Source organism: Diceros bicornis, chromosome 1, assembly GCF_020826845.1.
Source record: "Diceros bicornis minor isolate mBicDic1 chromosome 1, mDicBic1.mat.cur, whole genome shotgun sequence".
Taxonomy (NCBI): domain Eukaryota; kingdom Metazoa; phylum Chordata; class Mammalia; order Perissodactyla; family Rhinocerotidae; genus Diceros; species Diceros bicornis.
The window spans coordinates 71,876,728-71,948,816 of NC_080740.1; positions in this window are offsets into that span (position 1 = coordinate 71,876,728).

Below are 72,089 nucleotides of genomic sequence, written 5' to 3' on the forward strand. Positions count from 1 at the left end.
GATACATTCTGAATGTAGCATATCATTTACAATCACTCTTTCTCTCCCCTTCCCCGACATCCATGTTTTTTTCTTCTCCCTTTTCTCTGGAATTTCTCGCTTTTTGACAGCAAAGCAAATGAGCTCTGCCCAGTGAAGAATGAAAGCACACCTCCTGTACCTTGCTTTGCTCACTGCCTCTGTTTAATCGTGCATGACTTCCTGAGTAATCGAAAAAGACATTGGGTGTGAAGTGAGGGATGTGCAGATTCTCCAGCTCTCTCAATGGTCTCCATCTGGCTTTGGAGAAGTTTGGATTCAGAGATACTGTTGTAAGCAAGGACAGTAATGATATTGAGGGGCAAGGTGAGAATGAGCCACCATGAAAATGGGCAAGCAGAGCTTCCCTTGGATTTCTAGGTCTGGCATCATTGGCAGTGGGGAATGTAGATGCTGACTGAGCTGCTGATGCTGTGTGTTCCTTCTCTGTCACCAACGCCTGTGACCTTGGCAAATTCACTTCCCTGTGCTCAGTGCTTCCCCATCTATAAAGGGAAGATAATGGAGCATCATGGGAGTACAGAGGCTTAATTATTGTTTGCAGAGGACTTGGATATTCCTGGATGAATGGCATAATCAAGGTGCTGTGCAAAATATTATCATTTTGTATGTCAGTTAGCAAGATGGCTTACACTTGTCACTGCATATTGGGCGAGTCTTAAGGAATTGCTGTAGATACAGGGAGAAAGAAATAAGAGACTGGAGAATGGCTATTCCATGAAGATAATAGCTTATCAGTCCAATTGACCATACTTCAAATTTCTTATTATTCCTAGTGTTAGTTACTGTGGCAGATTAAAAATGGCCACAAATTCTTTGATTCTCTTCCTATCAAGAAGTGAAATCTATTTCCCCTTTTCTTGAATCTGGGCTGTCCTGTAATTACTTCAACTAGTGGAGCATGGTGGAAGTGACATCAAGACAAGCCTAGTCTTTAAGAGGACTGGCAGTGTTTGCCTTGGTCTCTGGGAGGCCTGGGCCACCGTGTGAGAATTTCAACTCACCTGCTGGAGTGTCCAAGTGTACATTGTGACTGTGACTATATGAAGAGTAGTGAAAAGGTGCTGCGTAGGTGAGTGAAGGCTTCATGGGCCTTCTTGGGCCATTAGACCAGGCCAACTGCCAGCTGAATACCCCTGGGTAACCCAGTTGATACCACGTGGAACATAAGAAGCACCCAGCTGAGCCCTGCTCAAATTTCTGATCCACAAAATCATGAGATACAATAAAGTGGGGTAGTTTGTTGCAGAGGAATAGATAACTAGAAGACTTACCATTTATTGCTTACCCACTGTGTACTAGCCACTATGCCTTATTTAATTTTTAAGTTCAAAAGTTAGATATAATCATTCTCCATTTACAGAAGAGGAAATTCATTCCTAGAGGGAACAAGCAACATAGGAAGATCTTGGGTTTGAATCCCCTTGTGAATGAGGCTGGAACTCATGGTCTTTCCATGACAACATCCACCTTCATTGGCCCATCTTTCCTGAGGGCCCACCCTGGTGCATGAGATATTATTGACTTTAATAGTTTGTTCTCTTGGACTGAGTGCTGCGCAAATTCCATTCTTAAGCAAGTACAGACAGCGTGTTATTATTCCATAGTCAATAATACGAATTGGCTCTCAGACTTTCATTTCTGAATTACTCTTTGCTGAGAGCAAGATGTGATCGTTTCTAATAACGATCACCAACATTAATTGAGCAATTCTCTGTGCCAGGCTCTCTGCTTTATCTCTTTTAATCCTCACCATGACTTATGAGAGACATGCTGTTGTCTCTCCTCATTTTACATGTGAGGTCCAAGATCACCTCACTGGCTATACCGAATCTAGATTAGACCCACACGGGTCCCGTTCGGACCAATTCTCAGGATAGGTGGATCCATGAGTTCCCTGCATAATGAGCTGTCTGTGGACCCTGCTGATCTAAGCCAGCTCTTGGTGAAGGGCTGATTTCATAGTTCCTGGGCAGGTTGCTGCTCATGCTGCACAGGTCAGTCATTTGCTTGCCCTGTGGCCAAACCTCTAACACATTGAGAAGCACGGTACTCAAGGGTCGGAGACTCAACTCCTGGCCCCCTCTAGCCAATTCCCAAATCATGAAGGAGTGTGGTTGGTGCATGCCGACCTTTGCTCACTGGGGACAAATGAATGTGAGCCCACATACTTACTCTTGGTAGGTGAACTATGTTATCTTCAAAGGGTCTCAGAGCTAAAGGGACATTCAGTCATGATTTGTCCAGCCCCTTAATTTCAGATAAGTGAACTACTATTAACATTCTCTTCTGGGTTATAGACCTCATCCAACACCACCCTCTACATTGCTTACTCATCTTCAATCCACTGGCCTTCCTTCTTTTTCTTAAATACCCTAAGTTTGGGTGTCCCTACAGCCTTGGCACTTGATGTTTCTTGTACCTAAAATACTCTTCATTCACATCTTCCCATTTTGACTTCCTGTATTTGACAGTCATTTATAGAACACTTGCTATGCGCTAGGCACTGTCCTAAATACTTTACATATGTTAACTCTTTTAATCTTCACAATCGTCTGAGGAAACTGAGACACAGAGAGGTTAAGTCATTTGCCCAAGGTCACACAGCTGGTAAATGATAAAGTGAAGATGTGGACCCAGATAGTCTGCCTCCAGAGCCCATTCTCTCAATTCTGACACCATGCTGCCTCTCCTTCCTGACGTTCAGGCCTGAACTCAAGGTCACATTACCCTGTTTTATATTCTCCACCGCACTCACCACTATCGGAATTTGCTGTATTTGCTTATTTTTTTGTTGCTGGTTGGTTATCTGTGCCCCCTCCCCAGGGCATGTGCATCCCATAAGCGTGAGTACGTTTATTTGTCCTGTTTACCAGCACATTTCTAGTGCCTTTGGTGAGTAAACGGATAGAGGCCCACAAAATTCAGGAATTTTGTGGGGGGGAAGGTGATGGGGCAGGGTGGTGGCCCCCAATCCAATATGGTCCCTAGTTTGTTTCCTTTTCCTCTTTATCATTTTCCACTTGAGCTTTTTCTTGGAGAAGTGGCACTTTTGAGTGGGAAGAGCACAAATCTAGCCAAAGCAGATCTGGCTTTGAGTCTGTTTGGTCTCTGCCAGCTGCTGGTTGTGAGACCTTGGGTGGGCCATTGAGCCATTCAAAGTCTGTTCTCTGTCCTGAAAAATGGGGGGTGGGATTCCCACTTTTTTCACTGGGCTGGTTTGAGGCTTACATAGCAACAATAGTAGTAGCGGCCATAGCAAATGGGAATTGATCCCACCTGTGTGCCAGGCGCTGGGACAGCCTATTATATGGACTGTCATTTAGTGCTCCTCAAAACCCTATGAGGAAGAGACAGTTATCAGTCCCATTTCACAGGTGAGGAAACTGAGGCACAGAAAAGTCTGATAACTTGTCCAAGTACGAATCATATCTTGAACCCATGCAGTCCGATTCCAAAATCCGAGCTCGTAACCGCTATGAATGCGTGTGTACAGTGCTACCAAAAACGTCAGTGATTATCATTGTTTTAAAGTTGCCGCATAACGTGGAATTGTTGGTTGCTTGTTGGGGCTAAATCTATGGCCAAAAGCTGCACTGCGTTTGGCTGCTCTGGGTTGAAGTTAGCATCTTGTAACAGATGTGCTTCACTCTGGCAGGGGGCTGACAGGATGAAAGAATATTGCTCCCAAGTTGGCAGGGTGGGTAGAAACAAGGCAGAAAGAAATAAAAAACGAAAGTTAAACCATGTGAAGGTTTCATAGAGCAAATGCCTCCTTTTCCCACTGAACATTAGCTGGCATTTAAGGAAAATTATATAACTATGCAACTTCCATATAATAAATTGGCTTACAGCTGGTGCTGTATGTTTCATATCTTTTTAAAAACTAGAATAATATGTTGGTAGAATAAACACTGTTGTATTTTAGCACGTAAAAATTGAGATAGATATTAAAACGCCTGTTTCCTGTTGTGTGTACCAACAGGAGATATTAGAATCATTTTTACTGATTATAGTAATACATGTTGCTGTTGAAATGAACAGCCTCACTTATAAAAAAAAATCATGAATATTATTACTTTCTTTGCGTGACAGTAGTTCCTCATACATTTTTAATGTTTTAATCTGGAAAACTCATTGACATTTTATGTTAGAAATACATGGCGCCCTGTGTTGCAATGTGGCCACTTAGGGACTAAAGCATGTGACGATGGTGGGCAAAGAGGATGGGAGGGAGGGAGGGAGAAAGCACTGATTCAGCTTGAGCCAGGATGAATCAAACATTTCAGAACTTAACTCTTTGCTTATAAATATGGTACCTTAGGAGGCAATGAGAACTAACATTTGCATAATGTGCTATAGTTTATGCGGGCTTGTACATCCTTTCTTTCATGTGATCTTGGAGTTTATTAACCCCATGATAAATGTAGAAATTAACATCCAGGAAAGATATGCGACATGCCTAAGTTCATATCACCAGGTCCTGCAAAGTCTGGGATTTGAACTGCTGTTTTCTGAGTATGAAATCTTTGTTTGTTGTATTACATTCCATTCTCTCTGATATAGTTACTCTTTTATCTTATTCCATGACAGCAAATAGAAACAAAAGATTTGGCCTATGAATCTAATGATATTGCTAGTGGTTTTAATATCAGCTTAGCTGACAAAAATAATGTAGTTTATCTTCCCAGAATAGCATATAACACATTTGGTATTCGTTCATTCGTTCATTCATTCATTTATACATTCCACCAACGTTTATTTAATATCTACCACGTGCTAAATGTCTTGTTAAACATTAGAGTTACTATATTATATATACAAGATAATTAATAAAGCTTTGATAATTTTGAAAATGAAGATAAAGTGGCGCTATCCAATGTAAATCAGTGCATACGTTTTTGGAGGGCACTTTGAAAGTATCTTAGAGATTTGAATGCACAAATTCTTAAACCCAGAAATTTCACTTGCTATCACAGACAAACATTGGCATGTGTGCACAATGAGTCACATGTATGCACAGAATCATGTGCGAGGGTGTACATTGCAATGTTATTTATTGTAGCAAAAAGCGGAGCAACCTAAATATTCTCACCAGGAGAATCTTAAATAATCTATGTTAAAATAAATGCTAGTGTAGGAATATGATGCAGGAAATAAAAAATGAGGCAAATCCTTATTTAGTGATGTATTAAGATTTCCAAAGCTTATTGTTTTGTAAAGGAAAGAAAACTACTTACAGTAGATATAACTAATGTTTAAAAAAAACAACCAGGGAAACAATAATCTCTATCTATCTAGCTATCGATATATATGTACATACAGATAGTCAGACACACACACACACACAGTGTAAAAAAGTGTCTAGAATATTACATTCCGTACAAATGGTTTCCCCTGATCGGGGGGTGAGGATTGGAGGGTTAAGATAAAGGTAACAGATGAAAGTTCTGCTTTATCTGTACTTTTTGGATTTTTTACTCATAGAACTAAAATTAGAGTAAAAACTATTCCATATGTTAAAGTGAAGAGCATTTACTTCTCAGAGGTAACAGAGGAATCTAAGCACTGTGTCTTAATCTGTTTGGGCTGCTATAACAAAGTACCACAGACCGGGTGGCTTATAAACAACAGAAATTTATTTCTCACAGTTCCGGAGGCTGGAAGTCTGGGATGGGGGGCTGGCATGGTCAGGTTCTGGTGAGAGCCCTCTTCTGAGTCGCAGACTGCTGACTTCTTGTTGTGTCGTCACCTGGCAGAAAGAAGGCAAGAGAGCTTTCTGGGGTTCCTTTTATAAAGGCATTAATCCCATTCATAAGGTCTCCACTCTCGTGACCTATTTACCTCTTCAAAGCCCCACCTCCTAACACCATCATATTGGGATTTCAACATATGAATTTTGGGGGATACAAACATTCAGTCCATCGCACTCTAAAATATATAGCACTGTTGCCTATTCATAAGAACAAAGCTTTGCTCTAGACCCCAGTCTCCTCTGTCTTCTCACGCTGAAATGGCTAGAAGAAAATGGGGATCACCAATAATATATCAGTTTCCTGATGAAAGAAAATTATTTTCTCATTTTTAATGGTAAGCCTTTTCATGGGACTTTTGCATATAATTTTGGAGAGCTGGTTGGAGGCTATATGACATTATCTGGGCTGTGGTAATGACACTGTTCTTGGAGCTGTATTGTGATTTCAAGCGAGTTATGTGTCCTCAGCCAACTTCAGTAGCTTTTTAGAAACATGAATGACTTTCAATGAAATATGATAGATTGAACACAGAGGCTTGTCTCTGCTCTTTCCAAAAAATCACAATGAAATGACAAAATAAGGTAAATAAATAAAAACATAACTGAATATAGCAGCAATGGAGGTGCGTCACTCAGGACTCCCTTCGAGAGGACTCGGTGTGAGCAGTATCGTTGGCGGATAGGCAGCAGCTGTTGTACCTTCATATCCACTGTGGCATTCACGAGGAGACCATGCTCCCACTGGAGTGCTCCCAGGCAATGAATGAGCATGGCAGGGGAACTAGAGCCAGGCCATTTATGCCCAATGCAGGACTTCCCTAATGGGCTTTCTTTGCTTGGGGAATCCCCACTGGCCTGGCCAGGGCTTTGTCAGAACTGCGCTGTAGTCTGATGCTCTGCTTACCCAATCCTCCTTCCCCCCCTCTCCTTTCACAGGTGTCAGAACCCCATCACAGTCCAAAGACTCTCCTCACCTAGTCTTCCTCTCTCTTTCCCCTATCCTTTACAGATGTCTCCTCCAATCTTTTGCAAGTCTAATAATTCCATCTTGTCATCTGCTTCTCAGAGGTCCTGAACTGACACAATACATACACAATAAATCCCTAAAACAACAAGAATGAGAAGGGATATTTTGGCAAACTTTGATCATACTTTGGAAGATGAAAAGTAGATAAATGAATGATAACTGACTTAGCCAAGTGGAGAAAGCTATACACTCTCTGCCATGGAGGTTGGGGTGGGAAGCATGTGATTCAACCTGAAGAACTCTGGAAAGTGTAAAATTGGGAGTACCATGTATCTCTCCAGCTTGTGATTCAGAATGGGGCTAAAATCTGGGGATTGATGGAAAATCTGAATAAGGAACAATTATAATAGATCCCAAGATCCTTCACTCCTCCTAGCTAGGAAGGAAAGAGGTTTAACCTCTGGAGAAGTTAGAGCAGAAACGCTCTTTACCCCTGAGACACCAGGCACAGCTAAGACAAAACAGGATATGTCCAGGTGAGGTCTCAAGAATCTCTACCACTTTCTTACCATTAGCTTTCCAGAATGCTGGCACCAGCCTTATGTAATGCAGGCAAGAGACTGGGGGCTTTCTCTTGGGAAAACTTGTCTACAAAACAATAAAGTGGTACTGACATCACAAGGTCCCCCAAGGAAATTCAAGGCCCTTGCTTATTTATCCTATAATGCCCTGCTCAGCCACAGTTTTCCATCAGATTTTTAATGCCTATCTCTTACGTACGGCTGAACAACCAAGGTTAACCAGACATGAAAACATGAAACAAAGAAACAGAAAAGCAATGTAAGAGAAAACAGAGACATTGCAGAGAACAAAATAAAACAAATAAACCCAATCATAACTAAAATTCTTAAATAAGAGAAGAAATTGCATCCATGAAACAAAATTAGAAAAATAAAAGAACACTCAAAGAAGAAAGAGCTCTTGGAAATTAAAAATATAATAGCAGAAATTATTATTTCAATAGAAGAGTTTAAAGATAAAGCTATGGGGTTTTCCCATAAAATAGAACACAAAGACAGAGATAGAAAATATGAGAAGAGATTCACAAATTGGAGAATTTGTGTAAGAGGACTAACATCTGACATCAATGAACTCAGAATGGGAGAACAGATAAATTGAGGGGAGAGAATTAGAAAAGATGTATAAGATTTCCCAGAAAAGAAATGTGCATGACATTCCAGATTGGAGTTTCCCCTGAGTGCCATGCAAGACACACACAAAAGCTCTAGAGCACTTGAGATAAAGAATTTCCCAGCTTCCAGAGAGAAATTAGGAATGATTTGGGATAAAGCTGATCACCAACATAATTGAAAGTTAGATGACAGTGGGATAATACTTTTAAAATTCTCATCAAAAGTGGTGACAACCTAGAAAATTATATACCCAATGAGACTACAAGTGACAGTGTAAACTAACAATACTTTTAGTGAAGCAAGATCTCAAAAACTTTCTTTCTCAAGCATCCTTTGTCAGGAAGCTATGGGAGAGTGTGCTTCCCCAAATGAGAGAGTAAATCAAGAGAAAGATAGATGATGCAGGGAATCTTGCTCAGCAGTGAGAATTCCCAGCTGACGGGGAAGGAAAGTCTCAGGGCAACAGCTGTGCTTGGAGAATAACCAGCTGAGTTTAGAACTGGGGGATGGAGGGTTTCAGGAGGGATGTCTCTGAGAGGAAAACAAAAAATGAATTGGATAGATTTACTGATGTATTTGACCGTATTGAGGATCAAAAATTGGGGGGCAGAATTGGAAATACCTATGTGGAAAACTAAGCCAACAAATCAAAGAGGCAATTATTAATGCCAGGAAACATAAATTTTGAATCAGAAAGGAACTGTAATTACAAAACACTGTGTGTTACAGCTGTTAACAAATAGCCAGAGTCCTAATGGTGTGAACACTACTACCGATTAGCCTAGAAAGTATTTTATGATACTACTGGGAGGATGAGGTGGGGGGCACTGTTGTGGGAAGGAGGGTTTCAGAGAGCGAAATCATCATCTTCTCTAGTAGGAAATCAACAAATAATAGTAGAAATAGGAAGCAAATCAAGAATGGCACTATAAGCATGTTATTTAGAAATATGGGAGGTAAATAACAGAAGAAACAGCTAAGAGATTTGAGAGTGGCTACCCGTAGGGAGCTGGAATTGGAGCTGGAAATGGGCAAGGATGCAGCAGGGGACAGCTCATTCCACGCATAAGCCTTTTGGTGTTCTTTACCTTCTCAACCATGTAGACTACTACTTTGATAAAAATTAAAAAATAAATTTTATAAAAGGCATGGCTTAGAAAAGTGAGGGGAGAAATATCCCTCCCTGCCATGAAGGATTTTCGAGGTAAAATTTTTCAACTTCCTTACCCTCTTCATTCCTCTTCTGATGTGCTCTGGGAAAGACAGTAAAACAGACGCTTTCAAGATCAAAAGTTCTGAATTTAGCTTCTTTGCTTTGTTTCTAAAACCCATGAAACTTTTTGTGCGCTGTTTGATTTTTTTTTTAACAAAAATCTTTCAGTTTTTGGTAAAAATCAATGATTACAATCATAAAAATAGAAGTGCTGATCTTAGTCAATGTCCTGTGTATGCAAATAGCCCTCTGGTAATACAATACAAAAAGATTCGGTAATTCAATAGAACATGAATGCAGAAGAGAAAGGCTATTAAGGTCTTTCTACAAAGCAGACACCAAGCCAAGCACTTTCCAAGCATCTTCTCATTTAACCCTTACAACAACTCCAGAATCTGGTACAGTCGTCATCGTTCTGAGGGCCTCGCAAGGCTAGCAGTGTCTAATTCCACATCCTTTGCTCTGAGATGCTGTGTATCTCCCCAGTTTCTGTGGTAGTAGTAGCCAAAGCAGACGTGCTCCCTTAACCTAATTAGATTTCACTATCTCATTTGATCCTCACAGCAGCTTTGGAATGAATGCAGGGCAAGCATTACTTTCTCCATTTTACCGACAAGAAAAATGGAAGCTTAAATAAATTGAATGCTTTGTTAACATCCTCGGGGTAGTCGGTGACATTGCTGGAAAGAGCCCCAGTCTTTGAACTCTGAGCCCAAAGGAAGTTTATCATTTAAAGAGAAATATTTTTACCTTTGTTGTGGTAAATTTACATACTTCTGCTCAAAGTATGATGAGCCCAGAGAAGCTGTATACCCAGCTCACACTCTTCTATCCTTTCTAGAGCTCAGACCAGGGAGAATGTGTATCTGCATAAGTTCTCTGGACCTAGTTTTAAAAGAATCTATGTGTATATATCGAATATATATGGTATATATATGTGGTATATGTAGATATATATTTTTTTCTCTTACACAATGGTTTCTATTTTCATGTAATTGAAAGTCAGAATTATTCCAATCAGCTTGGGCTCATTTCTGGTAATTTATACCCTTAAACACCCAAATGTCATATTTCTAGCAGGATCCTGAGAACGACAATCATATGTAGAATCAGAATGCTCTCCAGGTCCATTGTGTATAACTGGAGAGGAGAGAGCTTTGCAGGGGAGCTCTTAAATTCCAGAGGAAGACTATAATTAGCTATAATAGGACCCAGAGTAACTTCACTGCCATTATTCCCAGCAGGAAAACAATTATATTGCAGCCGTGTAACTAGACAGACATGCTGTAAATACAAAACATTCTCTGGAAATATATGCTCTATACTTCTAAATACATGGAAAATGAAGTCAGACACTTCTTTGCTAATTGTAATTCAATGCAGTATTACTCCCTTTCTTTTCCTCAACATTTTTTTCCTTTCCTGCCCACCTATAGATTTTTCATTTTAACATGTATAGTTAAGAAAGGCATGTCTTAGGAAATACAATAAAGGAAACAATGATAAATTTAAAATCTGGTAAGTTCCAGAGAGGCAAAGAGAGCCCTGGCCTGGAATCTGGGAGACCAGATTCCTTTTTATTTTTGAACTGAGATATAATTGGCATACAACATTGTATTAGTTTTAGGTGTACAACATAATGATTTGATACTTGATAGATGTATATATTGTGAAATGATTACTACAATAAGTTTAGTTAACATCCATCACCTCACATAGTTATAAAATTTTTTTCTTATGGTGAGAACTTTTAAGATCTACTCTTTCAGCAACTTTCAAATATACAATACAGTACTGTTAACTATAGTCACCATGCTGTACATTACATCCCCAGAAGTTATTTACCTTATGACTGGAAGTTTGTACCTATTGACCTCTGTCACCCATTTTGCCTATCCACCACACCCCACCTCTGGCAACCACCAATCGTTCTCTGTTTCTGAGTTGGGTTTTGTTTTTTTTTTAGATTCCACATGTAAGTAAGATCATATGGTATTTGTCTTTCTCTGTCTGACTTATTTCACTGAGCATAATGCCCTCAAGGTCTATCTATGTTGTTGTAAATGGCAAGATTTCCTTCTTTTTATGGCTGAATAATATCCCATTGTATGTATATATATCACATCATCTGGATCATCTGGTAGTTCTATTTTGAATTCCTAGGAACCTCCATACTGTTTTCCACAGTGGCTGTACCAATTCACATTTCCACCAACAGTGCACAAGTATTCTCTTTTCTCCGCGTTCAACGCTTGTTATTTTCTTGTCTTTTTGATAATAGCCATTCTAACAGGTGTGAGGTGATATCTCATTGTGGTTTTGATTTGTATTCCCGTTATGATTAGTGATGTTGAACACCTTTTCATCTGTTTGCCATCTGTAAGTCTTCTTTGGAGAGACTGGATTCTTTATCTAGTCCTGCCCCTAACTGGGCCCATCATTTTATCCCAAAGACATACAATGTCAGCTTACACACCAAGTCTGACAAATAAATTACAGATGTTCTTGTTATAACCTGTGCAGTATTTGTGAAAAAAAAATTGAGCGAACGTTTGAAAATTAAGAGATTTCATTTAAAAATCTGGATTTCTGGCTTCTCATGAAAAAAATCAGAAGACGTGGCCCCACTGAGTCTATAATTCCTTATTGCAACAGTCAGCAATAGCTGAGTAGCCATTGCTTCCTTTGGTAGAGGCAGATAATTTCCAGTTTGCCACAGAATTCACCTGTCCATTTTGCTCATGTAGGGTATCTGCTTTGTGATCAGTTTCCTCACCTGTCAAAGGGAGAGATTGGATTGAATGTTGCAAGTTGGACTGCTTAAGTATTTATTCATCTTTTAAGATCCAGGATTCTGTAGCAGTACTAACTACAAGACTGATTTAGAATTGACTAAATGATATAAGGACAAAAAAAAAGCCTAAATTATTCATTTTTCCTTTTTTCAGTTTGTGTTCTTATGCTGCTGATAGTCTGTGTTTACCCCTGGGAGAAAAATAATGATAAATCACAGATGCCTGCAAAAACTGCAGTCTTTCTCTGTGTGAGAATTTACACCAACTTAAGTGGATAGTTATTTACACATAAAGCTGTTAAGCTCTTGGAAATCTCTGGGTTTAGTGGGGTTAAATCAGAACTTTGACATCATTTTAACACAGTTTTATTTTCCTGTGACCTCCGTGGCTCCTAGCTCCTATATAATCCCAAAATCATAGCTATTCCAAAGGGATCATTTCCTTCTGTATTCTGCTCTACAAAGACTGTGCAGTAGAGAGCTTCACAGGCACCAAGGAGGGAGGGAACAAATTCCTGAGTTCAGATGTGCGAGGCTCTATCCCACCTACAAAAGCCCTGGTGCTCTTGGCCTCACCTTGGCCCCAGACATGGATCCATGCAGAGAAAATGGCCAATGAAAGATGGAATTAGGTTTCCTTGTAATAAAAGTTACAGTTTCGGGGCTTTGACATATCACTTCCCACCTTGTCAGGACTTGCCTTCAGGATGGGTAAAGGCACGGATGCTGTCACGAACCATCAACACTATGCGGACATCTTTGGTTGACTGAAGAGTTGGCCTTCCATTATAAGATCTGGATGAAGTACATTACTCTCGAACTAATTAAAATAATTTATCTGTACATTATTTAGGATTTTCTCTGTAGACACTGTTATCTTCTAGTAACAATTGTCTCGTTTTTTCCTTTTCAATTTTCACACTTTTGTATACCTTCTATGATTTTTTTATCACTTTAGTATACGGTGCAGGATCTCTAGTACATTTGGAATGAAAGTGATGCTGGCCAAGATATGATCTTAAATGGAATACTTTAACATTTTACCATTATCTTCAATCTTTGTTGTGAGGTTTTTTTGCGTGTTTTTTTGTTTTTTGATATGTGTTATCAGGCTAAGAAGTTCCTTCTATTTCTGTTTTAAATTCCTTCTATTTCTGTATGTGACAGTGTTTAACATAAGTGGATGTTGAATTTTATCTAATTTTTTTTCCTGTATCTATTAAGATGAATCACATGATTTTTCTCTTTTAATTGGTTAATGTAATCAACTACATTAGTCAAAGTTCTAATGTTAATTTAACCTTGAATTCCTGGGGATATCTGAACTTAGTCATGGCTTCTTAATTAAACTGGATGCCTAATTCATTTACTTTTAGCCATTATTTCTAAAATATTTAAGTCTAGTTATATATTTTCCCATAAATGTTGCTCTCACTATATCCCGTAAGTTTAGATATGTAATATTTTAATTAACATTCAGTTTTAAATGTTTTCCAACTTCTGTTATGATTTCTTAAGTGCCATTAATTCTTTTAATGTGCTTTTGAATTTTTAAATGTATGGAAATTTTATATTTTTCTGCTTTTTTGGAATATTTGAAATTCTAACAGTTGCATTGTGGTCAGAGAATTTTTTGGTAGCAAACTAATCCTTTTAATTTGAGACTTCCTTGTTAATTTTGTTGTTTAAATCTTCTACCTCCTAGTTTTTTTAGTATGCTTAATCTATCCGTTACTGAGAACGTCCCTCACTATCATCGTAGACTTATCAAATTCATTTGTAAATCTGCCCATTTAAATAAATATAACTTACATTAGAAAGAGATCTGCCAGGTAGTTGCAAAGAGATCATACAGCAGGGATGACTCTTCAGATATGTTCCAAACTGGGATACAGATACCTGACCCTATGATCCTGCATCTACCAGGCTGTCCCCAAGGAGGGGGGTGATATGCGTGAGGTGAGGGCAATTCCTGGGAAGGAACAGAGCTCTGAGCCATCACAAGGCAACACCTGGGTGCTGATGGAATGGTTGACTCTGTATTGAAGAGTGAATCTGGGTGGTACATCAGAGCATCCACTACCGTTAATTGCATGCATTATTCAGACCTGCTTGCTTCAAATAATAAGTTCATCAAATCTCGTATCAGTTCCTCCAGGACTCTTTGCTTTTTTTCCTGGAGAAACTTAGAAGAACAAGATTAGTGGAGCAGAATACAGCCTCTCATGCTGTAGCTAGTCTCAAAGCCATAACTGATTCCCTCCCTCCCTTCATTCTCAGGTAGTACCTCTTTTGCTCAGGGGTTTACCCTGTGAGTGACTAAGATCCGCTTTGAGTAGTCTGAGCCTCTGCTCATCATTTTCAGGCTGTGGCAGCTGTACTTATCCACTCGCCTTCAAAATTGGCAAGGGAGTACCAGGAGATGCCAGATATGCCTGGTGCTAAATATATCTCCTGCTGATGACCACTTCAAAATGGTGACACTTCCTTTCCTGCTAATTCATTGACATAAGAAGCCTAAAGAGACAGGCAGTCATAACTTACAGGCTAATAGAACATTTGCTGTGTCTTCTGGTAGAAGCATTTCACTCTTAGAACCAGGACTCCTGGATCTGCAGAGTGTAGTTTTAATAACAGTAAGCACAAATTCCCCAAGTTGGTCTCTGGGAATGATAGTAAGCAGGGCCACTCTTATTCCATTTCTTAGTTCCTGGACCCACGTATTCTACCTATTGTGGCCGTAGCGCCATATAATGATTTTTGATTTAGGGTGTATTTCCCATATTCACAGTGTATCATCTCTAAGCTGGTCCCTCAGGCATGCCTTCAAAGGGCAATTCATCATTCTTTCAGGCCATCAGCTTCTAAGAGTAAGGTATATGACAGTACTGTGGTCATTTTCCCTCTACCTTTCTCTCTTGGTCCAAGTCAGTGTTACATAGGATCCTCTGCTGATGGACCAAACACTCTGTGAGTCCGCATATAGTGGTGCTAGTTGAGGCCCAATGGGAAGGAAAGGTAAATTCATAAGAATATTTTTCAATTTGCATCAAAATGAATTGCTGCCCCTTTCAGGATAGAAAAATCTAATATAATCAACTTGCCACCAAATAGTTGGCTGATCTCCTTGAATGGTGGCTGAATTGAGGACTCAGTGTGGTCTCCTTTGCTGGGAGGTTGTACATTTGGTTTTGGAAGCAGCTATCTGCCTTCCTGAGTGGCTGCCCTTACTGCTGGGCTCATGCCTAACCTCCATCCCAGCCACCATGGCTATTCCATTTGTGGTCACGTTGTGCCAGCACTGGGTGGCCACTGGCAGAAGTTGGATAATGTCAACTTGCCGAGTCATCCAGTCCATTGTGTTGATAGTGCCTCTTCTGTTGTTGATGTTCTCTGGTGGTTATTAGCATGTGAATCAAAGATCTTTACTATTTGTTCCTATTCCCGTAGTTCATCCACATACCTTTTCCTCAGACCTCCTTGTTCCTGACCTTCCAATCTTTCGTTATCCAGGCCACTTTCTTCTCTCACAAAGTGATGCCTATAAGCATCACTCTGCCCACTGAGGGGATTTCCTCTCATCCCTGCCTTTCTGGGACCTTCCTGAGTGAGGCAGTAGTGCAGCTGCAGTCCATTTTTAGCCTGTATCCACATATTGAGCTGTCTGGCCTATGAACCAAGCTTGACCTTTTTCTCCTCTGCTAGCTGGTCACAAAGAACCTCCCTGCAATGTGGCCAAACATGTGAGTAGAGGGAGAAGCACCAGTGCAACACTTGTGGATGCCATGGGAATCTGGGTACCAGCTTATGCTTCTTACTTACGCCCTCTGCCCTGTTCATGGTTGATCCCATATGTTCTGCTTCTGTCTTATGGTGGATTGTTTCAGGACCTTCCTCCACTTATGGTTTGGAGGGTCTGAAGGAACCCAGCTCATGATGGACTGTTCTGTCCCCACGGCCACTTGATGTCCCACGATTGCGTGCTCTGTCTCTACCAGAGTTCAGTCGCGTGCCAGGAGAAGATTTTCTAATGGTCTACAGTTCTCTGCTGCAAATGGTATGGCCTTGCTCCACAACCCTAGTGCTGATGATGTGATTTTGCTTTGGAGTTTATCATAACTCCATACAGTGTCTTTACCCACCCAAATGTCTTTAAGCCCCTAACACTGCTAGGATATATGGCCCATAGCTCAGGGCTGTTTGCGCCACATCCTGGACCTCCTAGAGAGCCCTTGAGTGCTCTGAGCCCCACTCAGTGGAGGCAGCCTTCCATGTTACTCAATAAATGGTTCAAAGCAACATTCTTAAATGTGACAGTTATCATTTTATTGCCTCTCAGTTCCAAATCTACCCATCATCACTCTGCTTATGATACCAGAGCTGTATCTTGTAAATGTTTTTCTTTTGCCAGTTCGCATATAGTGAAGCTTTGCCAGTAGAAGGCACTGGAAGGGGTTTTTCTTCCTAGTTTTGGTGTGCTATCCTTGCTTATTGCTCTTGTGGCTCTTAGCTGGCATGTGGGACGTCCACGGCACTCCTTAATTTCAGTTGGGATGATGGTATTATGAAGTAGCAGAGGCCAAGTGGCAGTACTTCTGAAAACAAGGTAGCCACACCTTGCTACCCTAAAGAGCAGCAGGGGTGTACCGGTAATTAGAATGCCTTGGCCTACAAAGCCCTTTGGCAGTAGTTAGCTGATTGTGCTGTCCCAGTAACAAAATTTATGGGCAACCTACTAGCATATTGCTTGATCTATATAACCAAGAACGCTCTAGGTCTGATAACAGAAAATCTGACTTGCATCAACACAGTGGTGAGTCACAGCCTCGTTTCCAGACCTACGCCAATTTATAGACCCATAGTCCCTTGATTGAAGGGAAGTCTGAGTCCCCCTGAGGAAAGACTCTGTAACATCACCACAAATATGTACTATAAATCTTTCTCCAAGCCTTCTACAAGGGATCTGTGGCCGTACTGGAGTGACTACACATTGGAGGAAAAGGAAATGCACAGACCTTTCAGAGATTACTTGATGGTGGCTTTGAACTGATGCTAATTCCTGGGGACACAGTTAAAGTAAGAGGCTTACAGCAATCAAGTAACAAATGGAGTCTTAGTTCAAGTCTTAATCGTCCTAGGACCAGTTCACCCCTAGACTCGCTCCATGGTTGTTTGCTCCAGTTCCTCAATATATAATTTGAAGAGATATACCGGGCAATAGGTGGAGTATCTACATGTCTCTCTGATACATTGAGGGAGAGCCTTATGGTAGGAAGGGCCAAGTAGAAGCCCCTGAAATTTCTCCTTACTACCAAGATAGTTAACCAGAAGCAACACTGTATCCCTGGGGGGAATTTCAGACGTTAGCAACACCATACAAGTTTTAAAAGGTGTAGGGATGTGAAACATATCACATCTCCATTTAACCCATCTGGTTGAAGTATGCAAAAGTTGAGTGGATCTTGGAGAAGGACTGTGGACTATCGTAAATTTCATCAGGCGTTGATTCCAGTTGGAACTGACATCTCAGCTACAGTGTTTTTAATAGAGCAAATCAACATGGCCCTTGGCATTTGATATGCAGCTAGTGACCTGGGTCGTGATGTTTTCTCCATGCCAATTTTCACGGACCACCCGAAGCAGTATGTTTCTACCTGGCAGAGCCAACAGTATACCTTTACATCTTGCTTTAGGGCTACGTCAATTCTCCTGCTCTCTGCCATAATATAGTCTGCAATGATCTTAATCATCTTGACCTACAAAATATCACACTGATCTACTACATGGATGGTGTTATGCTATTTTATCTGATGAGCAGGAAGTAGCAAGTACTTTGATGCTTTGAAAAGCATATATGAACTAGAGCACTTAAAATTTCAGGGGCTCATCACTTCAGTAAAATTTCTGGGGTTGAGTCGTCTGGAGTATATCAAGATATCCCCTCCGAGGTGAAATACAAGTTGCTGAACCTTGTGCCACACACCATGAAAAAAGAGCAACAATGATCCATAAAGCTTTTTGGATTTGGGAGTCAACATATACCACATTTGAGTGTGCTGCTTCAACCTATCTACAAAGTTAGGTTGCCAATTTCAACTGGGGAACAGAGCAAAACAGAAAAAAGGCTCTGCAGCAATTTCAGGCTGCATTACAAGCTGCTCTACCAGTTGGCCTTATAATCCTGCAGATTCAGTGACATTTGAAGTCTCTGTGGCTACTAGGAATGCTGTTTAGAGCCTCTGACAAGCACCAATAGATCACAGCATAGACTTCTAGGATGTTGGCGCAAACCTATACCCTCCTTTGCTGATAACTATTATCATTTTGAGAAACAGTTTCTGGTTTGCTGCTGATCCTTGGTGGAGACTAAATGCCTAATTATGGCACATCAGATGACCATGTAGCCAGAGCTCTTATCATAAACTGGGTGTATCTGACACACCCAGCCATACGTTGGGTGTGCATAGCATAAATTTATTATCAAGTGGAATGGTATATAGGAGACTGAGCTCAGGCAGGTGCAGAAAGTACAAGAAAGTTGTGACCAGATAGCTCTTGCTCCTGTAATAATGACTCCTGTTGTGTTGCTTCCTCTCCCACAGTCCATGCTTATGGTCTTTGGGGAGTTCTTTATGACCAGTTGACCGAGGAATAAAAAAAGTGAGTCTCACTTATAGACGAGTATTATAGTATGTTGGTACTACCCAAAAGTGGATAGTTGTGGCACTACAGCCCCACAAAAGGATGACCCTGAAGGACGGTGGTTGAGAAAAATCCTCCTGTCGCATGAAACTTCAAGTGATACGTTTAGTTATCTACTTTATGTGGAGTGAGAGGTGGATGAGAAGTATGGATCAACACTGATTTATAGGCAGCTGTGCACAGTTTGGTGGATGGTCAGGCCTTGAAAGAAACAGCATTAGAAGATTGGTGGCATGGTAGTCTGGGGAAGAAGTATGTAGATAGATTTTTCAGAATGGACATGGACTTTGAAGATATTTGTGTCTCATGTGTGCCCCCCAAAGTGCACTCATTGCAGGGAAGGCTCTTAATAACCAGGTGGACAAAATAACATGCTCTGTGGATGTCAGATTCTTTCTCCAGGCACGAAGTGATTGCTCATTGGGCCCATGAACAAATTGGTAGGGATGGGAGCTACACATAGGCTCAGCAGCAGGGACTTCCTCTTACCAGGGCTGACCTGGATCACACTATGCTGAATGCCTGACAATAGTAAACTTCAACATGGAGCCTCTGATATGGAACCATTATCTGGAGGGATCAGCCTGACAGTAGGTGGCAGGTTGATTATTGAACCTTTTCCATCATGGAAAGGGCAAGGATTTGTCCTCAATGGAATAGACACATATTCTGAATATGGATTTGCCTTCCCCACCCATAACGTTTCTACCATAACCACCATCCATGGACATACAGAGTGCCTTATCCATCATTATGGCATTCCACACAGCATTTCTTCTGATCAAGGAACTCATTTTTATAAACGAGCTTATGCCCATGGAATTAACTAGTCTCACCACATGGTTCATAACCTTGAAGTGCCTGACCTAAGCGAAAGGTAGGCTCACTAAAGACTTAGTTACAGCACTAGTTAGGAGGCAATACCTTGAAAGATGGGGTTCTGGTTTATAGGATGTAGTATATGCTTTGAATCAGATTCCATTATATGGTGCTCTCTTTCCTACAGCCAGAATACATGGGTTTGTGAACCAAGGGGTGGAAGCGGGAGTGGTTTTTGTCATTATGATACCCAATAACCCACCTGCAGCATTAAAAAAAATTTATGGTAAAATAGACGTAACATGAAATTTACCATCTTTACCATTTTTAAGTGTACTCCTCAGTGGTATTAAATACATTCATAATGTTGTGCAACCATCACCACCATCCGTCTCCGGAACTATTTCATCTTGTAAAACTGAAACTCTATACCCATTAAACAAGAGCTCCCCGTTCCCCCTTCCCCCAACCCTGGACACTACTTTCTACTTTCTGTCTCTATGATTTTGACTGTTCTGAGTACCTCATATAAGTGGAATCATACAATATTTTGCTTTTTGTAACTGGCCTATTTCACTTAGCACAATGTCCCCAAGGATTTTTCCATGCTGTAGCATATTACTGAATCTCCTTTCTTTTTGAAGCTGAATATTACATAGTATGTATACACCACATTTGCTTATCCATTCATCTGTTGATGGACACTCGGGTTGCTTCCACATTTTAGCTTTTGTAAATAATGCTGCCGTGAACATGGGCATACAGATATCTCTTCAAGACCTTGCTTTCAATTCTTTTGGGTAGATACACAGAAGTGGAATTGTTGGATTATATGGTATTTCTATTTTTAATTTTGTGAGGAACTGCCATACTGCTTTTCACAGTGGCTGTATCATTTTACATTTCCACCAACAGTGCACGAGGGTTCTAATTTCTTCACATCCTCACCAACAATTGCTGTTTTCTGGTTTTTTTTTTAATAGTAGCCATCCTAATGGGTGTAAGGTGATATCTCATTGTAGTTTTGATTAGCATTTCTCTAATGATTAGTGATTTTGAGCATCTTTTCACGTGCTTATTGGCCACTTGTAGGTCTTCTTTGGAGAAATGTCTTTTCAGTCCTTTGCCCATTTTTGAATTGGGTTATTTCATTGTTTTGTTGTTGAGTTTTAGGAATTCTCTATATATTCTGGATATATATCCCTCATCAGATATATGATTTGCAAATATTTTCTCCCATCATGTGGATTGCCTTTTTACTCGGTTGATAGTGTCTTTTGATGCACAAACATTTAAAATTTTCATGAAGTCCAATTTGTCTATTTTTTTCTTTTGTTACCTGTGCCTTTGGTGTCATATCTAAGAGATCATTGCCAAATCTAATGTCGTGAAGCTTTTGTCCTATGTTTTCTTCTAAGAGTTTTATTGTTTTGGATGTTACATTAAGATCTTTGATCCATTTTTAGTTAATTTTTGTATATGGATTTAGTAAGGATTCAATTTCATTCTTTTGCATGTGGATATGCTGGTTTCCCCAGCACTATTTGTTGAAAAGACAATTCTTTCCACATTGAATTGTCTCAGCACCCTTGTCAAAATTAATATGACCATATATGCAGTGGTTTATTTCTGGATTTTGTACTCTATTCCATTGATCTACTTGTCTGTCTTTGTGCCAGTGCCACACTATCTTGATTACTGTAGTAAATTTTGAGGTCAGGAAATGTGAGTTCTCCAGTTTTGTTCTTCTTTTTAAAGATTGTTTGGCTATTCACAGTCTCTTGAGATTCCATATGAATTTTAGGATAGGTTTTTCTAGTTCTGCAAAAAATGTCATTGGGATTTTGATAGGGATTGCATTGAATCTGTAGATCAGTATTGACATTTTAACAATATTAAGTCTTCCAATCCAGGAACATGGGATGTGTTTCTATTTATTTATATCTTCTTTAATTTCTTTCAGCAGTATTTTGTAGTTTTCATTATACAAGTCTTTCACTTCCTTGGCTAAGTTAATTCCTAAGTATTTTATTCTTTTTGTTGCTATTGTCAATGGAAATGTTCTTGTAATTTCCTTTGCAGATTGTTCTCTGTTAGTGTATAGAAATGCAGATTGGATAAAACACCAAGACTCATATATATGCTGCATACAAGAGACACACTTCAGACCTAAAGACACTCACAAACTGAAAGTGAAGGGATGGAAAAAGATACTCCACGCAAATGGCAATGAAAAGAAAGCTGGGGTAGCAGTACTCATATCAGACAAAATAGACTTTAAAACAAAAACTGTAAAAAGAGACAAAGAGGGTATTACACAATGATCAAGGGAACAATCCAACAAGAAGATATAACACTTGTAAATATCTACCCACCCAATGTAGGTGCACCTGAATATATAAAGCAATTATTAACAGACATAAAAACAGAAATAGACAGTAACACAATAATAGTAGGGGACTTTAACTGTCCACTTACAGCAACGGATAGATCATCCAAACAGAAGATCAATAAGGAAACATTGGCCTTAAATGACACACTAGAACAGATGGACCTAGTAGATGTATACAGAGCATTCCATCCAAAAACTGAAGAATACACGTTCTTTTCAAAGGCACATGGAACATTCTCCAGGATTGATCACATATTAGGCCACAAAACAAGTCTCCATAAATTTAAGAAGATTGAAATAATACCAAGCATCTTTTCTGACCACAACGGTATGACACTGGAAATCAACTATAGGAAGAAAATCAGAAAAGCCACAAATACATGGAGATTAAACAAAATGCTACTGAAAAACGACTGGGTCAGTGAAGAAGTCAAAGAAGAAATCAAAAAATACTCGGAGACAAATGAAAATGAAAATACGACATGCTAGAATTTATGGGATACAGCAAAAGCAGTTCTAAGAGGGAAGTTTATAGCAATACAGGCCTATCTCAACAAACAAGAAAAATCTCAAATAAACAATCTAACAATGCACCTAAAGGAACTGGAAAAAGAAGAACAAACAAAGCCCAAAATCAGTAGAAGAAGGGAAATAATAAAAATCAGAGCAGAAATAAATGAAATAGAGACTAAAAAAACAATAGAAAAAATTAGTAAAACCAAGAGCTGGTTCCTTGAAAAGATCAACAAAATTGACAAACCTTTAGCTAGACTCACCAAGAAAAAAAGAGAGAAGTCACAAATAAGTAAAATCAGACATGAAAGAGGAGAAATTACAACAGACACCTCAGAAATACAAAAGATTATAAGAGAATACTATGAAAAGCCAACCAATTCGACAATCTGGAAGAAATGGATAAATTCTTAGAATCATACAACCTTCCAAAACTGGATCAAGAAGAAGTAGAGTATTTGAATAGACCAATCACCAGTAAGGAGATCGAAACAGTAATCAAAAACCTCCCCAAAAATAAAAGTCCAGGACCAGACGGCTTCCCTGGTGAATTCTACCAAACATTCAAAGAAGACTTAATACCTATCCTTCTCAAACTCTTCCAAAAAATTGAGGAGAGGGTGAAGCTCCCTAACTCATTCTACGAAGCCGACATTACCCTGATACCAAAACCAGACAAGGACAACACAAAAAAAGAAAATTACAGGCCAATATCACTGATGAACATCGATGCAAAAATACTCAACAAAATACTAGCAAATCGCATACAACAATACGTTAGAAAGATTATACAGCATGATCAAGTGGGATTTATTCCAGGTACGCAGGGATGGTTTAACATTCGCAAATCAATCAACGTAATACACAACATTAATAAAATGAAGACTAAAAATCACATGATTATCTCAATAGATGCAGAGAAAGCATTTGACAAGATGCAGGATCCATTTATACTAAAAACTCTGAATAAAATTGGTATAGAAGGAAAGTACCTCAACATAATAAAGGCCATATATGACAAACCCACAGCTAATATCATCCTCAGTGGTGAAAAACTAAAAGCTATCCCTCTAAGAACAGGAATCAGACAAGGATGCCCACTGTCACCACTCCTATTTAACATAGTACTGGAAGTCCTAGCCAGAGCAATCAGGCAAGAGAAAGAAATAAAAGGGATCCTAATGGGAAAGGAAGAAGTGAAACGGTCACTATTTGCAGATGACATGATTTTATATATAGAAAACCCTAAAGAATCCACCAGAAAACTTTCAGAAGTAATAAACGAATACGGTAAAGTTGCAGGATACACAATCAACATACAAAAATCAGTTGCATTTCTATACACTAACAACGAAGTAGTAGAAAGAGAAATTAAGAATACAATCCCATTTACAATTGCAACAAAAAGAATAAAATACCTAGGAATAAACTTAACCAAAGAAGTGAAAGATCTGTACACCGAAAACTATAAAACATTGCTGAAAGAAATTGAAGAATACACAAAGAAATGGAAAGATATTCTGTGCTCTTGGATTGGAAGAATTAACATAGTTAAGATGTCCATACTTCCTAAAGCAATCTATAGATTCAGTGCAATCCCTATCAAAGTTCCAACAACATTTTTCACAGAAATAGAACAAAGAATCCTAAAATTTATATGGAACAACAAAAGACCCCGAATAACTAAAGGAATCCTGAGAAAAAAGAACAAAGCTGGAGGTATCACACTCCCTTATTTCAAAATATACTACAAAGCTATAGTAACCAAAACAGCGTGGTACTGGCACAAAAACAGACACACAGATCAATGGAATAGAATCGAAAGCCCAGAAATAAACTCACACATCTATGGACAGCTAATCTTTGACAAAGGAGCCAAGAACATACAATGGAGAAAAGAAAGTCTCTTCAACAAATGGTGTTGGGAAAACTGGATAGCCATATGCAAAAAAATGAAAGTAGACCCTTACCTTACACCATACACAAAAATTAACTCCAAATGAATTAAAGACTTGAATGTAAGACCTGAAACTATGAAACTTCTAGAAGAAAACCTAGGCAGTATGCTCTTCGACATCAGTCATAGCAACATATTTTCAAGCACCATGTCTGACCGGGCAAGAGAAACAATTGAAAAAATAAACAAATGGGACTACATCAAACTAAAAACCTTCTGCACAGCAAAGGAAACCATCAACACAATGAAAAGACAACCTAACAATTGGGAGAAGATATTTGCAAACCACACGTCTGATAAGGGGTTAATCTCCAAAATATACAAAGAACTCATGCATCTCAACAACAAAAAAACTAACAACCCAATTAAAAAATGGGAAAAAGACCTGAACAGCCATTTCTCCAAAGAAGATATACAGATGGCCAACAGACACATGAAAAGATGTTCAAAATCATTAACTATCAGGGAAATGCAAATCAAAACTACAATGAGATATCACCTCACGCCCGTCAGAATGGCTATAATTAACAAGACAGGAAACAACATGTGTTGGAGAGGATGTGGAGAGAAGGGAACACTCATACACTTGGTGGGAGTGCAAACTGGTGCAGCCACTATGGAAAACAGTATGGAGGTTCCTCAAAAAATCAAGGATAGAACTACCATATGATCCAGCTATTCCACTGCTGGGTATTTATCCAAAGAACTTGAAAACACCAATTTGTAAAGGTACATGCACCCCTGTGTTCATTGCAGTGTTGTTCACAATAGCCAAGACTTGGAAGCAACCTAAGTGCCCATCAAGGGACGAATGGATAAAGAAGATGTGGTATATATACATAATGGTATACTACTCAGCCATAAGAAACGATGAAATCCAGCCATTTGTGACAACATGGATGGACATTGAGGGTATTATGCAAAGTGAAATAAGTAGAGGGAGAAGGTCAAATACCGTATGATTTCCTTCATTAAGTGGTAGATAATAACAACAAAAAACAAACACATAGAGACAGAGATTGGATTGGTGGTTACCAGAGGGGAAGAGGGGAGGGAAGAGGGCGAAAGGGATAATTCGGCACATGTGTGTGGTGATGGGTTGTAATTAGTATTTGGTGAACATGATGTAATCTATGCAGAAATAGAAGTATAATGATTTACACCTGAAATTTATACGATATTATAAACCAATGTTACTGCAATAAACAAAAAATAAAAAAATAAAAAAAGAAATGCAGCCACTTTTTGTGTGTTAACTTTGTATCTTGCTACTTTGCTGAATTCATTCATTAGTTATAACAGGTTTTTTTGTGTGTGTGGAATCTACATATAAGATCATAACATCTGCAAACAGAGATAATTATACTTCTTCCTTTCCTATTTGAATGACTTTTATTTCTTTTTCTTGCTTAATTGCTTTGGCTAGAACTTCTAATACTATGCCAAATAGAAGAGGTGAAAGTGGGCATCCTTGCCCTGTTCCTGATCTCTGAGGAAAAGCTTTCAGTCTTTCATTATTGAATATAGTGTTAACTGTGGGTTTTTCATCTATGGATTTTATTCCACTTGTAGCATTTTTGCTTACTATCTTGGCATCTTTGTGCTCAGCTGGTTTAGAGATCCTAGTTTCCAAGGGCATAATGCTACCACTAGGGAACATAACAATAGTTCCATTGAATTGGAAGATGAGAATGCCACTTGGTTTTGGGACTCCTTATGCCATTGTACCAATGGCATAGAAAGGGGTTACTCTCTGGCTGGAGTAATTGACTTGATCACCAAGGTGTAATTGCGCTGCTATGCAATGTGAACAAAGAAGCCTATATCTGTGGATTTTCTTGGAATGACTCTTAATACTTCTCTGCCCAATTGTAAAGGCTAATGAAAAACTAGAGCAACCAAAGAAAGGCAGGATTATTGAGGATTCAAACCCTTCAGAAATAAAGGTTTGCTCACTCCACCAGGTAAAATCTCTGACCAGCTGAGGTTCTGGCTGAGGGCCAGGGAAATATCAAATGGATAGAAGAAGGAGGAAGTCATAGACATCCACTCTAGTCTTGTGACTTCTTATAGAAACAAGACTATTTTCTCTTTGCTTGTTATATGTATGTGTTTATTTGTATATGCTAACCATTTTTCTTCTCCCTTCTTTTCCCCATTACTATTGTTCACACAAGTTTTTGTGGTAGACTTTACAGTTTAGCCTTTAGGTAAGAGAATATTCATCAGGACTCTGAATTTGAGGAGTAATTAACATAGTATTACATGATACAACGACAGAGATTTTTGTGTCTCCTTATCTTGGGGAAAGAGTGAAAACTTCTTGACTGGTACAAAGGATAGCTATACCTTGTAAGATGAAAACATTTGGTTCATTGTACCAAAGTTCAAATGTGTGTGATGGGATACATAGAGAAGCTGAATGTTCAAAGAGGTGGACTGTATCTGATATTAAGTTATTGCCTCTCAGCTCCAAATCTACTCATCATTGGCTTGCTTGTGATACTAGATTTGAAGGTTACAGACATTTCTCCTTTGCCAGCCAGTATGATATTAAGCTTTGCCAGTAGAGGGCACTGGAGGGTCACTGCAGGAGAAAGGGGCTTCTTTTCCTGGTTCTGGTGTACTTTCCTTGCTATTATCTTTGGAGATGCTCAGTTGGTGTTTCAGACACCTGCTGGTGCTCACCTCAAGAGAGTTTCCACAGAATCTCACTGGATGCTTCCCATGAATTCCACAGGCTCTAGCTGGCTTCCCAGCGAGTTCAACAGCACCCCCTGCTGGCAGCTTCCCAGCAAGTTTCCTTGAGAGCCCAGGAAGCATTTTCTTGTTGGACAGTCTCAGCCTGCAGCATCTCTGAGATGAACTTCTCTGCCATCCAGTGGGCACAGCCACACTCTCTCTAATGAGGTCAGAATTGCAACCTTGGGTGGACCCTCTTCCAAGTCCTTGGGTACTTGGTTCATCTATAGCTGAGTAGTGGCTGCTTCTGTATCTGTGATTCCTGTCTTCTTCCAGGTTCTCTTTAACCCTTGGTAGCCAATACCTGTTACTAGTTAATAATTCTTTATATTCAACTTTCTTGACTGGACCCTAACTGATATACCATGTTTAGAATTTACTGCCTCCAGAACCTGTTTCCTCCCCAGTAGTAGAAAGCACAAGAGGAAAGAATTTGTCTGTTACTTGGAGGGGATGTCCTGGAATGTCCCATCCACTGGGCCCCTAAAACTTTCACTGATGTGGTAGGACACTGTATCTTTGTAGGGTCTAATTTCCACCCCCTGCCTGATATGTGTCTTACCAAATCCTCGAATACACTTACTTACCACCTCTTGCTTATCTGGTCCAATTAACATGATGTCATATCGTGGATCAGAATAATATTCTGCAGAATGTCCAAATGGTTTAGGTCCAACAGCGGGCAGAAGAGTTAATATAGCTCTGGGACAAGACTGTAAATTTATACTGTTGCCATTCTCCTCGAATGTGAACTTCTGCTGACCCTCTGTCCTGACGGGGATGGGAAAGAATGCATTCACCAGACCACTTGCTCCATAACATGTAATCGATGCTGTCTTAATTTGCTTTATCAAGGTTACCACTTTTGGCACAGAAGCTGCAACTGGGGCTATGCTTGTTTGAAGTTGTGATAGTCCACTGTCATTTTCTGGGATCAATATGGATTTTGTAGGGGCCAAACTTGAACTTGTGAATGAAATGGGGTAATAATGGGATGTACTGTCTCTGTATCCCTTAGATCTTAAATCTGACACTAATCTTTGCTATGCCCACCCCTAACATGGGATGTGATATTGTTTTAGATTTACTCTATTAGCCAGTTTCAGAAGGTTTCACTTGGCTTTTCCCACTGTGACAGGCCAAGGACCCAATGTGGGGATTTTCCTAACTACCAAGGCTGCCTATGCCAATTATATAGTCAGGAACCAGGAAAATATCCACTGATTGGGTCCATGGTCCAAGTGGATTCATTGGGAGCCAGAACTGGGCCAATTCTCCATTTATCACCTGGCCCTCCCTGTATGCCCCTACTGTAAAAAGGGAGGATAATGACACCTCAGGTACCTGGATATCAGTGCAACTCAGATCCTGTGTCCGACAGTTTTTGAAACGTCTGAGTATTCCTCTTGTCTTGGTTTACTGGATTAAATGGCAATAGGTCCCTTTGGGGAAGGATGGTATACACTTGCTGTAGTGCTGCCCTGTCCTTCCTCCTGGGGACCTGGCTCTGTCCAGCATGGATTCCTCTCTGAAAACTGGTTTGGGTCTGGAAACCAGGCAAGGGAAAGTTTAGTTTTTATTGGGACAATGGGGCTCCTTGATATTCTTTTGATCACATAGTGTAAGCCAGCAGTTGGCAAACTTATTCTGTAAAGGGCCAGATGGTAAATATTTTAGTCTTTGTGAGCAATAAGGTCTCTGTCACAACTAGCAAGTTCTTCCAGTACAGCACCAAAACAGCCACAGACAATATGTAAATGAATAAGCATGGCTATGTTCAATGAAACTTTATTTATGGATACTAAATTTGAATCATATAATTTTCACGTCATGAAATATTCTTCTTGGATTTTTTTTCCAGCCATTAAAAACTGTAAAAACTGGGGCCAGCCTGGTGGCGTAGTGGTTAAGTTTGCGAGCTCTGCTTCAGCAGCCCAAGGTTCACAGGTTCGAATCCCAGGTGCGGACATATGCACCACTCATCGAGCCATGCTGTGGCGGCATCCCGTATACAACATAGAGGAAGATGGGCATGGATGTTAGCTCAGGGCTAATCTTTCTCAGCAAAAAGAGGAAGATTGGCAAGGGATGTTAGCTCAGGGCCAATCTTCCTCACCAAAAAAAAAAAAAGTGTAAAAACCATTCTTAGCTCGTGAGCTGTACAAAAACAGATGTTGGGCTGGATTTGGCTTGGAGGCCATGGTTTGCTGACCCGTGGTTTAAGCAATGCCATTATTGGCTGCCCTTTTCTCTTGTTTCTAGGGATGCTGTGTTCTCTTTTTATTTTATTTTATAATTTTTTTATTGAAGTATAGTTGACATACAATATTATGTTAGTTTCAGGAAGACAACATAGTGATTTGACATTTATATACATTATGAAATGATCACTACAATAAGTCTAGTACCCATCCATCACCATAAAAGTTATTGTAATATTATTGACTATATGCCCTATGTTGCACATTATATCCCTGTGACATTTACTGTGTAACTGGAAGTTTGTACCTCTGAAAACCCTTCACCTATTTTACCCATTCGCCCACCACCCTCCTCTCTAGCAAGCACCAGTTAGTTCTCTACCTATGAGTCTTTTTCTGTTTTGTTTTGTTTGTTGGTTTGTTTTGTTTTTTAGATTCCACATATAAGTGAAATCATACAGTATACGTCTTTCTCTATCTGACTCATTTCACTTAGCATAATACCCTCTAGGTTCAATCATGTTGTCGCAAATAGCAAGATTTCATTCTTTTTTATGATTGAGTAATATTCCATTATATATACACACCACATCTTCCTTATCCATTCATCTATCAATCAGTGGACGCTGAAGTTGCTTCCATATCTTGGCTATTGTAAATCATGCTGCAGTGAACATGGAGGTGCATATATCTTTTTGAATTAGTGTTTTTGTTTTCTTTGGGTAAATAACCAGAAGTGGAATTGCTTGAGTGTAGTATAGTTCTATTTTTAATTTTTTGAGGAACCTCCATTCTGTTTTTCATAATGGCTACATCAATTTACATTCCTACCAACAGTGCACGAGGGTTCACTTTTCTCCACATCCTCACCAACACTTGTTATTTAGTGTCTTTTTGAGGATAGCCATTTTGACAGGTGTGAGGTGATATCTCATTGTGGTTTTCATTTGCTTTTCTCTGATGATGAGTGATGTTGAGCACCTTTTCATGTAGCTGTTGACCATGTGTATATCTTCTTTGGAAAAATATCTATTCAGATTCTCTGCCTATTTTGTAATTAGATTTTTTTTTTTTTTTTTTTTTTGCAATTGACTTATACTATGCTGTGTTCTTTTAACACTTTTTTAACACTTTTTATAGCTCTCTGCAGGTTAGGTCTCCCTGGCTGCCACTATGACTGTAATAGTAATAAGATAATTGTGCCTCGATTCTAATAGTTAAGCACTACTTGGATTTACTGTCAATATTCTATCAACCCCACTGCTATTAGGGAGCCAGTTTGTAACAGCATTTCCTGTTAGCCCTAGCCTAAAAAGAAAACAATCACCACTGAGCTTCTCAGTGATTCTGGTACAGCTCACCAGCATACCACCCGTTGCACTGTAACGCATAACATCCTCCATGTTCTCTATGTCCTCTCACAAGACATAGTTGGCTGTTGGGTTTTCAGGCTTACATAATATGTATTCTGTAAGCATGCCCACTCTTTTGATTTCTTCTTTGATCAACTGCCATGACAGTTCTGGTATTTCTACCTCACTTAGTTTGGGTCATGGCATTCTCTAACTTTCTAAGAACCATCCTAGCTCTGTGTTATCATTGTCTCCTTGGGTCTTTGCCAGCATATTCAATCCTCTATCATGGGACAGGGCTTCTATAATAATAAAATCCCCTTTATCCAACTTTATGTGCCACTCCCCTTATCAGCAACCCCGGGATCTATCTCCACATACATTCTCTCAACTCCTGCCGGTACCTCTTGGCTAGTGTGTTGGCTACGATTCCTTAATTCATGCCTGTTTTTACCCTGTTACGTATCAAATCACCAGATGTTATAAATCATAGTTCCCTTACTCTCCCCATCTATAAAATAAGATATGTCCTCTATGATATGTATTTGCAAATAACAGAACCCTCTCTAACTACTTTTGGCAGAAAAGGAATTCGTTAAAAGACAGGATCTTTATGGGGGGCAGAACCTTGGAGGCTTTACACCTGAGTAAAATGCCCAAATTACTCTGCGTCTCCCAGTAAAGAGCTTTCTGCTCCCACAATTGCTGGACACAGACATTAAATCTAGTGTCACGGATAGTGTGTGCAATACGACCCATGGACCACTGTCTTTACTGCCTCCGGCACTTGTCGGTTTCTTCTTTGTACTTACCAGAAAGTGGACTCCACACTATGCCTATTCCCATGCATTGCTCCCTTCTGAGTGGAGGTCCCAAATGAGTGCAATTGGTTGGGGAAGCCTGGATCATGCCCATGTCCTTGTTCTGGCCTCTACCTTAGGAAAGCAAAATTCATAATGTGGGAAAGCCCATAAACATAGGAAGGTTGTTTAAATGATGCCGTATGGCCACACATATGACAAAAGTATACCAGAGAAGGAGAGCTATAAACAGTAGAAGCCTGATACTCAAATAGAGTAAGTAATCAAGATAATCTCTAAGCACCCTCCCACCTCTGACATTGTTTTTTCTATGATCCTAACAAGAACATTTCTTTGGTTTAAAGCACATGGAAACATAAGAGACAGCCATGTGCTGCATAATGACATTTCAGTCAATGACGACGATGGTCCCATAAGATTAGTACCATATATCCTAGGTGTTTAGTAGGCTATACCATCTAGTTTGCGTAAGTGCCCTTTGTGATGTTCACATAACGACAAAATCGCCAGATGCATTTTTCAGAATGTATCCCCGTCGTTAAGTGATGCATCATTGTATGTGTAAACTCTACATTTATATAACTAACTTAGGTTATCTAATCTTAAAGTTAGAGAATAAATCCACTATCCTTTTCCTAATGAGAAACTTTACGTTACCACAAATGAGATTATTTAACTATTTTAATTTATAAAGTGAAACAATTCTAATCTCAATTATTTGCCTAGACATATTCCCAAGACCTCCTTGGCTACCTACTCAATTAAAGGATTTAGAGATTGTTCAAGGAAGTTAAGTTTTAGGTTACTTTTCCACACATCAAGGTCACTTGAATTCCAGCCGAAAATATCTGATTGGATATGTTTTGTCTCCCGACCAAAACACCTAAAGATTACAATTTGCCCCTATAAGCAACAGACCTTCACTAAAAACACAATTCTCAAATGAGGATGCATGCCCACCAGTTGAAAATCATTATTTTAGCTCACCCTACATTCTTCATCCTTTAGCAGCATGGCAAAGTGGAAATGGCATGGGCTGTGCATCCAGGGCAGACTACACAATGTCCATTCTTCCTTTTTTCCTCCAGTTTGATGCTGGCAGCAAATTTCCCAGCCTCCTTTGTAGCTGGAGGCAGACAAAGCAAGTGGAAGTTCCTAAGTGGAGCTTCTGAGAAAATATCTTAAAAGATGCTGACTCACCTGAGAGGTTTACCTTTTTTGTACCTTGTTCTTCTCTTTTTTTCCTTCCTGGAATGTGGGTGTGATGGCTAGAACTCTTGTATTCATCTATGTCCTTGAAGATGAAATCAGTGCTGTAGATAGCTGAACAGAAAGATAGAAGGATCCTGAGCCCCTAATGACTTCATGAAGCTGCTATACCAGCACTGTGCATCTTACTTCTAGACTTTTTTACCGTGAGAGTAAACTGCTACCTTTTAAAAAATTTTTAGTCACTGTGTGTATGACTATCAGCCAAACACATTTCCTAACCCATAAAAATCAGATTCAACTTAGTTCAGATCTGTTGGTTCTATTCTTTTCTAGCTGAGTCTATCATTTATCTCTCCAAGATTCAGTTTCATTATGTATAAAATGGGGATGCCTATTTCATTGGGTTGCTCTGAGATGTCAATGAGATAATATGTAGGGAGTACCTTGTACAGTTTCTTACACAAAGGTGTTTCCCAATGAGTGTTAATTCCTTCCCACTTTCTCTTTGCAGTTTTTCATGGTAGTAACCTTGAGAGCCTACTGAATCATAAGACAAATATTAGATAGTGTATTGTAAAGCTTTTGTGGGAAGTTCATTTTGTTTTACCTAAAATATTTGAAAATTGGTTGACTGGATACAGGATATTTTTAAACTCTCTATTAATCAAAATATATTTGACTAACCAGACTACCCTTTCCAGTTAAGGAAAATGATAGTGCTAAAACAATAATAAGTTCTCTGTAACTAGCGGGCCTCAAAGGAAGGCAGCTAACCTGGGGCCTAGTTTCTGAGCTTATAGGAGGAGTTAAAAATTCAGATCTGGGTTGTACTACACTAATGCTTCTTAGCCTTTCAAAATTTATGTACCCTAATATTTTCCATTTTATTGTCTGTATATTTTTACCAACCAAGAAAATTTTTTGACCTTTACTGACTGTAAACTTAATGACTACATTACAAAAATAATAGGTATATATGCTCTCATTCATCTATCCTTTCTCTCTTTCTCCCATGGAGAATGTTTTCCCTAGAGCCAGTATAACATAGTGATTAAGAACACAGGTTTGATGTTAATGGATCTGGATTAACTAGGGATTACTAGAGACATATATCTTAAGCCACGTGGCTTAATTTCTAATGGTGAAGTATTGGGCATTGTGAGGCCAGTTATGGAAGTATTTTAGATGGAGAAGACACCTCACATTATATCTTTATAAAGCAGTGGGCTATGTTCTAGCACCCTTGTGGGGATTGAGGTTCTGGGGTCCTCTGGAATCCAAGCCAGTAAAGGCCTCTTCTTTCTTGTTCTCCATTTAGTGAAAGAACAAGTTTGGGCTCAGTAGTAGTAGTAGCAGCAGCAGCAGTATCAAGGGGAATAATAATAACCATAACGATTACAACTTCCTTTATCATTTTCAAAATGTGCTCACTGTGGCTGGCATGGAGGCGTGACACTCAGATCTCCCTTCAGAAGAGAACCTCCTGCAAGGAGGGTAATAAGCTGATGACTTTCACCTGCTCTGCCTTTGGGATCTGCACACAGAGATAGAACCAAGACATTCCTGACCAATGGGGTACTTCTCTAACAAATAATCTATACTCCTGGATCCCAGTTAATCTGGCTGAGACTTTCTCAGAGCTGCACTGAAGGATGAGGCTCTTTTGACCCAGGTCTCCTTTCTTCTCTCTCTCCTTTTAGAGATGTTAAACCTGCATTGCGGTGTTAAGGCTCTCCTCAATACTTCATGGACATGCTTCATACTCATGCTCCCTCTCTACTTCATCCTTCTGTATTATGGTTTGTAGGGCTGCCATAACAGAGTACCACAAATTGGGTATTTCAAACAACAGAAATTTGTTTTCTCACAATTCTAGATGCCAAAAGTCTGAGATCAAGGCATCGGCAGGATTGGTTTCTTCTGAGGTGTCTCTCCTTGGCTTGTAGATAGCAGCCTTCTTGCTGTGTCCTCACATGGTGTTCCCTCTGTATGTGTCTGTGTCCTAATCTCTTTTTATAAAGAAACCAGTCATATTGGATTAGGCCCCCCTAATGACTTCATATTAATTACCTCCTTAAAGACCACATCTCCAAAGGAAGTTACATTCTGAGGTACTGAGGGTTAAGACTTCAACATTTGAATTTTAGGGGAACACAGTTCATCCCATAATAGTTCACAGGCATTTCCCCCAATAAATCTCTTGTGTTTCTCATTCTGTCGTGCATCTGCTTCCCAGATTACCTAAACTGACAAATGGACAAAGATTATTCCACGTAATACTCTGAACGACCCCATTTTAAACGTGAAAGATGAAATGACTTCACCACACTCTCGTTACTAGTATAGACTGTGGCCAGAATGTACATCTTCTTTCAGTCTAATGTAATTTTTTTCTACATTTGCCTAGAATAAACTGTTTCACATAATTGAGCAAAGATGCAAAATTTTCCCTCCAGGCCTTCTTATACTGAATTGGCAATAACATTATATAATTTGGCTCATCCTTAACAAACTCACATTTATTTATCATTTTCTTTACTTTACTTATTAGTAGCCTTTCCTTTTTTGTTTTAAATGAATAACATTTCTAGAATAATGTCTTGAAGGCTTGGACTTTGTCTTATTCCTCTTTGTTCTCCTACAATGTCTATTAGAGTGCCTTGCATAGTACGTGCTCAATGAATATAGCTTAATTTAACAACCACTGATTGTGTGTCTGCTCTAGCCTGTATTCCTAATGCTGGGCCCAACACCTAGCATATAGTAGTTCTCAATATATATGTATTAAATGAAAAATAAGAGTTAATATTTATTGAGCAATTACTGTGTGCTAGACACAGCATTTTCTCACTTGAAACTTAAAACAGTCCCTTGATGGAGGTATTATTATTATCTGCATTTTTCAGATGTGGTTTGGAGAGGTTCTATTACTTGCAAATACCACATAGCTAGTAAGTGATGGAGCTAGAATGTAAACCCAGGCTGTCTGAATTAACAACTACTTTACACTACAGAGTATCTTCAGTCCGTCAAACCACTAAACCAACACAAATACTGCAGAAAGAAACGTAATTATCTTTCAAAGCTTTGAAACAAATCCTTGGCGTATATTTTCCAGCCACAAAGTATCATGACTCATTAACAGCAGGAGTCCCCTTGCTGTGTTTGGAGGATGAGTTATAGCGATGTAAGGCATCCTTGCGAGAAACTAAAAATAATTCTTCAAAACTTTCAATGAAGAATTTTGGAGTGGGATTGAGAGGAAACAAAGTTGACCTTTGATTCTTACTTTGATTTTTTGGTTGTGTACCATTTGACTTGGCAGCTGATGGAAAATTAAAACTATAGTCAGATTGCAAGCTTTTCACTATAAAGGGTTACCTTCTAATGGGCTTTGTGAAATATGACTCTATCACAGTTGAAAGTGAGAGAAGGAACATTTTCTTGAAAAAAACACAGTTTTTTGAGGATCTAACTGTGAAAAGATACAGTGTGGGGGTTAGCAAGATTACAAAAAGGATCACTTATAGTCACCGCCTTGAAGGAGTTTGAGGTCTCATGGGAAAGACTGATACGTAAACTAGACAAAATAATATACAAGCTGATATGTTTTGAGTGCCCTCTGTGTACCAGACACTGTGTTAAGCAGGGCCAGGACTAGGGTGAGTTAGGGCAAGTGAGTTAGCGCAAGTTAGGCACTCACCTCAGGTGCAAAATGTAAAAGGATGCCAAAAAACTCAGGAATCAAGATAAGTAATATTTTATGTAATATTTAAAAAAATCAAAATAAATGCAAGCAAGTCCACAATGAAAAAATACCAAATTTTAAATAAAGGCAGGATCAGTATCATTGATTTTTCCTTTTGCCTAGGGTTCAGCCTGGCACTGGAGCTAAGCACTTGACATAGACATCAAATGCATATGTTTGATACATGGCCATCCAAACCATTTGCCTCCGATTAACTTTCCAGGCAGACAACTGGAAATTTGGGGAGCATTTTTGAAATATAGCAGTTAAGAGCACAGGTTTCTGGCTCAGGGTCACTTGAGTTCAAAGCTCATCTCTGATGCTCATCTACTATAGGCTTGGGTGAGGCATTTACTTTATCATCCTGGGCTTCTGGTTCCTTTTTTCTTAAGTGGTGCTAATAGTTCATAGCTCCTAGCATTGTTGTTTATTTTATTTTATTTTTTTTTGGTGAGGAAGATTGACCCTGAGTTAACACCTGTTGCCAATCTTCCTCTTTTTGCTTGAGGAAGAGTGACCCTGAGCTAACATCTGTGGCACTCTTCCTCTATTTTGTATGTGGGACGCTGCCACAGCATGGTTTGATGTGTGGTGTGTATGTCTGTGCCCAGGATCTGAACCCGTGAACCTCGGGCCACCAAAGTGGAGTGCACAAACTTAACCACTATGCCACCAGGCCGGTCCCGCATTGTTATTTTAAATGAGCTAATACATGTAAAATGCATAACCAATGTATTTGATAAATCTTATCCACTGTTATTATATCACAAAAGACAGAATGTAGTAAGCTATAGAGATACAAATATCATGTGTTGGGATCACAACATCTTGAGTCATTTAAAGCAGGGTGTGTGAAATTATATTAAAGGTATAACAGAAGCAGAACTCTTAAGTCTTGGGGAATGAGGAAAGATTTGTTAAGTGAGGCAAGACAATATTACAAGATAGGCATGAAATCATGGATGTGAGTGGCAAATTGTGAATAGAGCGTGTGGTCTGTGGAGGGTGGTAGGAGGGAGTAGAGATGAGGACCTGGAGTTCTAACTATTCTCTATTTAATGGGGAGGTTTTTGAGGAGGGAAGTGCCATTCACTGACCTGGCTTTTAAAAAGATAACTGGCCCCAGGGTGAAAGACTGATGGCGGAATTGATGTTTTCAGGAGTAATAAAACTCAATATACATGGAGACAGAGAATATTTCATAGATTATATAAAAGAAGAAACTGGTTTGAAGTTACATTTACAGCAAGTGATATTTTTGAATGTTCCACTGAGGAGAATAGTGGATCATATTTTCAGGATTTTAATCTTAACTGGAGAATTCAGGAAGACTCAAAATTTCTGTTTCATACAGCTTTGCCATATCTATAGGAAAATATGGTACCCAAGATGTCATATAATTATTCTGGATCTACAATCCAGGGCTCAAAAGCAATGATTCTGCCTAAAGCAATCAGTTTGTGGGCACATTATAATTTGTTTTATTACACTTATATGTTCTTCAAGTCTTATTTATTCTTAAAATAACATTATGGCAAAATTAAGCAAAATGTTAAAAAATTATCCATAGTCTCACTGTTCTTATACAACTGTTTCATTTTCCAGGTTTCCTGCTGGTTCTTTTGTATGTGTTGTAATTTTTACACAGTTGTAATCAAACCACGTGCATAATTTTGCATTCTGGTTTTTTCAGACCTAACGTTGCATTATAATTTTCTTTTTCCCTTTTCCAAAAAGTGCATAATGACCAATCCCTCTTCACTAAAGGATGGATAATCTATTACAGAAAATAGAGAGAAAAGGTTAAAGCATCTGGCATTTGAAGTCACAAAGATTAGGGTTGGAAACCCAATTCACTTTTTATGAGATGGTTGAATTTGAGAAAGTTATTTAAGCTTCAGTTTCTTTGTCTGTAATATGGGGTAATTATAGTTATCTCACTTGTTGGAGGTGGAAATGAGGTATAAGCTTTATAAAGTGCACATTTCTAAGCATAAGTTAAACGCTCAATACATGGGAGCAACTGTCATTATTGTTAGTCATTGTACCAGAGGTACAGTTTTATTTATTCAAAGAATGTGTGTTAAAGGCTTGTTGTATACCAGAAACTGTACTAAGCACTGGTGTGAAAAACTCAGGATTCCTGCCTGCTAGGAGCTCTCAGTTTAGTGGGGGTGAGATTTGTGCAAATAGACCATGGCAATAAAGCATGTAGGTCTATTTTTAGTATCTCTTTCTCTCTTGCTTCACCCTTACTAACATCCTGGTTTTCGTGCTGCCTCCACTGGTAAGCTGCCAAGCCTTTCAAAATCCCTTTGCATATTTCCTCCGAGTCAGATTGTTATAGGACCCTTGACCCTGAACGCTTCCCACTAGTATGGCTGCGATGGAAGATACCTCTGTGATTACAAGAGCAGGCACTGCAGTCAGATTCCAGCTTTCAAACACCAGTTTGGCTACTAGCTAGATGTGAGACCTCGAGAGACTTCCTTGACCTCTCCAAGCTTCAGTGTCCTCAAGTCCTCATCAAATGGGGATAATACCTGCCTTGAGGGGTAATTGTGTTAAATGAGGTAATCCTCGTGATGCTCTTAGCTCAGGCTTGACCCACAGTCAGCACTTAAGCAAATAGAAACTGCTTTATAATCAGTGTTGATGCTGTAACTCTGTGAACGATCTTTGGCTTCAACTCATCTGTGCATTGCTGTGATTTATGAAATGCTGGTGCCTTGAGAGGTAAGAAGAGAGGTCCTACTACACCCAAAAAGGAAACCTGAGACACAAGTTGTTTGGCAAATGCTGCTTCCACTTGACTTCCTTCATGATTTCCTTGTTTATACGCTGCATCCTTTCTCACGTTATCGCTTCTTCACTGATCAGCTACCTATCCGCCGCCCCTCCAGTCAAGGTTTCATGTCGGTGGGTCTGCTAAGCAACCCTGTCTACAGTCTGGCCAGATCTGCTGTTGGCTTTGCAGACCACAGTGGATGCTCTGGATGCACTTCTTGGATGCCACACACACGCCATGGCTAGTGTCGTACCCACCACAGCTTCTTCCTGGCCTGACAGACTGTCTCAATTCCATCTGCTCATCTGCCCAATGGGAGGTTGGTTTTTATTTCTACTTTTGATATTTTAGGTAGCAAAGAACATCCTGGCAGAGTGGCAATAGGGAGTCAATTCCCCTGGAAAAAAGCAGCTCTTTTTCTTGTTCTTTTGCCTGGGCAGTGTCTAAACATCCTGTTTGCTAATTCCCCCCTACTTTCCACATGAATACTATATGTAGTTAAAATTATACCAGGCTAGTGGTTCAGTGCACAGATGCTTCCCAACATGTGTCCTCTTGATAAAATACACACACACACACACACACGTATATTTTGGTGGGGAAGATTGGCCCTGAGCTAACATCTGTGCCAGTCTTCCTCTACTTTGTATGTGGGATGCCACCACAGCATGGCTTGAAGAGTGGTGTGTAGGTCCATGCCCAGGATGTGAACCCATGAACCCCAGGCTGCCAAAGCAGAGTGCACAAACTTAACCACTGCACCACTGGGCCAGCCCCTATGTATTTTTCAATTGATGTAAAATTCATATAATATAAAGTCACCATTTCAACTATTTTAAAGTATACAATTCAATGGCTTTTAGTTCATTCACAGTGTTGTGCAACAATCATCACTCTCTAGTTCCAGAACATTTTCATCATCCCACAGGAAGACATCACTTCCCATTCTCCACTTCTCCCAGTCCCTCAAAACCACTAGTCTGCCTTTTGTCTCTATGCATTTGCCTATTCTGGATATTTCATATAAATGGAATCATACAATATGTGACCTTTTGTGTCTGGCTTCTTTCACTTAGCATTATACTTTCAAGGTTCATCCATGTTGTAGCGTGTGTCATTTCTTTCATGGCTGAATAATATTCCACTGTAAGGATTTACCACATTTTGTTTATCGATTCATTAATTTATGAACATCTGGGTTGTTTCCACCTTTGGCTATTATCAATAGTGCTAGTATGAACATTCCTGTACACGTTTTTGTTTGAACGCCAATTTGGGGTATATATCTAGGAATGGAATTGCTGGGTCATACTTTATGATATCTTACTTCAATGTTTTCTAACCATTAATTAGTTTTGCTAAATTCACAAAATTCAAATCGTAGATAAGTAATTTATTCTCATGAGATTTCAGAGTGCTAAAGAAAGTTTGATTCCATTGGTAGACTGGATCTCAAATTTTTTATTCCAGACACATTTTCTGGGAGAACAAATATCTTGCATTGAAGTAATATTTGTGCTACTCAAAACTACAACAACAACAAAAAGAACTCACATAAAACATGCTTTCCAAAGAAAATACTGTACTGAGAAAGTATGGGTGGAAAAATTATACAGCTTTTAAAGTCCAAAAGGAGAGTTCAATCTGCCTGGTTTGCTGTAGTGTGTACAATAGAATGTAGAATCCTTTCCTTAGTAATTCTGAACTGGTTGGCAGTCTTCATTTTGCTCCTCTCTCTTCCAATAAGCCAATGACTAGATGAGGAAAATGGATGGAAATTAGGATTTGAATCACTTCCTAATTGTTTTACTCAGTTCAAATGGCCACAGTTACCATACACACATTTTTCTCCACTAAGTAATCTCCAAATTATAGAAAACAGTCATCTTTTTAAAGGATTCCCTCTATTTTTCTTCCCAGAAATAAATTGGCACGTGGTCTTTTACATTGACACTTGCTTTTTGTAATTGGTTTCTAAACCTAAATTAAACTCTCTTCATGAAGTTTGACTTTATCTGTTTAGTTGAGATCCAATCTAACAGCCACTGAATACATGCTGTTGACAAAATAGCGTTAATGTGCACTGAGGCAAATGCCTATGCAATGAAGGGACATTGTAATAGTGGCATGCTGAATAATCAATTTCACTTTAAGATGCAGATCAATATTATCTTTGAGATGTCTAAATAGCCATTAAATATGAACAGAACAGGTCTAGCAAGCAGAAAAGTGAGAAGGAAAATGGTTCTTGACCACAACATGAAGCTTATGATGATTTTGAATGGGGACATTGACCTGTCTAGAAAACTGTTATTTTTTTTTCTCATTGATGAGTCTAAATTAGTTAAGTTTTGTTTTCATTTGTTTTGTTTTGTTTTTTGCTTTAAATATTTTATTATTTGAGGAAAGAATACTGTGTATTCCTTGTAGCATATCTCCTGGGCCTTTATAGGTGATTCTTATTTTGTTTTTACATTTTTAAAAATAAACTTTTTATTTTAGAATGGTTTTAGATTTTTGGAAAAATTACCATGCTAGGAAAGATAGTCCCTGTTTACCTCATACCCACTTTCTCCTATTATTAACGTCTTAAATTAGTATGGTACATTTGTCAAAATTAATGAGCCAGTATTGATACATTATTGTTAACTAAAGTCCATTTTATCCAGGTAGCTTAGTTTTTCATCTAATGTCCTTTTTCTGTTCCAAGACTCCATTAGGATACCACATTTCATTTAGTCACCATGTCTCCTTAGGTACCTCTTTGCTGTGACAGCTCCTCCAACTTTCTGTTTTCGATGATTTGTATAGTTTTGAGCAGCACTGCTCAGGTATTTTGTAGAATATCCCTTAACTGGGATTTGTTCAATATTTTCCTCATAATTAGACTGTCGTTATTGGTTCTAATGGGTTACAGGGAGGAAGATCAGAGAGGTAAACTGCTGTTCCCATCACATCATATTAAGAGTACATACTATCAACATGACATCACTGTTGATGTTAACCTTGATCATCTGGCTGAAGGAGGGTTTGTTTTAGCTTTCTTCATTGTCAAGTTCTTCTTGTTTCCTTCGTTACATGCGCTGTTTGTAAGGAAGTGACTATACCCAGCCCACACTTAAGGGATGGAGAGTTATGGTTCATCTCCTTGACAGGGGAGTATCTGCATAAATTATTTGGAATTCTTCTATATAGGAGATTTCTCTCTTACCCCCCATTTATTTACTTATTCAATCATTTATTCATATCAATGTGGACACATGAATATTTTATACTTTGGGTTATAATCTAACACTATTTTATTTAATTTGTTGTTCAAATTGTTCCAGCTTTGGCCATTGGGAGCTCTGTCAGTTGGCTCCTTTGTCCATTTAACATATCCCCAAGGTTGTGTGTGTGTGTGTGTGTGTGTGTCTGTCTGTCTGTCTTTTGAGCAATTCTTTACTTTTTGGCACTAGAAGATGCTCCAGGATCATTTTGTACACTTCCTGCCATGGTTCTAGAATCAGCCACTTCTCCAAGGAGTTCTGGTTCCTTTTATTGGAGAATGGCATTGGAAACTAAGATCTGGGTGCTAGGTGTACTCATTGTTACTGGGGTGTCATTGCTTTTAGGGCTTTTCAGATGACAGAGCAAAGAAATACATGTGTGTATACTAACGTGTGTATGTTCATGTATATTATAATTATTTCTATATGTATCCATCTGTATCTGTATTAATCAAAACATAAGTGCATACTGATGTATCCAACTAATCCATTACCACATGGATCATTCTAGCCTTCTCCCATTGCTTATCTGAAACCTCCCACTCCGAGAGTGAGAAACCTGATTCCCACCATCTACCATTTATTTACGTAATTTTTCAATTCCAGTATACATGTATAGTGATCTCAAAATTGTTAACATGTACCCCTATGAGAAACAACTTTATCAACTGAGTACAGTGATTATGTACAGTGCCTTTTGCCTTTAATCTTACAGACTCCACTCATTTCTAGTTACTTAGGTCGGCAACTTTTTCCTTCATTTCCTTTGGTGAGGGTGTTTCATACATTTGTAATACAGTTAGATTCTCTTGTCACAGTCTGCATTCCTTCCTGGGATCATACAGCCTCCTAAATGATTTTTTAAATTTGCATACATTAAAGTGCTGTAATGTTCTATGGGTTTTGACAATTGCATAGAGTCATTTATCTACCATTACAGTATCCTACAGAATAGTTTCACCACCCTAAAAATTCCCCTGTGTTCACTATTCAGCCCTCCTTCCTGCCCCCTACCCTACCGAAGCCCCTGGCAACCACTGATCTGTTTACCATCTCTATAGTTTTGCCTTTTCCAGAATGTTACATAAATAGAATCATATCGTATGCAGCCCTTTCAAACTAGCTTCTTTCACTTATCAATATGCATTTAAGGTTCATCCATGTCTTTGCATAGCTTGATAGCTCATTCCTTTTGATTGCTGAATACTATTGAATTATATATATTGTATGGATGTATTACAGTTTGTTTATCCACTTACCTGTTGAAGGACATCTTGGTTGCTTCCAGTTTTTGGTGATGAATAAAGCTGTGATAAACATTTGTTTACAGGTTTTTGTGTGGAGATGTCTTCAAATCAATTGGATCAATACCTAAGAGTGCAATTTCTCATTTGAATAGTAAGACTATGTTTAGCTTTTAACATACTACCAAACTGTCTTCCAAGTGGCTGTACGATTTTGCATTTCCATTAGCAACAAATGAGGGTTCTTGTTACTCATCATCTTCACCAATAATTGGTATTGTCATTTTTTGAGCCATTTCAATAGGTGTGTATTGATTAAGTTAGTCAAGTCATCCATATTCAATGGAACAACACCATGTGTGGGAGATCACAATTGGCCACTCCAAAATATGTCTCTTTGGCGTGAGGATTATTTTGGGCTGGTTACCTTTAAGAAACTGCAAAAGGGAAAGAAGCTCTGAAAAGTAGAAGTTAACCTTTGTAAGATACATTTACATTTATAAGGAAAATCTCCATTTGTAAAGGTATCTGCCTCTCTGTACCAGGAAGAAGGGGATGACCTTATCTCTAGAAACTCTTATCAGTGCGGAAGGTGAGGACTTAAATCTGCATACTCTTGTTTACTGTGCTTTCTGGTACTCTCCCATAGCTGACTCTTCCACCCCCAACATCCTCCTTTGTCTACCTGAATATGCTATTTAAGGTGAAAACTTCCACCATTTGTCCAGGTACTCAGTTTCCCTGGGCTTCTGCCATGTATACGTGTTATAAAGCTTTGATCTTCTCCTGCTATTTGGTCTCATGTCAATTTAATTTGTAGCCCAGCCAGAAAGGACCCAGAGTGGGTAGACGATAGTTTTCCTCCCCTTCACGTGTATCAGAATCATGTGGATTCACACCTGAAGAATTTTGATTGTTAGATGCTTTCCTTTATGTAATACTTTTTTCACCACCATAACTTAGCATTTACCACAGATTTCATCTAAGGATATAAAATACAGAATAGTATGTTGGTTATTTATTTTGACTTTGGATTGAAGTAAACTAGGTTTTAATCTAGACTCTACCACTTATCACCTCTGAGATTGTGGGTAAATTATTAACTTGCTCTGCTTCAGTTTCCTCATCTTTAAAACAGAGACAATAATGGAACTGAGCTGAGAAGGTTATATGAATTTAATGAGCAACTGTGTGGAAAGCACTTATTTAGCACAATGCCTGGAACATGGTAACCATATGGTTATTATTGTTATTGTAGTGCTGCTGCTACTGCTACTGCTACTTCTATTACTACTACTGAAGGCTCTAGTTCTTTCTTGAAAACTATGCACTTGCAATCCTTCACTTTTGAGCTACACTGATCTTTTTCACAACCATGCCTCATAAAAAGGGAATAAACACACTTCACATTCATTACATTTCTCACAGTATGCTTTTTTCCTACTCCAAGGAGCATGGTGGAATAGAGATTTGCAAAAGTAACCTAAGTGTTACAATTCATTGGCTTCCCGTTATTTCTTGTATTACTAATAATCTCTTACATTTGCTCCGTGATTTAGATTTTACATGTGTTAGTTTCACAGATATTATCTCATTTGCTTCTTGAAACAGCTTTCTCACGCAGGCAGGGCATGCTTATTAGCCCCTGATTTTGGTGAGGTGAGGTAACTTGCCCATAATTGCATAACAGGTAAGGGCAGAGCCAAGATTTAATTCAGGATTTCTGAATCCTGATTCAGTGTTCTTTCCAGGAAACCAGGCACAGAATGAATCTTCAGATAAATGTGCCTGGGACATTCATTAGTTCCCATTAGTTCTGGTCCATCTGCACAGGTTCATGGGGGGCAGGGATCTTTAAAAGGGGCTCCATTGCACTTTAATGTTTTAAATCAGCTGTAACATCAACCCTCATGACTTCTGGTAATCTCCTACATACAATCTAGTGTCTATGTACTAAGATCCCCAACACCACTTCTAAAGCATCAGAGTGCATACGTTAAGGAGTGTAGTAGCCGCATTTCTGCATTCTTTCTGGGACTTACCCCAACCCACCTTCCCCACTTTATATGTAATTCACAGGGCTAAGCTCCCAGCAGCTTTGTTGGTACTGTGACCACAGCTTCCAGGTTTTGTCTGATGGTCCAGGGTGGACATTTGACCAATGAGATCCCTTCTCCTGATAAAAAGATTGGAGCCCAGATATAGCAAGTTAAGAAAAGCATGTGAAATGCATGGGATACACATTATCTGCCCCAGAAGCAGAGAAGCAGAGAGATCTTTTGCGGCAAGAGAAGCAAGAATTAGAAGCATAGCAAAACAATGAGATGAAAAAGAGATACAAAGAGAGAGAAAGAATATATGAGATCTGGCAGGATTCCATTCTTACCTTCTAGTCCCTTCCAGAGGCTTTGCTTCATTATTTTCCATGTATTTGTATTTGAGTCTCTTGATTCTTTAAAATCAATTTCTTGCCCCACCCTTCAAACTAGCTTTGGTTGGTCTGTTACTCTGACAAACAAAAGAACCGCAATTTACACGGAAGTGTAATTCTCCTGGTGCAAAACTTACTTCTGAGCTGCAGCCAATGCAGCTTTCAACAGCAGCATTAACTTTTCAAGTGTAATGGGCCACCACTGAGTCAGTTTGTGGATTCTGCACAGAAGGAGGTACTCCAAGTACTTAATAGTATTTCCACCTTGATGTGAACAACCCTTCGAAGCATCCCGAAGGATCTCAGCACAAGGGGGTCCTTATCAAATCAGCTATTTCAATCCTCTGCCTGCAATCAAGATTCTGTCCTTCCATCTTCCAGCCAGTTTTTCCTTGAAATCTTCCATGGCTGGGAAGCAAAGCATAAGAAAGAGAAGGAATGTGGACTTTGGAGTAAAACAGGCCTTGTTGAAAACCTGCTCTGGAACTTTCTAGCCTTAAAATCTTGGACAAATTATTTACCCTCTCTGAGCCTCCCTTTCCTCATTTGCAAAATGGAGATGAAAAAATCCTACTTCACAGATTTTTTTAAAGTAGTGATTTTATGAAATAAAGCACGCAAAACACCTGCTGCAGTGCCTAGTCCATAGTTGATACTCAATAAATTTGTCTACTCCCAGCCATATGAGGCAATTCATCATTCTTCTTTACACTGAAATAGGGATTCCTAACTGTATGGTCCACAGCATTTCTCTGTGATTTATAACAGGCAGTCATGGTAACAGTCTGAAAGCCTGAGGTCAAATCCTAGATCTATAGCTTTCCTGTATGCCCTTTGATAAGGGAATCTGTGATAACTTCCACAGATTCCTTTAAAATGAGGAGTTGAACAGTGGACATTTGAGATCTCTTTGCAGTATGAAATGCTATGATTCTAATATTCACACTTTAGGTTATGATTTTATTTATGTTAAATAAACCATAATACTCTCCACTCTAAAGTTCTGTTGGTGGGTGAACAATAAGTACTTTTGCATTCTTTGTGGTATAGTTCCTATGCAGGGAAATTACTGCATCCAAAAGAAGCCATTTTGAATTTTGGGAAGATATAATTGCCAAGTATTTTTGTCTCAGTCCAAGTAATTAGTCCTAGTTCTTTCTTCGTCTTCGGCAGCAGGCCTGGTCCCAGGATGAAAAGATTACGAGAAGCTGTTCTCCTTTCATGTCAGGTTTGCACTGACTTGTCTTCGTCATCTCTCCGTTTCTTTTCTTCTTCTAATAATCCATATTAGCTATTCAACTGCTTTTCTTCATACTCAAGTCCCCAAAGTTTGGAATTTTGCGAAGCAATAAAGGTGAACTCTATTGGAAAATAAGATTCTAGCTGACAGTGGAACACTTGGAATACATGATTGTTTAGAATTGACTTTTTCTGCTCATGGTCCATTGATATTGCTTCAGAGAACGGGAGTTTTGGGTAAATATTTTCTTGGTTTAGTCTGGTCCTACACTCCAAGTTTCTCTCCCATCTTCCTGCAGCATGCCCCCAATCCCTAGCTTCCATCCATTTAAGCATTCGTTGATTGATTCACTCCTTGAATATTGAGTTATTACTAAATACAAAACCCTCTTTTAACTTCTGACCCATATTTTCAATGATAAAAAGTATCTGGGGGCCAGCCCGGTGGCGCAAGTGGTTAAGTGCGCGCGCTCCGCTGCGGCGGCCCGGGGTTCGCTGGTTCAGATCCCAGGCGCGCACCGACGCACTGCTTGGTAAGCCATGCTGTGGCGGCGTCCCATATAAAGTGGAGGAAGATAGGCACCGATGTTAGCCCAGGGCCGTCTTCCTCAGCAAAAAAAAAAGGAGGATTGGCGGATGTTAGCTCAGGGCTGATCTCCTCACAAAAAAAAAAAAAAAAAAAAAAAAGTATCTGAACCTTGCCCTCAAGGAACTCACAGTCTAGTAGAAGAGATAAGATGCACACACCTGCAACCAAAACCCAAAACAGAAAGAGTAAATAGCTCAGCTCAATATTTTTCAAATCATAAATTGCAGCCCATTAGCAGGTCATGGAATCAACTAGTAGGTCATGACCAGCGTTTTTTAAAAATAAAATAAATTGAATAGAAAATATTGAAGTGAATCACGCATTAAGGATATATATTGTTTCATGAAATTTTTATTTAAATTATAAGTGTATGTTTGTGTGTGTGTATAGCTATGGTGTAATATTTGTTTTTATTTTTTACTATGTATTACACTCAAAAGTTTGAAGAACGCTAGTTTAGGAGAGGAACAGATAGAGAAATGCTTCTCAAACTTAATATGCAAATGAATCCCCTAGGAATCTTGTTAAGATGAAGATTTTGATTCAGTTAGTGTATAGTGGGACCTCAGATTCTATTTCTGGCAAGCTTCCTGGTGATGCTGTTGCTGCTGGTCCATGTAAGGAGATAGAGTGCTAGACAGAGAGACTCTTTCCAGTGGAAGAACCTGGAAGCCCCTGAAGCCATTCATTTGTGACTTCAAGAGCCAACAAGGAATAAAAGAAAAGATTTTCCCTCCTTTCTGGTTTTCTCAAAAGGTTGATTGATAGAAATCCTAACTTACCCCATTCTTCTCCAAAGGCTGTTGCTGTCCAGCTCCCAGGTGCTGAATATTGAACCCAAAGAACCAGAGCTTCGGATCAGTTATTGGGAAAAGCTCTAGGGTTGTCTCTGAAGGTTAACCCCCAAGTTCCCATTATGTCTGAAACACATGTGCCTTTCCATACAGTATCCCCTGTAATTAACAGCAGAGTACTTCCTTTAAAGCAGGCTTATAAGAACAGGGAAGTTTCATTTATTTCAGCTTTACCTGCCACCACATTCCATCAGGCTTCCATCACCTGCATCCAGTTAGCTGCCTTGACCTCCTAATGGTTTTCTCTGCCTGCAATTCCTTTCCTTTCTTCCCTCCTCCTTCCCCTCCCTCGTCTCTTCCCCTTCTAATCCATCCTCTGCAGGGACATATTGATCATCCTAAAACGAAGCTTTCATTATTTTCTTTACTGCCTAAAACCCTTCACTGGCTCCCCATCACTAGGCAAGCTCTCTGCTCCTGCCAAACTTGTTTGCTGCTGCTGTAACATGTCCTTCTTCATCTTTCGTTTTGACCTCTCTCCCTCCCCTTGAATGATCTCTCTTTCCCCCGATATCAGAATCCTGCCTACTCTTTAGGATTTAGCTTAAATCCTACTTCTTTCAAGGAGCCTTTTTTGGAAACTCCGGAGGAAATGAATCTTTCTCCCCTTTTGCTGATGTCTCATCACAATAAGGGTGAGCATAATTTGTGTACTGGCGTGTGGCAGAAAAAGCAGAAGATTGGCAGTAGCAGACCAGACTAACCCAAACTGGATGTGTCTAACCAAACTGGATGTGTGTGACCTTGGGCAAGCTGTTTGTCTTCTCTGGGCTTCAATTTCCCCATTAAGATAACAAGGAGATTGGAGACAAAGATCTCTAAGTGACCGCACATGGTGCCCAGAATGTGTTTTTGCTAGTTTATAAGTTTCCTTAGAGATCTCATTTTCTATTATTCTGTGATTTTTTTCTTATTTTAATCAAGTTTCCTGTTAGTATTGAACTAATATCCATCTTTCTAATGTCTTCTAATTTTAAAATTCTTAACATGCATTTGGTTTGTCTTTTTTGCTCATATCAGGAAGGAGCTTCATTTTATGGTTGGAGCAATGAGGCCCAGGGAGCGTCTGCCGAAGGACACGCAGAGCAGAGAATACAACACAACTTCCAGCCAGGGAGGGCCCTAGGATCATTGCCCGGCATAGCTCAAAGTGAATGCTCACTAATTATTGGTCAGTTGACTGGCTGTTGTAAGGCCCATCTTGCAAGACAACTCCTTTCTCCCTGGAAGGAGGAGCCCCTTGGAGTCTGTTGGTTAACGGGAAAAGTGCTTACTCTGGGAGGAAGGCGGGGCAAGCCGGCACGAGCTCTCGCTGGGAACCAGCATACTCCCTCACCCGGTGTTTCTGAACCCTTTTCTTCGCAGGGGAGAGGTGAGGGGGTTCAAGGATACTTGGAACCTGTCCCTTTGGCGGAGACACGTAGCCGCTTCTGCCTGCTGCTCCCGGCTGATCCTGCGGAGTGGAGCGCCCCCGGCACCCCCCCTCTCACCGCCCCAGCCCCGCGTTTCGTTCAGGCCTCCTCCGCTCTGCTAAGGGAGGGGGGAGCTGAGGGAGCCTTGCACACTAGTCTTCCTGGAGCTGCAGTCGAGGAGCCCCGCGCCCTCGGGAGCCTCTCGGCGGCTTCCCCTCGGCTGCGTTGGTGTGCAGGTTCTCCCCGCCACCCCCACCCGCGCCTCGCCCTCGCTCCCTCCCTCCAGCCCGGCCGGCCGGAGCGCGCACACCGGGGCTCCGGCACGTGGGCGCGCGGGAGGCGGCGGCCGCTGCTGCCGCTGCCGGAGCCCAAGCCCGAGCCGAGATCGCCCTCCATGCCGCGGGCTCTGCGGCCGCCTTCCGCTCAGCCTCTGGTCCAAGCCCAGCCCCGCGAGCCTGCGAAGCAGCGGAGGGGAGGAGAACGCGGAAAGGAGGAGGGGCGCGGCGGGCTGGGGCGAGCCGGACTCTGAGCAAGGGGCGCCCGCAACCGGGAGGAGGCAGCCCGGCTCGCTCGCTCGCTCGCTGTACTCCAGCCGCTGCTAGGGGTTCCAGGCAGCGCGATGCCGCTACGCTCTTTCTAGGCGGCGGCCAGCGGAGGCTTCCCGCAGCCGCTCGGCCCAAGCCGGCTCCTATTCCGCGGTCGAGTCCCTGGTCTATCCTGGAGGACGCGCCCGGCCACTCGAGCCTGAGCGAGCGCGAAGTCCGAAGTCCGCTCCCAGCGCCGCCAACTTCGCCGGGAGCTCCTCGCCCCGCAGCAGCCAGCGCCAGCCCTGGGAGCGATGCGCCCCCAGCCGGGCGGCGCGCCCTCTGCCAACTCGCCACCCATGGGATCGACTGCCCTCGGCTGCCCCGCTTGGAGCGCGTAGTAGCCTTCGCCGCGTGGCCAGGGAGAGGAGCGAGGCACCAAGGCGTTTGGCGGATCCCGCGCGCGCCAGTCTGTTGGGGTCCCCTGCGGGGGCAGCGTCCATACCCAGGGGGTGAGTACCCGGGTCGTGGCAGCGCCCTTTACCCCCAGCTAGGAGCTTGCAGTGATGGCAGGGGGACAGGAGAAAGTTAAGTCTCCTTGCACCTATCCTGGGATTTGGCAGAGAAACGCAACATTGGTTCCCCTAATCGAATTGCTTTCGGGGCTTCCCTGAATGCCTTCAATTCTAAACCAAGGAGGGAGACCCCTTCCGCTTCCCAAGCGGAAAGGGGGCTCCCTAGGGCAGACCGCTGACGGCTCCTCACCAATGTGCCATTTGGGGCTTTTCAGCCGCCCGCGCGTTAAGCAGGCACCCAGCGTTAAGCGCTTGGAGATCCGCAGCCGCTTGGGCGCACTCGGAGATCCTGGGCAGCCCGGGGTTCCTAGGGGAGGCTAAGCGTGCTTCATTAAAGATAAGCGACTGCTGGAATATTAAGGAGGCGTGTATGTGTGTGATTGGGAGCAGGAAAGGTAACCGTAGGAGGAGGTGCGAGTGAAATTTATCTGTCGCTGGCGGATCGGGTATCCAGCTCCGCGGTACGGGTTTGGGGGCGCACGATCTAGGCGGCCTGACAGAGTCCAACAGGTGGCCTGCACGGGCTTCTTGTGGTCGGGCGCGGGGGAGGGGAACTGCTCCCTCCCCGGGGCCCAAGCTGCCGCGGCCGCTTCTAGAGTGCATCTGAACATGGGTAAGGAAATGAGCTCTCTGCTCTCAGGCCTGATTTGGGGTGAGTGTGTGAGGCATCCAAATGCCTCCTGTCCGAAAACAGAGGCCTTATTGTGTGCCTGACTGAGGTTTCAACTTGCAGGCAACTGAGGGGCCATTCAGCTGGGGCGACGCGGACTTGGCTGGTCCTCAGATGCGGGCCCTGGCCTTCTTCGCCGTCCCTGGCGGAGGGGATTCCAGCTCCCTGGACTGGGCAGCGAGCCAATCCTCAGAATTTCGCTCCTCTGTACTCCACCACGGGGAGGGGGAGTTGGGAAGCGTCAGGAGCAGTGGCCCGAGTTCATTTTTGTTTACCTGCCTCCTGCACTCTTATCCTGAGACTCAGATGGAGGGGTGGGGATGGATAAGAAGGGATGTACAGGTAGTGTGAGCTGATAAGTGTGGGGACAGGTCGAGTTTGAGAGCTGGACAGAAGGAGACTAGAGAGAGACAAAGTTCTACACTCGCCCACGGCGACTCGAATTGGGAGAGGGCGTGGCTGCGCTTTGAAAAAGTTTCTTCTGAACTCACTATCCTTCGATGATTTCGAGTGCGCAGAATACTCTAGGCCCTGAAAGCGGTGGCGCTCCAAAGTAGCATCTTCCAAAGTCTCCTGCGTAACTTCTCCATCCCTGTTTGCCCATCTGTAGATTGGGGACAGTTACCCCTACTCATGTCAGAAGCTTTGCTATGTCTATGAAGGAGGGACTTAGAGAGGTGGGTGTGGGGTTGGAAGATAGAGGAGCAGCTGGGGTGGGATGAAGTGGGGAGAAGGAGTTGTCTGGAAGCTGCATGCAAAGCAGACACTCAGTTTTTACTTAGATTTTGTATTTTGAGGAGGTTAGTTGGCTTTGAGAAGATTGATGGAGATTTTGGGAAGCTAAAGCTTTCTCAACACCCCTTTGGCGCCGCCACCAGCACAGGGAGCTGTTTATACTATGGAAATGAAGTGATGGACGCTCCAGAACACAAAAGAACCTTCCAAGGCTAGCTTAGCCCAGCAGCTTCTGCTCCAGGGGAGGCTCTGGGTACTAGAGCTGTTTGGCCTTGCGCTCTCGGTTCTGTAACTGCTGCTGCATCTTTCTAGCCCAGATTTAGTTTCCCTCCCCAGGAGGGGCCCTCTTCACTGTGGGGCCTCTGGCAGCAGATCACTAAGAACATGAAAGTACAGTAAGCCCCTTGACTTGTAGAGGGCGCTGGCTGACTTAGCGTGGAGCACACGCTTGCCTGGCCAGAAGCATGCCCCCTGGAGGCTCCTTGTTGGGAGTGATGCCAGGAGCTGGGGCGTGAAGAGCAGGAAGGGGCAGCAAGGTATTGTGTATGACAGAGAGACAAAGACAAAGAGACAGCCAAAAGTATAGAGTCAGAGAAAGAAGAAAAGAGGGGAGAAGAGGTAACAGACAGAGACACACAGAGGCAGAACAAGAGGGGAATCAGAGATACACACACATATATATACACAGAGGCAAAAGAGATAGGGACAGAGACAAATGAGAGAAGGAAGGCTATAGGTTAGAGAGGGCAAAGAATAAGAGGAGAGAGGAGTGGGAGAGAGAAGTGGAAGAGAGGAAGGGAGGGAAAAGGAATCTGAAGAAAAGACCAGTGTGAGAGAGTGTGCCTAAAGGGAAAGGGATGGGAGCAAGGTTGAGGAGTCAGGTGGGGAGGAGAGAAGGGTGGGAGAACAGAGGAGGCAGAGGAAACAGAGGAAACCAGGAGGCACCTGCTTTTGTATTTAATTTTTATAAACCACATGGCCATTCTAAGGAAGTTGACATAATCCACGTCCTTAAGTAGCCAGTCCTTGGTTAGTGTTTGTTTCTGTGTCGTGAATTATGCAGAAATTGGACACCCGCTTGGAAAACAGCTGCATTGGAGATGACAAGAATGTAAGAAGTTTAGATTCTTGGTAAATGCACAGATGCACAAGTTCATTTGCCTTCACAGTTTTTGTCTGGGTAAACAGAAGACTGCAGAACTGGGGAGAGGGTTCTTTCATTCACCATTTTTGCCAGTGACTCTCTAACCCCTGTTGATGGAAGAATCTCCTGGGCAGCTTCTGAGAAAAGCAAATTATTGGACCCACGCCCCTGGGAGTCTGATCCATAAGGACAGGAATGTGCTGTGTTAATGGTTAATGAGTGCCCCATTGATTCTAAAGCAGGCCATCCCTAACCACACTTTGATAACATGATATAGATAATATAACACCCGTCTCTGATTTGTTCCTATGTTTCCTCCAAAGAGAAGTAGTTTAACACCTCCTTCTGGGATCACATCTGCCCCAGAAAAGCTCATTTCTTGTGAATTTCTCTTGAAAAGGACAAGCCCAAGGATTGCTCAGCCAGAGTTACCTTTCCATGAACCTCATTAATCACAGTAGCTCTAGGGGACAACAGACAGCTCTTCTGGTTGACCTTGTCGGGGGTGTCCACAACTAACAGGTATTAAGTACTCGGCAGGCACTGTCCTGGGCATTCTTTATACACTCTCTGCCTATTTGACATTCACAGAAAACTATGCCATGAGTACTGTTATTATCATCTGCATTTTATAGTTGAGGAAACTGAGATTTAGAAAAATTGCATTACTTATCCCACAGAAATTACAGTAGTTGCCTGTGGTCAGGCAACTGGGGTGACAACAGTGCTGAAATTTGAACCGAGGTTTGGTTGACTCCAGGGTCTAAGGTCCTAATTACTTACCATGCTGGCTCCTAATCCTAACACTCCATTCTAGACTGATGGAGCCCGAGATCCATGGAGATATTTCCCAGCACTCCCTCTCCCCACTTTATCAACTGAAGAAAATGAAAAGTGGCTGAAGAAACTGAGAAGTGACTTGCCAGAGATCCTGCAAGCAGTAGGTGCCGGAACTGGGACCAGCGCCCTGATATCCTGAGTCTCAGTCCAGCCCTCTCCCCACCACACCAGTGGTTATCCTGTCTGGCTGATCATCAAGGTCACATGAGCATCTTCATCGAAACACAAGTTCCTGGACCCCACTAGACACTGAATCCAAACCTTGGGGCAGAGAGCCCAGAAATCTGTATTTTTAGTCTATGCCCCGAGTCTGCATCTGCACATTACCATTAGCCCCAGTTATTCTGTAGCTCCTGGCATCTGATGCCGTGGATCCCTTTCAAACAGCTTCAAAAGGAGAACTCATGAAGCCGGGTATCTGAGGGGTGCTGTAGATATTAAACCAATTTGCTATTTTTCCTGTTTAACTTGACGGGTGACTCAGGGGTCTCGAGGATTTGTGAGCTTGTGTTGCAGGAGAAAGAGAATGGCTTTGGGGAGGTTGCGATCAAGGATGGCCGGCCCTCAGCAGCTGTTGAAACCCAGCAGTCAGGTTGCCCAGAGGCTCATCGGGAGTGACCCCTTTGTTGCCCTGGAGCCCCTCCTGCCAAGCCCCTTAACTCTATAAACCCCCCTGCTTTCTGCTCCAGGGGAGGTGGATTTGAGCGAACCCAGGCTCCCACCTACTCGTTTTGGCCAATTCAAATAAACCTTTCTCATCTCCAAGCACCGATGTCTCAGCGTTTGGCTTGCTGGGCATCCGGCACAGGAACTTGAGATTGAGAGGTTCGATATCACTCCCAGCCCCTCCCGCTTCCAGCAAAACAAACACGCAGAATGTAGTGTACTCCCTATATGCTGCAGCCCACGCTGATGGGCCGCGGGCAAGGAAGCAAGCTGGCCAAGCTAGAGGGAATTTGAAAGCTCTCCGAGAGGTGTGGCAATCACATTGAGGTTGGGTATACTCAGCTTTCCCGGTGCCAGGGTGGAAAGCGTTGAAGGAAACATCACATGCTCCTTGAATGCATCAGCGTTGGTATTTGTACTAATACTTGACACAAAATGACACCATGAGCCAGGCCAACGTGCCGCCGTGTCAAAAGTGTCGGGCTCCGTCTCCCAGTTTAGTGGATCTAGCTGTGGTGGAGGATCTGTTCTTGCTCTCCTTCGTTATTATGCTTTTGACTCCCTCAGAATGTGTCAGTGCCTCGTTCTGCAGGTGAAAAGGAGCCGTCACCCACGCTCGGTCTCTTCCTGGCCCGCTTAAATTGTTTTCTCGGTGACCTCCACATCTTTTCCCTTCTATTTCATTGAAAAGTGGCCAAAGGTGCCAGACATCTTGTTCAGCAAACTGTTTTGTCATCTTTCCCTTTTCAGTTCCAAATTTGTTTTCTAAATCTGTTGCTTTTAACCCTGATCTCCTATTCAAGGATGGTAATTGAGCCTTAGGTAGCTCTGTCTGATAACAGAGCAACTGTCTGATAACATGTGTTTTAAATAACCACGATTGTTTGTGAATAGAACACAAACCGAGGAATAATTTATATTTACAATATCTGCATCTTTAATATGCTGGGGATTTTTTGCCCTTTCAGCAGTGAAAATCTACTTTTCTGGCATGGCTGGCAGTGGAGAAGTGGAAGTTGGAAAGAAATATTCTTAGTGGTTAAGACCAGAGCTCTGGATGCAGACAACTGGGGGTCAAGGCCTAGCTCCCTTGCTGGCTAGTATAACTTTGGTCTGGTTATTGAACTTCTCCAAGTCTCCATATCTTCACCTGGATGTTGAAGACGATGACAGGATGCCCCTCTGTGTATGCTGCCAGGACTTAACTTGGTCAGCGCCTAGGGTGCTGAGCATAGCATCTGGCTCGTGGTGAAGACTCACCCGTTAGCTAGTATTTGTTAAACATTTGTCCTATGCCAGGCTCCAATTAACCAAGGATAAAACTGATGTCACGGAGGTTAAGCAACTCACCCAGGTCACCCGTATCCTGAGTAACAGACCCAGACTTGAAATCCAGATCTGTCCTTTTAAACTCCTCCTGACTCTTACTGTTGCATTGGTATGAGTCACTGTTCCTTCTTACACATTAAGACCCAGTGTTGCGTATGAAACATATTCTGGTTTGTATTTTAATTGAACCCATTACTAGAGGGTCAAATAGGACTATTCTCAGTGGAGATCTTTTGAAATTTGACGGATAATTTTTAGGTGGTGAAGTCACCTCCAAGTGTTTGCTTTTGCTTTTCCAGCAATTGGGAAGAGTTTTCATGGACCCAGCCCCTGCTGCTTTTGCTTGGTTAACTTCTACCTGTTTTTAAGGTCTCAGCCTAGATATTATTTCTTTGGGAAAATCTCCCTTGACTCTTCATGGGCTGAGTTAGTTGTCTTTATAATGTGTTCCTCTACTTAAACTGTAGTATGTATCTACTACATACTGTAGTATGTAGTGTCTGCTACTCAGTCTCTATAAGCTTCTTGAGATCAGGGACATGGTCTTAATTGAAGTTGTATCTACAGTGCCCAGGATATAGTGCATGCCGTATGGGAAACCCACAAAATACTTTGAATGGCCAATGGAAACTTTGAGCTAATTCTAGGTGGCCCAGAAAAAGTGGTCACTGTCTTTAAACTCTAAAAGAAAAACATTCAAACATTGGAATTGAAAACCACGCGATATAATGTGTCTCCAGAGGCACCAGTTCTTCAGATAGAAAAGGAGTGGAACGGTATCAGTAGGTGTTGATTAACTATGTTGGTATCTTTGGGCAAGTTCCATTGTGATGTTGCTTAAGATGTAATTAGAAGAGACATTCTGATTTATAAGTTAATGTGATTTTATCTGTACATTTAATTAGTTGCTCAGAAAGACACTTTTGTTTCTCAGCCCAAAAGTTTTAAAAATTAATAGGCTTCTGGAGTTACAACTAAGGTTAGAGAGAATCTAGTTCTGCCAGCTTGCATGAGAGATGAGAAAATTGAGGCTCAGAGAAGGGAAGAGACTTGCCCGAGGTCACCCAGCAAGTTAGTGCCAGAGCCAACGTGAGAGCCAGAGGTTTCTGGCTGCTAGCCCAGGACTCTTAATGCACAGCTGAGAGTGATTAACACATCCGTGGTGAGCTGCTTGTTTGCCTTGAAGGCGTGCTTGCAAGCCTTCTGCAACAACACAGCCTGGACTCTGTAAAATTCCAAGATAAAGCTCCTGCTGAAAAGGAGGGAAACAGGACTGATAGGGCAAACCCCAAATGTCAGAGAAGTTTGTGGGAGAGAGTCTTGGCAGGTCCTATGTTGGCAAGGTCTTAAGGGCTTCTGGGATTCCCAGTCTACTTTTCAAACAAGGAAACGTGACTTGACAGGGATCTTCTTTTGATGTTTTTGAGTGTCATATTTCAAGAAGATTTAGAGATATACGGAAGTTCACTGCCAAGCCCTTGGCACACGGCGGTTGGCAAACTAGTGGTTCAGATCATGCTCCCCTTTCTTCTTAACACTTTTTCTAGATAGGAAGCAGTCACCTTGGAACCCTTCTCTCTACCTCTGGGGTGCCTTGGAGTCTGACTAAATGGACCAGCCTAAATATTACATCCTCAGACGCAGAAATGTGTGCAATGTACTCTGACATTGTTAACTCACAGATCTTTATCACATGGTGTCAATATTATGGAGACAGTAAGACACAGATCATTGGTGCGATATATTGTGGATGATCCTTTGGAAACATTATCATCAGTGCTGACAAGGCAGCAGGAATATCTCAACACAGCACCTTCCCTGCATCCCAAAAGGCTCGCCGAACCAACCCAAAGAAACAAGACTGGGATTATTTAAGGAGAGAAGGTACAGATAAGAACTCTCTTTGCCCCTCCACCATAATCAGTCTGAGATTATTGGTGCTGTTATTCATTTGGTGTTCAACGGTTGGATGCAAGGGAGAGGCAGCTCTCCTTGTTTCCCTGCCACCAGGACAAAATGCCCCCTTCCTTAGCTTGTCTGGGTACCTAAAATTTCTCCATTAAAGAGTAATTCCTCTGTGCTTCACATAATTCGGAATTGTTTTTGTCCTCTACTAAAATACAAAACTTCCTGAGTAGGGTATCATTTAGCTATTTTAGCTGTCTAGACCTAACATCTCACCCCATACTTCTTACCTTAAGGAGGCATTTTGACAGGCATCAAGGATAAATACTACCAGCACCACCACACCACCTACTACAGCTTCTACTGCTACTGTTAATATTGCCATTTATTGAGTCCCTACTATCGCTAACATGGTTCTAAGTTCTTTGTGTCTCTTTTCTCGTCTCATATGCCCGGTGACCCAATGTAGCTATGGATAGGGGAATTATGACATTATCATACAGGTGACAGATATGCTGAAAAGTGGGGGCAGGATAAACGAAGAATAGTAAAAAAAAAAAAAAAAGTGGTAGTCTGAGCAGGAAAATGTTGAGAAGCAATGCAGAAGAGCAAGAGGAAATATGACATCACCTTCCTTTTCCCTCTTCCCAGATTTCCAAGTCTCCAAGCAGGATCTTTTGAGAAAATCAAGGAAACTGAGTCTTAGAAAGTTAACTTGCACCAAATCCTCACTGCAGGGCAGGGCTTCAAATCCAGACTTTTCTTATTGTCAGACTTTACTAGGTAATGCCGTCTCCAGTTGACTTATAAACTCCGAGCCTGAAAGGAGCTTAGAGAATATCTTATCCTGTGGTTTTCAAATGACTGTAATGCACATTAAGAAACATGTTTTATATCCTTACCTAGTACCTATCCACACACACAACTGACACAAATGTTTTAAAAATATAATACTTTTACTGTGGGTTATTTACTGGTTTCCTATTCTGCTGTACTCTCTTACCCACTGTACACATGTCCACATACAGACACAACATATTCATACATATAATTGAAACAAAAATTTCAAAAAAAAATTTACCCCTAGCATGGGTGATATACTCTCATATTTTTCATTTTATTGTAGTTCATTTTTAAGAAATTTATGCTATGACCCACAAAATTTATTTCATAACTCTCATGGGTCTAATGGGTCACAATTGAAAAACACTTATCTAATTTGCTACTACAGACTTTTAGAGGTGGAGAAAGTGAGGCTGGGGGAGGTGAAGCCATTTTCGCTTGTCCAAGATCCCATGACAAGCTAGTGGCAGAGCCAGCGTTAGACCCAGGCTCCTGATGGCCACTCACACCTATGAGTAAAAGCGTCTTTGATTGTGGACTCTGGGCCGTTATTTAGCTTCACTCTGACAGCACATTGTTGTCATTGATTGCTTGTAATCTCTGCCTTTTGACTTGGCCTTGACTTTCACTCCCTTCATGTAGAATTTTTTTTGTGAGATTTGAGTGGCAGAGTTGATGTGTGATGTATGGGTTTGGCAGAGGGTGTTTGTGGTTGAAAAGGTCTGTGGAGGGGAAGCAACAGGGGTGAGGGCCCTGTGGTGCCTCTGTGGGTCTCTAAAGACTTATTGATCAAATGATTAAGAATAAGATCCTGGAGGATGGAAGGAGCATTGATGCCACCTTGGGTGACCTTTTTCCCTATTGCTGTCTCTCTCTGGCCCTTTCACAACCCAGAGGGCATTACTCTTATGTTTAAACATATTAATGCAAGTGCCAAATGAGAGCCTGGTTTTGTTGTACTTAGTGTACTAAAACCTTTTCTGGAAACTCTGATAACTACTGGGACTGGGGGCAAAATTTTAAAAAATGGTAAATTTTAATTTGTTTAACATTACACATGAATGGTAAAAAGCTAAACAGTACAAATTAGCAAAAAGTAAGCATTCTCCCATCCCTGATCCCAAGTCCCCCTTCCTGGTACAACCATGTTGCCAGAGTCTTCTGCATTTCCCTACTATATATGGAGGAAAAAAGCACACATTTTTTCATCTTTCACACAAATGACAGCGTATTGTTTTTTAATTTAAATGGCACATCTTAGGGATAGTTACCATATGTTTATATTGAGCTGTGTCTTTATTTTTCTGAGCTGCATAATGTGCCCGTATACAGAAGTACTGGGATTTATTTAGCTGTGATAAAGTGTAATATTAAGAACCTAAACTCTGGAGCTAACCTGCCTCTGTGTGTGTGTGTGTGAGAGAGAGAGAAAGAGGGGGGGGGGAAAGTGGGGCAGGGAAGAGGCCTCACTGAATTGAGCTGAATTTGTGTATGTTTTCAAGAATTCAGTTTTTACTATTGTATGAACTTTTTTTCATACCATAAAACTGCCAACAATTATTTGTTGAGGATCTTTTGTCTTTGGGATCCTGGGAAGATAGGGGTCAGGTGAAGACAATACTTGCTGTTCTTGAGGAAGCTGGAGAGAACATTTACTCACCCAAAACAGGTTGGGAATGATAAACAATTGTGTGTTATTGAGACTTAAGCTGGATGCTAAAAGTTCATTCCATGCAGAAGAAAGAGCAAGTACAAAGGCCCTGAGGTGGGACTTTGTGTTTCACATTTAAGAACCAGCGAGGAAGCTAGTGGTGCTTGAAGTAGAGTGTGTTGATTCCTAGGAAAGGGCTGATTTACGGCCAATGTATAGGCGTGTAATAAAAATAAAATATTCCATCTAAGCTGCCTCAGCTAGGGTTCTGTAAAAGGTTTCAAGAAGGCTGTTTGGGTATTTCTAAATTACAAGAAAATAGATTTTCCTTTACAGAATACAGGATTTTTCAATGAAACTCTCTTGCCTGTAATGCTGGTGAGTTTGGCTAGTGTAAGAATAACAGAAGAGACCGAGGCAGCTCCATCCTGATTGGTGGGAGAGAACTCAGTGAAATTTCTGAAGGAAGCAGGTTTTAAATTATCAGTTAGGAAATTCCATACCAGCCAAAGTAGGGAGGAAATATTACTTTGTGCTTGAAGTTATAGGTTTTTATAGTTTTAAAATCAGTTGTTTTGATGGAGGTAGAATGAAGTTAAACAGTAAAGAGAATTAATTCCAGCCAATTCTGCCCTCCCCACCCTACCTTAATGAGGCTTTTTATGTGACTGCCCCAGTGTTACCTTCACCAGCTCAAAGAGAGAAATAAAGGTAGACTGTATCAAAATGCTTGAAATGTATTAATACATTTTTATTGAATGACATGTATTTTTAATGACAGGACAGAAGTGTCTGTTAACTCCTAGCAAGATTTTATTTTTATACATCACAGTAAAGAGTGTTGTAGAAACACTTGATTTTGAGAAAATATTTATATTGGATGTTTTCTGTGCATTTATTTCTGTTCAGAAAAAAATAGCAATGAAAAGCATTATCAGTGGGGGTAGTTCTTTTTCAGATGTAAAATCACTCAAACTGAAATCCTTTTTGTACTCAAATTGGTAGCTGCCAGCTTTAAAAGAGGGCAGTCGGGATAATATGATAAACTGGCCCATGCGTTCAGTCTTAGCTCATCAAGGCTGTGCCAGAATTGACATTTTCATACAGTGTGGATTGATGCTCTGATTACAAATTGGTCCTGAGGAGCGAGACTCTTTGTAATTTTATTCACTAAGGAATTGTGCTTGTATCATTAGGGCTGTTTTGGTTTTGAAACCTGGAGGAGGAAATATATCTCTGGTTCCCATCTCTTATATAAGAATGTGATAGAGAAGGAGATTCGTACAAAAACAAATGCAATTTATTATATGCAAAATTAAGAGTTTCATCTGGCTTCAAGGCAGTGATGATAGCATTTCTCCTCCTACTTCCTCCTGGAATTTTTGCAAAAACAGCTTAAATTGTAGTTTTGAGAAGGGTGTTGAGTATTTATATTTCTCATCATTGATTTACTTGTGATAAATGGATGAATTATTTTGGAAAAGAGAAGATCTGTAATTGTATCTCTTTTGGGCTTGTTTTCAAGAATTCTATTTTTAATTCAATTGTATGAACTTTTATACACAATGAAATTACCAACAATTATTTTTTGGTCAAGGATCTTTTGTTCTTGGGGTCTTGGGAGAATAGAAGACAAGTAAAGACAATGCTTTCTGTCCTTGGAAAACCTAGAGACAGCTTGTACTTACCCAGAGCAGATTGAGACTGATAAACTATTGCATGTAATTAAGACTTAAATTGGATGCTGTACACAATGAATCCACTAGGATTCAGAGAAGGAAGTGATCGGCTAGGAGCAACATAATTTGGTGACATTTCTAACATGTCGTCAGAAAACCACTATATAATAAGATAGTGAGCAGTTTTATATGACCCTGATTACATCAACTGAACTCTTACAATAAATTAAAAATAATTATTTTATACTTTCACTTGGTAGACTACCCTGAAGGGTCCATGTGCTACAAAGCACCTAGATCATGAATAAACCTAGACTTCAATGCATTGCTGGGCTTGGAGCAAGTAAGGGAACTCTTTAGCCCTCCATGTATCTAACCACCACCCCAAAACAAAACAAAACAAGCCTTGAACTGAAAGCCAGATGAGAAGTACGGAGCAAGGAGCAAGTGAAAAGACCAAAATTGTCGTGAGTGCAGACACCCATCTAGCTCTGTATCTGAGGATGAGCTTTGAGTAAGCCGGTTGTAAACCAGAAGGCGCAGAAGCTGAACCTGACTCCTGCGTGAAAGCAGGATCTGGAAGGGGACCAAGTGGTGGTAGGTTGGTAGCCTCCCTTGGCTTCCAGCAAAAGCAACCACAAATTCTCTTTAGAGGAAAACATACCCTCTTTGGGACTCCAGGAATCCCAAAGGTCAGGATAAAAACATGATTCCACAATCAAAGATGATAAAAATACACAGGAAAACCAACCATTATTAGTCAGAGGTATTAAAGAAAACAAAACAGGAAAGACTTAAAGCCCTGAGATTTTCAGGTACTGGAATTATCACATATAGACTATAAAATAAAGAGATATAAATCTTTAAAGGAATAAAAGGCAATTATTTAAAATATAAGCATGCAACAACAAACTATAAGAAATGATTAGGAATATTTTACAAAGAACTAAATAGAACTTTTCCAAAGAAAAAAGAGTTGATAGAATAAGCAACTTAATGAATGGATCCAGTAAATATTGTAGACACAGCAGAAGTTAGAGGAAGATGGTTTTGAAGATAGTACCCCAGAACTCAGGAAAGAGAAACAAGGAGATGGAAAATATGAGAGAGAAGTTAAGAGACAGGATAAATTGAAAAGTTTATTATATGTTTAATCAGAGCCCCAGAAAGGAAGCAAATGGAGGAGATGCAACATTTGAAGAGAGAATGTCTGAGAATTTTCCAAAACTGATGAATGATGTAAATCCACAGATATAGACAGTACAAAAGATGAATAAAAATTGAATCCACACCTAGACATATTGTAGTGAAATTGCAAATATAAAACATAAAGAGAAGGTCTTAGAAGCATCTAGAGAGCAGAGATAGATCACTTACAAAGGAACCCCAATTAATACTGACAGTAGGCTGTTCAGGGACGATAGAGGACAGAAGAACTGGAGTAGTATCTTCAAAGGTCTAAGAAAATAACTGTCAAGCTAGACTTGTTTTCCTTTTAATAATAAGAACAAAATAAATGCATTTCCCGATAAACAGACCTTCACTAAGGAAACTGCTGTGAAGAATGCACTTAAAAAAGCAAAGTAATCCTGGAAGGAAGGTCTGATATAGATGAGAGAATGGCTGATAAAATAAATTAGAAAATGTAAATGAATTTAAACTTTGTCTAAATAATATGACATAAAGGTAATGTTCTAACCCGTGTATTTTTTGGAAGAAAAGAAACAAAATACTAGACAGTAAGAGCATGTATCTAATCAACCACAGACTCCTAAACTCCTCAACAGCATTACAATCTGACCATTTGTTTTCTGTCTTCCTCTCTTTATATCTCTCTCTTTTTCTAATCAATCTCATTAGAGGCTTATCAATTGTATCAGACTTTGCAAAGGAAACGACTGACTTTACAGATCTTTTATTTTATATTTTGTTCTTGAAAAGTCACACAAAGTGAAGAGATAAGCCACAAACTGAAAAGTTTTTTTTGGCAATACATGTAAATGATGAAGACATAGTGACTAGAATATATAAAAAGCTACTCCAAAAGAATAAGAAAAAGATAACCTAATGGAAAATGGGCAAAGGGCTTTAACAGGAGTTACCCTGAAAAGGAAAAACATCTGACCAATAAACATATGGAAATTTGCACAACCTTATTAGTAATTGGGGAAATGCAAAATGAGACATCAATGAGATATCATTTATACTTACTAGATTAGAACAGGTTAAGAAGCCTGAAAGTATAAAGTGTTGGAGAGAACTTGAATACACTGCTTTGGGGAGTGTAAATTGGCAATCATTTAGCAATATACGTTGGCATTTTCTTGTGAAGTTAAACATTGGCCTATTCTCAGACCCAGCAAGTCCACTCCTATGTATATATCCTGCAGATACTCTTGCACAAGTGCCGCAGTTGACACATGCCAGAATATTCATAAAAGCGTTGTTTATAATAGCAAGAAAATGGAAACAACCAACGTGTCCATTGTTAGGAGAGTGAATAAATAAGTTGTAGAATATTTATGCAGTGGATTGTATGGCAGAGAAAATGAGTGAGGTATGACTATGTACACTAACCTAGAGATGAATATTAGGATTAAAATGTTGACTAATAAATATAGTATTTATGTTATGATATTATTTATTATAACATTTTTGCATTATGCTCAAACAAGTAATACTAAACTTTTTTTGTTTATGCTAATGTAATATATATATATATAAATTTGAAAGGAAAGAAATGTAAACAAAGTTCAGGGTAGTGGATGATAGTGGTTTCTTCGTGAGAAGGCGGCAGGAGGATGGACTAGGAAAGGAGCATAGTAAGTGAGTTCAGGGACTGCCTGACTTTCGGAAGCAGAGTGTTTGGGGATTTGGCTGCCCTTTTCCTGTGGAAGTGTGGTTACTGGAATTGACTGGCTGACTTTCCGAAGGAGGGCCCCTCACTGATTAGCTGGCTTTTAGAAGCTTGCGTAGTGGTGCGAAACTGCCATTGATCGATTTGTATGGGTTTAAAACCAGTTCTTTGCGACAATGGCTGCAGAACAATCAGTCTTTTCCTTGGAGGGTAGGGACCTTTTATTCTCACTCATGAAATAAGTCTTCTTATTTTCACTTTAAAGATGAAATGGTTAACTCTTTGCTTAAGAGTTGCCTGCTGCAAAGCGGTAGAGCTGGGATTGGAACCTCAGCATTCTGGCTTCACAGTCTACCATTAACATAAGGTAGTTATATCTGAATTATAACACGTATCGTAGTCCATGTTATAAAGTTATAAGATTATAATAAGAGAATTTTTATGAAAGTCTTAGAGTTTTTCCCTAGCTTACTGATGCTGCTCCCCACTTCTCTATCTTGGTAAAATGGCACCAGTTTTGCAAACCAGAAACTCAGAGTTTTCCTTGATATTTCTAAATATTTCACCCTATCTATAATCAACCAGTGTCTTGCATTCCTAAACAACCTTAGAGCCTGACCATTAGTCTTGGTCTCCACATGGTTGCCAGAAGAAATTTTAAAAAAGACAAATCTGATCCTGCCACTTTGGGCCATGTTATAATTATTATTTTCATTTGGTCTTAGATTAAGAATCATGTCCTTTCCCCATCCCTCCACCCTATCTCACTCCATGCTCCACCTCTCACTGGTCATGCTGACCTTTGTCTTTTTCAGTATCACGTTCCTTCTGGCCACCATCTGACTATATTACCAGCTACCCTCCCTTGTTATGGTCATCCACAACCCCCAGGTCATGCCTCTGTAATTCTTGAAGATTTTAGCTACTGGTTAGTTCTCTTTCTTTCCTCCAAACTACTCTGGTCATAATTGTCTGTGATTACAATCTCTGTGTAGATAATTTCCCCCAAATCCTGGTCAGTTCCTTGAATTCTCCTCCTTCAGTGACCTTGTTCTCCATCCTACCTAATTTGACTACTACCCTAGACATACCCTAGGCTTATGGTTCTCAAATTTTGGCATGCATGAGAATCACCTTGAGGACTTTTTAAAATACAGAGTGCTGGGCCCCACCTCCAGAGTTCTGACTCAGCAGGTCTGGGGTAGGGCTGGAGAATTTGCATTTCCAACAGAAATGCAACAGAGTGGTGCCGATGCTGCAGATCTGAGGACCACGCTTTGAGAAACACTGTGCTGCGTCTCATCCTGTGCAACAACTGCACCACCTCCCTGATCTGAATTTCAGGTATCTCCCTCTCTAACTGCCGTATTCTGACTCTTTAGCTCACTCTCTTACTTCTTTTAGTACTTCACTCCAATGATTCTTTGACAACCCCTATATCTAAGTGGATGTAAGAAAATGGAGAGTTTTGTAATTATCCAATGCATGTGATGTATGCAGCAATTAGGATAAGTCATTCAGCAGTGTTGTTATTTTCTCTGTGTCAAATTTGTTACTTGAAATTTCTTGGAAATTGCCACAGTGTCCTACCTTCCTTTCCCCATATATGTTAGTTTAACTTAAAAACAAAAAATGGAGTTGTTGAGCTTTTGTAGGTGAAGTGTTATAAAGTAGATATAAAATATATTAAATTAATAAACTTAATTCAAGGGTAAAGGTGTTAAACACACCCCCATAGACACAATTCACTGCTGGATTTTTATTATTTTCATCAGGCCTTATGTAATTTCATCTATGTTCTTTCAAAATATGGGTATTTCAAATATTTATCAAACGTTTTTATTTTAAGAAAATATTTGAAGCCATATCATTCTATCCTTGAAATGAATGAATGAACCACCCTGTGTGTTTGGTGATAATACCTTACCTTTACAAGTGTTTCAGCGTTGTTTGCAGAAATGATTTCGCTTCATCCTTAACTGCAACCCTGTGAGATTATTGGAAAAAACGTCATTCCTTTTTTAGAAAAAAGAGGACCAGAGAACTCAAGTAGCATGTTCAAGGACACAAACTCAGTCAAGTTGGGCTCATGTATGGAATTTCAGCCTCAAAACCCAGAGTTCTTCCCTTTTGGATCAGAGAATCTTGATGGTTAAAGAAACTCAAGAGATCACTTAGTTCAAGAGATATGGCAACAAGTGGTATCGGCCATCGAGTATGGTGGGCACTGTCTAAATCAAACTCCAGCTGATTGTCATTTTGTGGCTATGAGTATTGCCATAGTTTCTGATTTTCAAGGGAAGCTGAAAATAGGGAATTTTAGTGATATCTTTCAAATTTGAAAATATTTGCCCTCAATGCAGATTACAAGGAAAACACTATGTAGGCCAAATTTAACATGTCTGATTTGTCTGTGGGGTGTTTGTTTGAATCTTGTGATCTAAAATTATTTTGCAGGTGGGAGGCATTCCTTCTATAATAGTACTAGAATCTGACAGTTTGACCTTTGCTTAAACATTTCCAGTGATGTAGAACTTTCTATAACTTAGTGTGGTTGGTTCTATTGTTGGTCATCTCATTGTTCTTAGATTACTTATTCTGAGCTGCTTCATCCTGCTTTTATCCTGGTTATATCATCTATCTGTGATTCCACAGAGATCCTTTCAAACATTTCAAGAGCGTCCTTTTTTTCTCAACTCTCTCCCCACCCCTGCCCCCCGCCACCAATGTTCTTTACAGGCTAAACATTCATGGTCTTTCAGGTATTTATCCTAATGCATGGTTTTTAGAGCCTTTATAAACCTAGCTACCTTCTTCTGGATATTGTCTAACTGTTCAATTTCTCCTAATTAAAGTAGCGCATAGTATTCCATGACAGCACCTTTTATCTGACAAATAAAATTGTTTTATTTTTAAAAAAAATTTATTTAGATATAATTGACATATAAGATCATATTAGTTTCAGGTGTACGATATGATTTGATTTGATTTACTGTTACTCAGAAACAGGTAGATTGATTTTTAACACATTTTGGCTGTGTTTGGAATAATGGGACACAAAATGTAGTCTATGTCATAAACTGTCACAAATGTTTAATTCACTTTTTGGAGTGGCCCAAGCTAATCAAGGTCAAGAGGCATATGTGATCATCCATTGAGAAAGACTTGCCATACTTCTTGAGACCTCATGAACAGAGAAAACGAATAGCAGTTCTAAAGAGTCTTATTTTAAAAGATTTGTGAATTATTGACGTGACTTGTTATAGACCGGCCCTCACAAGTGCAAGAGTTTGTGTGACCTGCTATAGATTCTAGACTCTGGAGTCTAGAGTCTAGAGTAAGGAACTGTAGGGATGTTTTGATTAAATATTTGTACATGATTCTTCTAGATAATTCTGGAAGGCCAACTAGTTAAAAATGAGAGCTGTAGTTTATTATTAATCAACTATGTGCCAAATGCTATAATAGAATACAGATGAATGTGAGAATGCATGTAGAATACTTAGCACAGTATTAGCAGTTAATGATTCAAATAAATGATAAATGTTACTATCATCATTATTAACATTATTATTACATTTAATATGTTATTTAGTCCTTATTACTCCTTAAGAGGTAATTATTATTGCCATTTTATAGAGGAGAAAACTAAAAGCCTTAGAGAGATTAAGTTCTGGGATCACACAGCTTGCAAGCATCAGAGTGTGGAGACTTATCAAACACTAAAACAACATGTTACTTCTTCTTCTTGCTACTTTCCCCCTTGCAATCTAACATGAACTTGGAATCAAGGGTATAACCCTTCATTCCCTCTGAAGAATTGTCAAATTATTTCTCTGTCTTATGATTAGGCAATGGATTTAATTTTGAACTCAGATGCAGAAATACACATTTATCCTTGTCAAACATTTATTTATGGTACTGGCCCTAGATTCTAGTATATTTAGATCATTTGGAAACTCAAGAATTTCATTTGGTGTATTAAACTTGTGACATTCACACATTTGACAAGCATAACTGACTTCTAGGACTTTTTCCTAGTTTTTGACTAAAAGGTATTTAAAGGGGGCACAAAAAAGGGGGAATCAGCAAAACAGACAGAGCTTTAGGGCATAATTCAAGAGATCCCTTCATTCCTTTAACCTCCCCAATTTTATGTCAGTCATGAATTGAAGTTCTTTATATATGGTGGCTCAACCTGGTATGCATTTACTATCTTAATCTTATCATAATCTGTCCCACGTTTTTTCCATTTGTTCATAAATTTATCAAGAAATATTTTGGCAAATTGTTTACCCAAACCTATATATTTTATAATTATGGGATTTCATCACTCTGCAAGACTAGTGAGCTTATTTCAAATTCAGGTGAATTTGGCGTGAATTATTTTTGTTGAACTCGTAATGACTTTAGTTATCACTGCTTTCCTATCTTGATTCATTCTTGTTGGTTTGAGAGACATGACATTTATTTGACTTGAAGTTTCTAAAATGATTTCAACTTTTAAACTAACTTGGGGGAGGAGAAGAGTTCTAGCAACCTAAAACAGCAAGTTATGAAGCAAACCATAATTGTTACAATTATAATCTGGGCACTTATAACAATTTTATTTAATGAATTGCCTTCAAAATGAATGTACAGATGTACTGCAAATAGAAAAGATAGTTTTACACGATTTAGGTAAATAATAGTTTTGGTGTGGGAAGATTATTCTAAGAATGTACAGAAAGTTCATGCATTACTCATCCCTTTGCGTCTTGTCCCCACATAGGGCAGAGAGTTTATTCAAACAGAGACTAGAGCTGGCGTATTCCACATACAATTTTCCTATATCTGCTAGATAATAAAAGGAAATGGCTCTGGAGACATGCATGAAAGGCTGCATTTAATTTGGGAGGAAAAAAATAACATATTTGTTCCTTTTAATTAGTGTATGATGAACTGTATTTCCTTAAGATTCCCTTTCTAGTCTATATTTGTAGGACAGTGTCTTAAAATGAGTTTTCTTGAAGAATGAGAACTTTAAAAAAAAGCTTCATACTTTGTAACAGAGTTTTAAAAGATACTACACTGAATAATTTGTGTACAGTTAGGGATCTTTCTCTATGTCATAGCAAACACCGAGGGGCTTGTGGGCTAGTTTTGGCCCTTGGCCAAAATTACGTGTGAGTGCGAGCTTCCATGTGAGTGCAGCTGTGTTTGAGTGAAACCTGACTGCCCTTCAGGTGGGGCATGTGCTCACTCTTTCCTCACAGCCCTGACTCCTCCAGGCTACCAAGCATATTTGCTGTTCCTGACTGACCTCTGCAAACATTTGGATTTATAACCCCGGGGTAAAAGGCCGAAGGGTGGTCTTGTAACAGTGTAAAAATCTTAGATGAGATGATTACACCTCTGAGGAATAACTATAAAACCCCTTAAGTTCTTTTTTTTTTTTTTAATTTTTTGTTTATTGCAGTAACATTGGTTTATAACATTGTAAAAGTTTCAGGTGTACATCATTGTACTTCTATTTCTGCATAGATTACATCATGTTCACCACCAAAATACTAATTACAACCCATCACCACACACATGTACCGAATTATCCCTTTCGCCCTCCTCCCTCCCCCCTTCCCCTCTGGTAACCACCAATCCAATCTCTGTCCCTATGTGTTTGTTTATTGTTGTTATTATCTACTACTTAATGAAGGAAATCATATGGTGTTTGACCTTCTCCCTCTGACTTATTTCACTTTGCATTATACCCTCAATGTCCATCCATGTTGTCACAAATGGCTGGATTTCATCGTTTCTTATGGCTGAGTAGTATTCCATTGTGTATATATACCACAGCTTCTTTATCCATTCGTCCCTTCATGGGCACTTAGGTTGCTTCCAAGTCTTGGCTATTGTGAATAACGCTGCAATGAACACAGGGGTGCATGTACCTTTGCAAATTGGTGTTTTCAAGTTCTTTGGATAAATACCCAACTATATTTAGGATTTACTGGTTTTTTTTTTCTTTTAACCAAATGTGATTCTTTGATTCTTTTAGATCTGCTTAGCACCTGTGTATGTAAATAGACGTACAAAGTGTTTTGATTAAATTTACACAAAATTAAATAATGTATACACTTATTTGCAAAGACGAAAGAGACTATTATAGGCCACAGTTTTAGGGAAGTGGATGGTAAAAATATTTGCCAACAGGAGTTCTGCATTTCTGGGTTTGATAAGTTATCAATGGACATGAGTACACATGTTTTTTATACTCTTTGATCTATGTATGTGAGCACGCTGACAGCATCTGTCTCCAAGTTACCATGTAATTTTGAAATGACTATATTAGTTTGCGGTACAGATTTGACATCAAGGCTCTAAAATTTAAAAAAAAAGACATTCTTTTGCTCAGACAAACCAAGGTTCAACCTTTTTTCACGTTA